At 39.0% G+C, this 71,488-nt stretch overlaps 6 protein-coding genes and 5 long non-coding RNA genes across 11 annotated transcripts in view; 2 read left to right on the top strand and 9 right to left on the bottom strand.

Moving 5' to 3' along the window:
- Positions 1-12,940: 12,940 nt before the first annotated feature.
- LOC136244799 (ATP-dependent DNA helicase pif1-like) lies at positions 12,941-13,929 on the bottom strand. Its single transcript, XM_066036351.1, has 2 exons — positions 13,692-13,929; positions 12,941-13,521 (listed from the first exon to the last, which is right to left on the bottom strand). The coding sequence occupies exons 1-2, from the start codon at positions 13,927-13,929 to the stop codon at positions 12,941-12,943; spliced, it is 819 nt and encodes a 272-aa protein (XP_065892423.1).
- A 747-nt stretch (positions 13,930-14,676) lies between these two features.
- LOC136244939 (uncharacterized) lies at positions 14,677-15,021 on the top strand. Its single transcript, XR_010695662.1, has 3 exons — positions 14,677-14,836; positions 14,890-14,943; positions 14,994-15,021. It is a non-coding gene; the product is annotated as an uncharacterized lncRNA (long non-coding RNA).
- Positions 15,022-16,942: 1,921 nt separating this feature from the next.
- Positions 16,943-17,617, bottom strand: LOC136244673 (uncharacterized). The gene is made up of 3 exons (XR_010695507.1): positions 17,313-17,617; positions 17,191-17,250; positions 16,943-17,140 (listed from the first exon to the last, which is right to left on the bottom strand). It is a non-coding gene; the product is annotated as an uncharacterized lncRNA (long non-coding RNA).
- A 23,571-nt stretch (positions 17,618-41,188) lies between these two features.
- On the bottom strand, positions 41,189-46,293 carry LOC136244634 (uncharacterized). The gene is made up of 5 exons (XR_010695482.1): positions 46,135-46,293; positions 42,235-42,314; positions 41,790-42,171; positions 41,349-41,417; positions 41,189-41,297 (listed from the first exon to the last, which is right to left on the bottom strand). It is a non-coding gene; the product is annotated as an uncharacterized lncRNA (long non-coding RNA).
- Positions 43,717-45,891, bottom strand: LOC136244311 (piggyBac transposable element-derived protein 4-like). The gene is made up of 4 exons (XM_066035866.1): positions 45,523-45,891; positions 45,143-45,315; positions 43,832-45,095; positions 43,717-43,779 (listed from the first exon to the last, which is right to left on the bottom strand). Exons 1-4 carry the CDS (start codon positions 45,889-45,891, stop codon positions 43,717-43,719), a joined length of 1,869 nt encoding a protein of 622 aa, XP_065891938.1.
- A 962-nt stretch (positions 46,294-47,255) lies between the features above and the next one.
- Positions 47,256-47,938, bottom strand: LOC136244983 (uncharacterized). Its single transcript, XR_010695684.1, has 4 exons — positions 47,883-47,938; positions 47,768-47,836; positions 47,613-47,687; positions 47,256-47,565 (listed from the first exon to the last, which is right to left on the bottom strand). It is a non-coding gene; the product is annotated as an uncharacterized lncRNA (long non-coding RNA).
- Positions 47,939-48,104: 166 nt separating this feature from the next.
- Positions 48,105-49,852, top strand: LOC136244798 (E3 SUMO-protein ligase ZBED1-like). Its single transcript, XM_066036350.1, has 2 exons — positions 48,105-48,916; positions 48,982-49,852. The coding sequence occupies exons 1-2, from the start codon at positions 48,105-48,107 to the stop codon at positions 49,850-49,852; spliced, it is 1,683 nt and encodes a 560-aa protein (XP_065892422.1).
- A 565-nt stretch (positions 49,853-50,417) lies between these two features.
- Positions 50,418-50,741, bottom strand: LOC136244312 (uncharacterized). Its single transcript, XR_010695146.1, has 3 exons — positions 50,673-50,741; positions 50,531-50,611; positions 50,418-50,481 (listed from the first exon to the last, which is right to left on the bottom strand). It is a non-coding gene; the product is annotated as an uncharacterized lncRNA (long non-coding RNA).
- A 5,567-nt stretch (positions 50,742-56,308) lies between these two features.
- LOC136244361 (uncharacterized) lies at positions 56,309-57,377 on the bottom strand. The gene is made up of 4 exons (XM_066035932.1): positions 57,336-57,377; positions 57,096-57,285; positions 56,834-56,963; positions 56,309-56,786 (listed from the first exon to the last, which is right to left on the bottom strand). Exons 2-4 carry the CDS (start codon positions 57,177-57,179, stop codon positions 56,470-56,472), a joined length of 531 nt encoding a protein of 176 aa, XP_065892004.1. The 5' UTR covers positions 57,180-57,285; positions 57,336-57,377; the 3' UTR covers positions 56,309-56,469.
- Positions 57,378-57,963: 586 nt separating this feature from the next.
- Positions 57,964-59,346, bottom strand: LOC136244797 (uncharacterized). The gene is made up of 3 exons (XM_066036349.1): positions 59,308-59,346; positions 58,396-58,776; positions 57,964-58,337 (listed from the first exon to the last, which is right to left on the bottom strand). Exons 2-3 carry the CDS (start codon positions 58,766-58,768, stop codon positions 57,964-57,966), a joined length of 747 nt encoding a protein of 248 aa, XP_065892421.1. The 5' UTR covers positions 58,769-58,776; positions 59,308-59,346.
- Positions 59,347-69,250: 9,904 nt separating this feature from the next.
- The window catches only part of LOC136244796 (uncharacterized), a 3,849-nt gene continuing 1,611 nt past the window's right edge, over positions 69,251-71,488 (bottom strand). The window contains exons 6-10 of the mRNA XM_066036348.1: positions 70,937-71,152; positions 70,550-70,885; positions 69,839-70,001; positions 69,322-69,458; positions 69,251-69,262 (exon numbers count right to left, since the gene is read on the bottom strand). Coding sequence (XP_065892420.1) covers positions 69,251-69,262; positions 69,322-69,458; positions 69,839-70,001; positions 70,550-70,885; positions 70,937-71,152 — 864 coding nt within the window. The remainder of the gene's footprint in view (positions 69,263-69,321; positions 69,459-69,838; positions 70,002-70,549; positions 70,886-70,936; positions 71,153-71,488) is intronic.

The following is a 71,488-nucleotide window of genomic DNA, read 5'->3' as shown; positions in this document are numbered from 1 at the left end:
AGTAAGTTTTGAAAGTTTGTAAGCTTGATGAGTATACAAATTGAAGCATACACTTGGAAAAGTGTTAATTTGTTTCACACTTGGAAAAGTGTTAATTTGTTTCCCTATGTAGATCTAAGCATGTCTAAGCAATATACTTACACAAGAACTTTTTGCAACAATTGCATAAAAGGTCTTTCATATGAGAGACATTCTGATTAGAAATGAGAGAAACAGCAATACACTGTATATAGCTAAGGTGTGACAGCCATAAAACTTGGAATAGCCTTAAGGTGGCGGTATAGCCTTAGTTATGGTATTTAGAAACCCTAGCAATTATTTACTTCACTAATTATTTTAACTTACTTATGGTCATGTCATATGCGGCTGGTTACATCATAACTGCACGATAAAATAGTTGGTTGAAACCTCAGACGTGCACTAAATGCTATAATGCGGTAATAATGGTTTTGTCAAGAAAAAAGCAAAAGCTACGAGCAGCTTCACGGGCCAGATGGCATAATGATGAAGGTATATATAGGAAATATTAGTACAGTATAATAACAGTATTAATTAGAAGCAGTTGTACAAACATGCTCAGTGAAAGATGGCAGTTCAAGTACAGTCAGGTAACAATACACATATACTAATACAAATTGTGTATTGTAAGTTTTTGATAGTAACACTAACACTAGAAGTACCATCACAAGGTGATAGTACAGGTAAGGTATTACAACAATATGCATAATCATTGAGTAATTTATTATTTCAGTACCATCATGCACTATGGTTGGGAACAGAGTGTTGTCACTGGCTCTCCTTGGACAGTACATCTATGATCTTACAGAGCATGCTGCAACTTGTGGATCACGTATCGCATTTTCAGGGGAGAGTCGCCAGTATGGTTTGGCATCTGTCTTGGTATCAGAGTGTACAAAATGCAACACAATTCTTCGGTGTTACACTGCTGACAAGGTGATGTGTGGTGGAACAAGTCACTACTCCACCAACATACAAGCTGTCTTAGGACAACTTAGTACAGGGGAAGGGTCTAGTCATCTTGAGGAACAAATGGCTGCCATCCAGGTTCCATCAATGAGAACTCCTGTTTTTATAAACATTGAGCTTTCCCTTGGGAATGTGTTCAATGACATGGTAGTGGAAGGTTTGTTGTCTGCCGGCAAAGAGGAGAGAGAATTTGTCATCGATAATGGCCTGTACCACCACACAATATACCCTGCTGTCACTGTGGTAGTGGATGGTGGCTGGAGCAAGAGGGCACACAAACACTCCTACAATGCCAAGTCAGGGGTTGGTGTGATCTTTGGTGCAGCCACCAAGAAACTGCTGTATATTGGTGTCAGGAACAAATACTGTGCAATCAGTGTCATTTATGAAAGGAAACAGTCTCCAATTCCCGAACACACCTGCTTTAAGAACTGGAGTGGCTCATCCTGTGCAATGGAGACTGACATCATTGTTGCAGGTTTCAAAGAGTCATGGAAAATGCACAGGGTGGGGTACATGTGGTTAATTGGGGATGGTGACAGCTCTGTGCACCATGCTGTACAGTTGGAAGTTACAACATATGGTCGTGATGTTGAGAAGGTTGAATGTGCCAATCACGCAGTGAAGTGTTTCCGCAATTGGATGGAGTCACTCTGCAACAGCCACCCTGAATATCGAGGGCGCTTTGGTCTATCAAAGACACGTATGAAGAGGATCACTCACGGAGCTCGGTGTGCCATCAAAATGCATAGTTCCACTGGTGATGTTGATGCTCTTCGTCGTGATCTGAGGAATGGCATTTGTCATTACTTTGGTGATCACCGACAACGCAGTTCCACCTTCTGTAAGCAATCAACTACAGGAGAGATAGGTAATGCATAAAAAGCACTGTTTCTCTATTATTACCTTGATGTACAGATCCATTGACTGTTGCAAAGCTGCCACCAAGATTCCTTCGTGACGTAGAAGCAACAGCAGACCGTCTTGTTTCCAAGGCTAACCAACTGATTCATAACAAGACAACAAACATTACAGAGAACTTTATGTCCATAAGGTAATATCAAGAGTACATAATAAGAGGCCTCTTTATTATGTACTCTTGGTAATATCCATTTTGTATGTAAACTCACTGATTGAAATACTCAATTTTAGATGCAAAATGGATGGAGGGAAAATTTTCAATTGAGTTTAATCAGGATCTTTTTTACATCGGTCAATGGCTGCTGCATTACGAGTGCAACATGGTACAGAATGGACTATCCCTGTTATGCACTCTTTGGGCATCACATCAGGACTGGAACAATTGGAGAAAGTCACCAGCAGGAGGAAGCGGAAACATGATCTTGACTCAGCACGCCTGAAATATAAGAAACAGAGGCTTGAAGTACGTTATGGTACTTCTGTAGCTAACTCCTCACCAGACTCTTCATACGGCAGTATGCCTGCAGAAAGAGACCTGACCCAGGATGAGCTGCTGCGACTCTGCAGGGAACACCTGCAAAGAATGAAGATGTCTGTTGAGGAGATTAATGACATAATTAAGGGAACTACTGACCAGGCTGAAGATGATTCAGGGGAATGGTTCGTGCTACGTCAGGAAAGTGTGACTGCTTCTTTCTTTGGTGAAATCATCAAGAAACGAAGTTCCTTTGTTCCACTTTTGAAGAAAATCCGATACAAAAACAAATTCCCCCAGACAGCTGCCATGAGGTACGGCCATGACAATGAGCCTATTGCACGGGAAGCATACGCTGCTAAGCTTCAGATGGAGCACCATAGTGGAGTTGTTGTCACCAGGACAGGTTTTCACATTGACCACCTGGTATATACTACAGATAATCAACATATTGATATACATACACCAACCCATGGGTAGTTTCACCTAAATTTTCTGTAAGGTAGAACTGCTGATTATGTGCAAGCCATAATACATGTTAGGGTGTTTTTCATTATAAAAATTAATGGCATGTCTTTTCTTTACAGGACAGCTGGTTAGGAGCATCACCAGATGGGCTGGTGTTTGATCCCAGTGAAGCCAATCCCCATGGGCTGGTTGAAATTAAGTGCCCAGCTCGTGCAGCAGGGACAACTCCATGTAACCAGAAAGTCGTGGTGTGATTTAGTTGTGTGGACTCCTTCAGAAATCTCCGTTGAAAGGATACAATACGATGACGAACTGTGGAGAAACAAGATGTATCCAAAACAAGATCGACAAGATTAGGGAGAATGTTCCTTTCGATGGATCCACTGGGGAAACTTTATAGACTGCTTCACACCTCTTAACGCATCGCATTTTTGCTCACAATAACAACATAATAGAATTCATTGTTGTCTGCCATATAATGCTGAGTCATAATGTATCACGCGCACAAATTGTGCCGCACGCTTTGGCGGTTTGGGTAAACAAGTAATTCTTCGATTCTATGTTTCTAGTGAGCTGATGGACGAAATACAGCAAAATTCTGTTTTAGTAGTTGGTTTTGAGGTAACTCCAAGTATGCAGGGTTGTGTTTTGTGTTAAATTTTTCATCCACAAAATCCAGATGACATAAGACAACCTTCCGATCCATTGCATGCCTAGTCTCTCCAACAATGGTGCAAGAAAGAGACAAAATGTTATGATATTTCCTTGTAAGCTAGATGAGTATACAAATTGAAGCATACATTTGGAAAATTGCTAATTTGCTTCCCTATATAAATCTAAGCAATTTACTTACATGAACTTTTTGCTGTCTTTACTCGTAATCATTTACTTTTAAATGTCATACTTAGATATGTGACCAGATCTGCGAAAAGGGACATAATCGCACAAGCCAAAATTTTACAGTATAAAGCATTGGGTGAAATGAGTTCACTGCTGTTGTGAATGTCAGCTCATGTTGTGAATCCACCTTTTGTAAATCAACCAGTGCCAATTCTTTTTGTGAATAAAGCTCCTGTTGTGAATCCACTGGCAGTGTCAGCTCATGTTGTGAATCAACCAGTACCATTTCCATTTGTAAATAGAGCTCCTGTTGTGAATACACTTGTGTCAGCTCCTGTTGTGAATCTACCAGCGCCAGTTTTAAAGATGTTGACAGCCTGTTCATTGGCGTTTTCTCTTGGTTGTGTGGTAGTGTAGACATTAATTTACATTGTCGGTGTGATATGTTGTGTACTGAACAAGAACACAGGTGTGTTTGGTGATATTGGAGGCAATACTATTGGCGACAGGTGGATAGTGGCAGGTGAGTATCAGCTATTAACCAACTAGTGATGGCTGTATTTGCATTGCCTATTGAATACTTGGTACGTTACAATAAAGCTTCAGCTGAAGTCGTACTCTGTTAAGGTAAAATAATTACAAAATGTAGCCCTGTTTTGGCTTTGTTAATTTTATCGAAGCGGAATAGCTATACAGTAATACAACTATATCTGAGTAGTCTATTTACATTGTACCTGTTATAAGTGGTGCAAGCAACAGAATAGAAACAGTGCTGAACACAGATAGACGAAATTATTTATGCGCGTTTCCAATCCATGTTACGTATAATATCTATGATTACACATGTTTTATGTTATGACATCAATTCTTCTTATGCTATTAATTTGCAATTAAAACCAAGGGCATAGAGTATGGTTTGCTATATAACTAGCCACCTTAGAGCTGTACTTGAACTATGTGCATTACAACACAACACTCCATGGTCAGTTAAGGAAGCCATGTGATGCTACTTGTTTTTGGCTTTCTCTGTGAGCTACAAGAATGCAATAAAGCTTCTGAAATATCTCTTTGTTGGTGATGATTAGATAGTAGTATTGATAAAAACTCTTGTGTCCATTATAGTTGCTCCTGTTGTGAATACACCAGCAGTGTCAGCTCCTGTTGTGAATACACCAGTGTCAGCTCCTGTTGTGAGTTTACTCCTGTTGTGAATGTCAGCTCATGTTGTGAATCCACCTTTTGTAAATCAACTAGAGATGGACCGATACCACTTTTTACCGATATTTCCGATACGAGTATTTGTACTGAAATTATTTGCCGATACCGATACCGATACTATACATTGAAGCCTAGACAAGTTTATTATAGAAATTTCATTGTTGTGATACATAGCTAGCTATTACAATATCACAGTAATTGATTGATCTCAGTTCAATCAAGTTTTAAAATATTCATTGTATAACAGCTAAACATGATAAACATCATGGTAGATTACTAATTTCTTGATTTGAGGTAGTTTTCTTGTAAGCTTATTGATAAGGCAATTAATTGCGTGGGCGGCCGATAAATGTACAATGTTTGTTACAGCTTTTCAACCAAACCTTTTCATGAAAAAGCAAGCCAAGTAGTTATAAACTTATTTCTTGAGGAACAACTGCATTACCATTTTAATTACAAAGGATTCACGTGCTCTAATATATTAGAATACACACGGAGCAGTTGCAGCAATACTTGGAAAAGAGTAGCAAAGGCTTTGTTTCGCTACTTTGTTAGCTCAACTAAGTTACTGATTAGCTCAACTAAGTTATTAGCTACTGGAAACTTAGCTTAGAGATGGTTCAATAAAAATGGTGAGTGTCTACTGTGGTATCTGTACCTTGTATTACCGATACCGATCCGATACTACTGGTATCAGTATCGGTCCACCTTTAAAATCAACCAGTGCCAATTCTTTTTGTGGATACAGCTCCTGTTGTGAATCTACTGGCAGTGTCAACTCATGTTGTGAATCAACCAGTACCATTTCCTTTTGTAAATAGAGCTCCTGTTGTGAATACACTTGTGTCAGCTCCTGTTGTGAATCTACCAGCAGTGTCAGATCATGTTACGGATCTATGAATCAACCAGTGCCACCTCCAGTTGCTGCAGGTCAATGGATACAGGCCTTACACCATCCATACTAAGGTAAAACTCTCATAATAAGTATAAGAAAAAATCAGGAATTTTAAATTAGATTAGGGACAGTGTATAATGCTGCAATAAAAAGTACTGAAACAAGCTGGATCGGAGTAGTACGTAATGTACAAATACTGTAAAACAATAAGAAGTAAATATCCCTACTGTGCTACACTCAATTTAAAATTCCAAATTTTTCTTATACTTGTTTGTGAAGTTTTTTGTTTGTGTGGCAATTTTGTGTGGCAGTTTCTGATACTAAAATTAGAACTAGTTTGTCATTTTACACCTGATAGGCACAAAAATTTTAGACGGGCAACCATAGTGTTTGTGCATTTAAAGAGCGTTTGTCATTCTTTGATAGCACCTTCTATGGAGGAATGGCGTGGAGGTGAAGAAGACTGATTAGTACTAGATTGAATCTGGAAGAGTATCTGATAACTGAGAATCCAGAGAACAAAAGTAGAAACACACATTTGTTTGTACAGTTAGAATAATGTATTTTGAGGAATCAAGTCTCTAGGGCGTAAACTGTGGGACTAGTTCTGAAAATTTGTAACTTGCATTCTACAATGAGTTAAGACATGTACTAAATTGTACAGTTGTGATAGCTTATTTTGAATAAAGTGTTTGGCAAAATGGTTCAATCTGTTCCTGAGTTATAACACAAAAAGTAATTTGTGGGAATCCATAGGCAGAAAGACAGAGACGGAGGAGAGCAATAATATACTGTATAATTCTTGTCTCTCTTCGGATGAAGGAGTCTTGGTAATGTTGTTTGTGAAATGTGTGCAATGTGTAGTGCACAATTTGTTTATGTGACATGGCGTGGATGACACAGCTGAAATAGAAAATGTCGCAGCCAGTACATTGGTTCTGTAGGTAGGGCATGAAACTTGCCTGTATCTTTTACAGTACACATAACCATTATATTCTTTCCAAAGTAAGCTTCCTTTGTCAGCTTAATAGCCAGCTGTGGAATCTTTGACAGCTTGTTTAAGTTTGGGTAGTTGTTGACCACCTCTTGAGGTAGTAAAAGAGATGTATAATTGATGTCTGGTAAAGGTGCAGCTGCTTTTTAATCCTGGTGTGTCCAGAATAGAAGCAGACTAAAACCAGCACTGATCACTCTCATAATATTGCCTAACTGTAACAGTTCTAGAGACATAAAGCAATTTGGAAATGATAGTCACACATGCAAGACACAATTCATGACGTTTACATGAAATATTCACAGCTTATGTCATTGGTCAAACAATGAACATGTACATAAGTAACGACCAAAGTGCTTCATGAAGTTTATCTGAACTACAGCTTGTAGCAGCAAAAACGTGTCAATTTTGTGCATTTGGAACAAATTAATCAGCTGCACAAAGAGAATCCACATGGCATACAGCTAAAATGTACTGGTAATTACAGTGTGTTGTGTTTTATTGAAATTATTACTAAGGACATGGCTCCGTCTGCATTAATCAATTTCATTGAAAGCCCATTATTCCAAGGTACAATGAGCAGGATGATTTGCACAGCAGAAAGCATGGTATTACCATGGAATAAGTTTGTCACTTAAATTTGATTGGCTGAAAACGTGGTCTCTACATCTCGTAGAACACTAGAGACCACTCTGAGACGATATTAAACAAGATAATAATGCACCTGTAACATTGGCAATGCACAGGCATTTAAATGGCTCGTAACAGCCTAATCCACTTATGCTGTGGCAGATCCAGAAAATTAATTACTCATGTTTTGTGCAATTACCATATATGTGACATTGCTCTAACCAATAGATCCCAGCTGGGGAGGCTCTAGAATTAAGAGTATTGTATGAGCAGGAGACAGCAATGAGAGCAGCCTGCTCAAACAGGGATCTTATAGTCTTCTTTGTCATTTTACAAGCATTGGCCACTTGGGTGATTGTGTATGGCATAAAATGGCTTAAACAGCCAATCTTGATGGAAATGTAATGAATATATAACCGAGAAAGGTGAAGGTCATATTGTAAACAGCTATATCAATCTTCCTTCTGAGCTCTAGTAGTCAAAAGATGCTGTTGGGTATTGGCGGGGATAGTTAGTTCAAACAAACAGATGGAATTATTGGAACCAACACCAAGTGAGGTCTGCTAAGGGTGTATCTTGAGTTCATAATATCAACACTGAATATATACCCTTGATATTATCACAGCAAAAATAGTGTTCCAATACTACATATTCTAACCTCGTCTTTATTCAGTATTGGAACAACTATTTTTAAAAAACTCCCTATAACAAGACAAAATGAACCTGAAATCTATAAATGACTCTAATGTTATTCATTATTGGGGACTGTGGTCTGTTTCTGTTTGAGCCAAGGTAGAATTTTTGGACTATTAATTCCAACACCAAAACATAGATGGAATAAATACAGTCAGTATTTGTGTATGAATTATGCTGTGTATGGTCCAGCTGAAGCAGCTTCATTCAGTGTACACCCAAGGTAACTCCCTGCAACAGGGTTATATTATAGTATTGGACACACACAATGTTTCTTTCAAATAGCCACAACAATATTCTACCTCCATGTATTCACACTGAGTGACTGCAACCATTTATATAGCGCAACTGTGAGCTCCAGTGTCAACGGTCTCATTCAAGAGCGTTTTGAAACATCTGTCTTCTCCCCATCTAACTTAATTAAACGTCTGTACTACAGTGAATTGTAGGATTCACATCAACAGATATTCGTTACCAAACTATTCAGATATGGGCACTTAATTTTTTATATGGCATGAAGAGGCGCTTAATACTATGATCCTCTTCTGTGATTGGGTACAAGTTCCCGCTTCTCTGGAACAAACTATCAGTCCTTATGATTGGTTATATTATTGTTTCCATGGTTTTATTTATCGTTCTTCTCATTCTACTTAGCAACAGAGAGAAGTGAGTTGCTGTTTTAGTGTCAGAGTAGAAGTTGTACGTTTAGTATTTTTTAGCATGTCTGCAACTGCAAGTACGATAGAGTAAGAGCTTGTGGGGGAGGAGATGGATGAAGCTAACTCTGAAGCTTCGTATGCTTCTCTCCATTCTTCTCCTCCTCCACAGGATGATGATTCTCAGCCTGAGAGCTCTCCTCCTCGTTCTCCCCCTCCAGAAAGGGGTGAAGGTGGGGGGGAAGAGGACAAAGGAGGAGGCGGCGTGGGAGGTGCCCTGCCCCTTATCCACCTAGGGAGAAAAGAGGTGGTGGAAAGTACGTATGCTCTAACTTTATTTGGTTTAAATTTAGCTTGTGTGCATGCACGTGTTTGTAAGTTAGTTAGTTAGGTAGTTTAATGTTATTGTAAAATTTGTTCGTGTCCTGTTCTGTTTGCAGATGGAGAAGAGGCCCAGGTGGGAGGGGAGCAGCAGGGGCACCAGGTGGAGGAGGTGGGGTAACCTAGAAGAGGGAGAGGTGGTCCTCCTAGAAGGGGTAGGGGGCAGAGACACCCCCGAAGAGGAAGTTATGGTTTGTGCAGAATTACCACAATAATTCTGATACTTTCTGTTCACAGATGGCCAAGAGGAACAGGGTATGTTTTGGCTTGGGTTTTGTATCCTTACTGATGTTTCCCATTCATAGAAGACGTGACAGAGGAGGGGGAAGGTGTTTTGCTTTATATTTAGTGACTTTGATATATTTTTTATTCATAGATGGCCAAGGGGACTATCACGGTATGCATTGTATTTACTTTGTTACTGGTTTCTACCATGCATTTGCAGATGGCATTATGGCAGAGGAGGGGGGAGGTATGTTTTGTTCCATATTTCTTGGTGTTAATATTTTTCTACTTTTCACAGAAGAGGTGGATGGACAAGGTGTGTATGGTTACACTGTTTGTGTACTGGTATTTCAGGGGTTAATTGTCTGTTGCAGTTGGCGAGGAATGGGGAGGCTAGATGTAAAGTATTTTAAATCAGCTTTTGATATATATATTTATTAATGCCACTGTATCTTTCGGAGGGGTGGGATGCGGGGAGGGATGCAAGTGTAAGAATGGCACTGTTACTTCACACAACTTATTGCCTTTTTGTTGCAGATTTAACTCACGTACAGTTATTTTATGTAACCATGTAACTATGTAGGCATTGTATGTAATATTATTTGACTGTTTATCCTTACTTGTATGTATCTTAGCATACTATAAATTCGTTTTATTACTACCTTAAAAGTTAATAATCATACACACCATTGGTTACATATTTTGTCCATTGACGGAAAACTATGGTGATAGCTGTGGATACACAGAACGATATATGGTACTATTTAGAATATATTTGGGAACTTCAACCAGCTGCAGCAATGCGACAAAGTTCCTCCACATGTCGCGTGAACGATTTATGGCACTGTTTCACATATCAGGTCATATTTAATTGACGCACACCATCTGCACATATAAAGTCATATATGTGGCTTGCAATGCCTTCCTTAATAAATCATATTCCCAGTCTCAGAAACACACAATGATATATCACTACAAGTGATGTGACAAAGTTCCTCGACATGAGTATCGTGTGTATTTGCCAGTAGTACATAGCTATAATATCAGTAAGATTACCTTGAGAAGAAAATGAATAATCCTTTATAATAGTTCTGCAGGATTTCCCTTGGAAATTCCCTGAAAATTCCCCTCTCTCCAGACCGCAAGGCCGTTTGGACGTATAACGCAAAGTCCATTATAACATTTGTGTGACGTCACATTACGAAAACAACACGAGAGAGCATGATTCTATCAGATTGGATGATGGACCACTGCTAAAGCTGGATAATGGTACTGTAGAAATGTTGAAGACTATTGATCAGCAGCTAAATAAGCCCTATGACGAAAGGAACAAAGTGAGTTCTAGTCTCACGAAACATAGAATACAGCATCTCGATAGTCTAATCTGATTGCTGACTGCAATTGTGTTCTGTAAAGGCCAAACTTGTATTGCATAACACCAGACCCTTGCGGTCTGGGGCCAAACTATGCCTTAATGTACAGGTAGTGTAGAACATTTTACATCATTATATGCTCCGTTATTATGTAATTTATAGTCTTTTATACTCAATATCTTGATGAGTATGCATAAAGAGTAATAAGAGGGTAACACATAGTGATGTGTAGGAACTTCAGCAGGCCATGTAGCCAGCTGTAGGCAAGGGTTCTGTTCCTCACATCTGGCACCTGTGCTTATCTCTATACGGGTACAAGACTGTTGGTATAAGAACAGTTGGCCATCCAAGGAAATTGACTTAGTGCATGTATAATGAATATGATAAATCTTCATACCATCATTAGATCCTAAGAGTTTCCTTTCAAGGGAAGCTTTCTGAATGTCTCCTTTATGGTACTAGATAATGAGTACACGTGATCAAAAGTGCCTGACCATTATAAATGCATGGTATGGCTAGTGCAACTGTTACAACATGTAGCACAACAGCAAGCCTTCATCATTTCATTCAAAGGATGACACCCCCATAATAACATTTTCAACAGATTTTAGCTGCTTACATAAATCCATTGTTTTTACCATAAACTGTATGAATAAATAAAATTTTTCTATTTAAGTGTCATTACAGAAATAGTCAAATCCAACCAGACCAAGCATGTGTTGTATGGAAAGTGCTTAATGAATACGCTTATTGAATAACTCTTACATTTTCACGTGTTGATCTTAATCCTGCATACGCATAAGTAAGTGGAGTTCCATATAGAGCACCACTTCACTTTACTAAGTATATAGGTTTACATTTGTCAGTGAATTAGTATGCCTGAATCCTTCCTTTTCTCCTGTATAGCATGTCCATCTCAATCCTGCATAATGCATAGAAGATAAACTGCTGCTGCCTGGCCACTTTAAGCAATCAACCAACATTGTTAACAAATTCCTTTATATCTTGCACCACTAACTGGTGATTTTATGTCTACAAAATGGAGTTTGTGTACAACCTAGCAACAGTTAGAATATGCTGCATTTAATGCACTTACATTGTTATTATATGCTTGGTCTTTCCTCCCTTCTGACCTCTAATCTCCTCCTCTTGTATACTCTCATATATATAGCTTGGTCTTGACACATCCGTAGTTTGCCTACAAAGTGGAGTCCATGCACAACCTAGCAACAGTATGAATTAATTAGAATACACTGCATTACAGCAATTACATTGTTATTTTGTGCTTGGTCTTTCCTCCCATCCAACCTCCATTCTCGTCTTTCCTCCCATCCAACCTCCATTCTCCTCTTGTACTCTGATATAGCTATAGGTCTCAACACGTCTGTAGTGTGTGTCTACAAAGTGGAGTCCTTGCACAACCTAGCAACAGTATGAAATAATTAGAATACACTGCATTTAAAGCACTTACATTGTTATTTTGTGCTTGGTCTTTCCTCCCATCCAACCTCCATTCTCCTCCCTTTGTACTCTGGCATATCTAGGTCTCAGCATGGTGCTTTATATATATCTGCACATGCTTTATGAATCAGTGTTGGTAACACTGCGCAGCCTGGGATGCTGCTTTAGATGTCTTAATTTTAGAACTAACTAAGTCAAGCAGGGCGATCCCTTCTAAAGTTTGCATCTTGCTGAGGGCTACATAGGCCATGCCATCTTCAAACATGGCTGGACCCAGATCAATTACAGCTGCATCTAAAGATAATCGTGGATAGTTGCAGCCCAACACAATAGCAATAGCAATTAAGTTCGTTGCAATGTTACACCTTGTGGAGCAAAGAGTTTGGCTGAAATTGGCCTAATCTCTACAGCCTCAACTCCATTGGTACCAGGTACCTGTATTGCATAAATTCTTCCTACTCGTGGGTCATGAAATTTTACAAGTACTGCAACTGGAAGTGACCCTGGTTGGTACTGACATTCTGTATCCAACAATCACCCCACGGACACCATTTACTAAGCCATCTTCACACATGATATTACGTCTTAGCATCACCTGAGCACCCACAGCTAATTTCAACATACGTGGAAGTCCTGCACAACTATTATCAATATGTAGTGTCTATTAGAATTATCCAGAACCAACCCAGTGTATAAGTTTAAAGCAGAACATCTAGAATCCTGTCACCTCCCACAAGGTGTAACCTGTTCTTTCCTTGGAAGCACGTAGAGAGCAGAATTAAATTTAGGGTCATTAAGTTGAACAGGATCAGGCATTCCAGATGTTAACCTTGTACGTAACTTTGCTATGTCTTCATTTGTTTGATTCCCCGTCCTTATTCTGTTCAGTATTTCTGAGTAACATGTATCATTTCTTTGGCGCATGTTCGCAGTCAACTCAATCACTGTGAACAGTTCTCCCCACAAGTGTGTTGAGCCTTGTGTGTAGCCCTTGCCATTTTGAAATATAAAGCGATCACGAACAGGTGGAAGCTGATAGAAATCACCAACAGCAATTATGTTTAATCCACCAAATTGAATCTCAGTGTCATCGGTCCCCTTAATTTCTGTTAGCCTTTTATGGATGAACACAAAGGTCTCATATGACACCATACTGATTTCGTCTATGATAACAGTATGAACACCTCCAACAGCAATTATGTTTAATCCACCAAATTGAATCTCAGTGTCATCGGTCCCCTTAATTTCTGTTAGCCTTTTATGGATGAACACAAAGGTCTCATATGACACCATACTGATTTCGTCTATGATAACAGTATGAACACCTTTCCATAATAGTCTCAACTCATGCAACCTTCAGCACTGAGTTTGGTATACCTTGCAGAATTGTGTTCTACAGGGAGGCATAGTGCACGGTGAGCAGTCGAGACCCCTATATAAAATGACGATACACCAGTTGGGCCCATCAACATACAAGCATTTTGAGACCCTATGTGTGCTCGTTCAATGTGTTCCTTGATTACACTGATTGTATGGCTCTTACCAGTGCCAGCTCCACCTGTAATGAACAGGTGAAGTGGCTCTGGGAGAGTGTCTCTCTCTCTCATGAAGTATTGGTGGCGAGCACGATTGCACTGTACCACATGGTCAAATGCTACTCTTTGAGTATCATTCAAGCTAGCAACTTTTTCTTGATACTCACGATCTGTCATTCTTAACCCAATACTACCTAAGTTTTAAATAACGCGTAAGTCCTTTATTATCGAATGGCTAATATATTGCCATAATAACGGTGTGCGTTTAAACAAACGTATCATCTACGGTGAATATCCAATTAATATGCGATTTGCACCACTGTCTTGGCAATGAAATTACCTTCAAACTGCTACCAAAACTGTTACATTGTGATGAAGTATGGCAGGGATAACATCGCTGGAACTGGCGAGATTGTTAGAAGTCTTCGACTGTTACAATTCGAGGGTGCGCGTTTAAACAAGCGTATCATCTACGGCGAATATCCAATTAATAAGCGATTTTTACCATTGTCTTGGCAATCGAGGAGGCTTCCAGGTGCTACCAAAACTTTTAAATTTGGACAAAGTATGGATAGGATAACGTCGCTGGAGCTGGCACGCATGTTAGAAGAAGACAGTGACTGGAATGATTTGGATGAAGAATGTCACCGTGGCGATAGAGACGATTCTGATGATGATTTAGTCAACAACAATGGTGCTGAAGATTGTCGATTGTCCACTTGATTTCATTGAGCGATACGAGGTATTTCATTGTGTTTCAAGTTGTAACAGAGCTGGAAACTCTTATTTCTTCACGCATGTTCTTTACCGTCTGGTCCCAAGGTGATTCAAAGTGAATGCAATTTTTTGACAGTGTCGTACTTATCTATCCAGTGAAAGAAACGTTTGTACTATGTTTTTATTAGTATTATGGCAGTCCTTCTTAATCTTACAATTATTTTTACAGATGTATGAGGCTGATTTCCAAGACTGGGGACCACCTCCAAGTGATTTTGTGGACAAAACTGTAAAGCCCTTACAGTTAGAGGCTGGAATCGTTGAAGGTGACAATGACAGGGAGGTGGAACAGATGGCTAATGTCGATGTATGTGAATAATATGTTTGTACACTGTATATAGCTACTACTTAATTTGTTAGGTTTGCCAAGAAACCCTAGAGGCTGGTGTTATGAGTAGTGAAATACAGCAACTGGTATGTTCCAATTGTTTTGTAAGCACTTGTAAATAAGTTTACTCTTATAGGATGCTGATGTTGACATTGAGAGCAATGGAGGTATGTTCCAGTTGTGCTTGTGAACAGTTTTTGATTCATTTTTTCAATAGCATGCTGACGTTGATGTCCAGGACGTGGCAGGGAAAGCTGATGTTGATGTCCAGGATTAGACAGGGACAGCCGATGGTAACAATAGTGCAAGTAATGATAATGGACCTAACGGGGAAACACCATCTCTGGGCGTTTCTATAGATCTTTCCAGTCTTTTTAGACCACCCACCAGGCCAGCTAATCCACCTTTGCCATCCACCTTTGCCATCAACCTTTACTTTGGCTGGGGATCCATTTACGCAACCTGTGGGACCAAAAAAACCTTTACCTCCTGAAGCTAGGCCTATAGATTTCTTTCAACAAATTTTTGACGATTCTCTTCTTCGTCGCATTGTGTATGAGACCAACCTGTATGCAGAGCAAAAAGGTAAGTATGCTAAAACTTGGTATGATCTGACGGTCCCAAAACTTAAGGCCTTTTTAGGGGCATGCATTTTAATGGGAATAACGAGAATGCCTCGAGCTACCCAATACTGGCTCAAAAGTGACATCTTTCGGTGTGTTTCCCGTCATAACTGGTGCTTTAGTTTGTGATCGTTTCATGGATATCTTGTGGACCTTACATTTCAATGATAACGAGAAGGCTGCACCTAGGGGGTCCAGTGAGTACGATAAGTTGTACAAAGTTAATCCTTTAGTAGACAAGCTTTCTAAAAACTTCTTGGCATTGTATAATCCGCACAGGGAAAACTCCATCGATGAGGCTATGGTGATATATAAGGGTCAATCCTCACTTAAACAATACATGCCCAAGAAGCCTATTAAAAGAGGTTTTAAGGTCTGGTGTAGGTGTGATAGCAAAAACGGGTACACTTGCAGCTTTCAGGTTTATACAGGTAAGATAGGGAACACCACAGAGAAAAACTTAGGTGCCAGGGTAGTGAAGGATTTTGTCTGCGCCTATCAAAGGTAAGGGTTACCACTTATAAATTTGGTAAAGCTCGCATAAATGCATTGGTTAGAGGGGACCATTTAGAGAAGCAGGTTATAGGTGATGCAGTCCATTGCTTTGTGTGGAGAGATAGGAAACCTGTGGCTTTCATTGATACGATTTGTGATCCCAGTGAGACAACTGTTGTATCTCGCAAGCTTAGTGATGGTAATCATGCTGATTTTACTTGCCCAGTAGCTGTCAAACTTTATAACCAGAACATGGGGGTGTAGATTTGGCTGACCAACTGCGGAAGGCATACACTTGCTAAATCTAGGTGGTACATGTGTTTGTTCTGGTTCTTTTATGATGTAGCTATTCAAAATTCTTACATTTTGTTTTGTGAGAGTCCAAACCATGATTTGCCTCGATATATCTCTGGACGATCAAAATATACCCACTTAGAGTATAGGAGAGACCTAGCAAAACAGCTCATTGCAACTTTCACAAATAGGAAGCTCGTAGGTAGGCCAAAAAAACGCCCATCTAAATCTTCTGTGCATTACCCCAAAAGGTTTGATTGTGCGAGAGACTGTGTGCACTGTAGTAGAACTGAGAAGCGTGTGCGTCCTTCAACTGGTTGTGAGACTTGTAACCTCCATATGTGTATAGATTGTTTCAAACCCTACCATATTAAGCATAAGCTAACATAGTATGTATATACGTAGCAATATTGTTTATCCACATAATTTAGCCTTTCAGATGAGATATGTTCTGCTGTTCGTCGACGTCGACTATATGGACACACATATATATATGTATGCGTGTATGTATGTGTTTGTGATAACAGCTAGTGATCGAGCTGAAACTCATGGGTTTTTCCTCATGAATGTATGAGGTTTTTTCCCTGGAGATGGGGGCCCTAGCCATCTCCTAAATGAGGCTAAACCATTATATTGCTGGCCCCGGCTCGTATTTTATTGTCTTGTAATTTTATTGAATTTTGCAAAATAAATTATTTTTTCAATAATACATTTTTTTTAAATTCATTACAACAACTGATAAGTTTCGTGGTCTAGTAGATGTCACACACAGGAAGTGTGTCTCTCAGCGAGTTCCGTTTCCAACTTTGATGTTGATAGCTCCTTATGTGTCGAAGACATGGCCGCCTAGAGCGAGGAGTGTACGCGTCTTCTGTAATAAAAGCATGCATGGTTATCACTGATTCGCTATACTTGGCTTACCTTGTAAGGCCGTCACTGATCAACAATTGATGTTCGGCGGTGGCACTTCGAAGATATTCACTGTGGAGATGAATGCATATATAATTTATCCCGCTCCTCAATATTTTTATAAGCTTGCGTACTTCCAGACTTCGAGGGCCCCACTCATCAGCACTGTTTTAAGTGCAAACAAATTTTTGTGGTTATACAAACGTCACACACCGGATGTTTATCTAGTTGTGTATCTTATGTCCAAATTTGGAAGTACTGGCCTTTTCTATGGCGACGATATGAATGTCTCGAGCGGATGGCGCAACTTTCCCCTGTAGTAAAAAGAAGAACGGATTACGCTACGAAGTACAATATACTCCAACTACTAGAACAATTCATTGTGAGTTCTTATGCTAAGTTTCAGACGCCCAGGGACTTGAAGTTAGAGTGTTGTGAACAAACTCGCTTATATCAAGAAAGTACCGAAATAAAACTTCGGTAACGCCCGTTTATGGCAATATTTTAGCCATTCGATAATAAAGGGTTAACCTAGAGAGTATGTTGTTACCTTTATCATCAAAGAGGGCAGCCTGAATATCACTATGTTTCTGAGCAGATACTTCTTGGGGACCATCTGATTCAACCAATGCAGCTTGCTCAACATTCTCATCTGCATCATACATTGGGTCAAACCCTGCAGTTTCAGCTTCTACTTCTAAAGTATGCTGCACTGCATTTGGAGTAACAGGCGCATATACATTGTCACCGTAAGTGTTCTGCATTTCAGACAACTGTTGTATGGCTTGTTGTACTTCTTCAGCAAATGCATTGTGCTCTGAGTTAAGGAAATGAAGTTGGTCCCTCTTTGCTAACAATGCTTCCTGAGCAGTTGCATGCTCTCCAAGCAGGTCTTGTGTCTCTTGACGCCATGGGAAATACAACAACAAGAGATGGTAATAATAATCATCTCCATGGGATTCATTATTGGAACTCTCAAGCAAGCTTGGTGCCTTCCTGTACAATGGTTCCCAGGTTTTTCTGAAGTTGAAAACGTGGTAGTCGACTAGCACTGTCATCAGAGTTTTCACCTTCGGTGTATGTACCACTGACTGTATTGTACCACACAGCGAAATGAGCTAGGCTTAAAAGTGTATTCCCAATTTTCCTAAGTCTATCGCGTGCTGTTGCATTTGCAGGCAAATTTGCCAGCTGTTCAGCAATAGCTTGCTTTAGTACTTGTGACTCATCCTTACAAATATAATGGGTCACATACATGGCAGCACCAACACAGAACCAACCACCTGTATATCCATGTTAGCCCTTCAGGCTAACAAGAGATGGGTTATAGGGATTTACCATTTCTGCACCTTCTTCACATTTGATTATGTAGAACCTAGCTTTGTTACCTCCATCTGCATGAGTTTTGAGACGGGTAACAGGACTGGGTTGTTTGGTGTAATCAAAATGACAACAAATTCCACTGTTTTTCTTACACGTGTGTGTGTTTGTGCTTTTACAACCTCAAGACCAGTTCACGCAGTTCATCATCCTCACCTTCTTGTGGTGGTATACTAGTAAATGAAGCTGGGGACTTCTTCAACTGTTTGAAGGTCAGGAGCATTCTTCACCCAAAACAGCGAATGAACATGGGGGCTGCCCCTTAGCTGAAACTCAATGCGCCAAAAATAGTCTACTATTTCCCCAATGGGTTTTGATGGACCTTTCATGAATCCGAGAAACTTTTGAAATCTCAGAGAAATGTCTAGCTGTAGTAACAGGATCATTGAGCTGGTGTTTCTGTTCTGCTGTTAAATCACACACTTTCTTCCGTCACTTCCATTCCTTCTCGTGTTGCCAAGACAAAGCAAATCAGGAGCAAATCAGGCCAGTTCATATCATCAGCAGTCAATGTTATAGAATATGTTGGAGCACCTAGAGTCTTAAACATAGAGAGTAAGTCCATTTTTGCTCTCTATGGTTGACCTCATGTTATGCAGAAAGCCATAACAACTGTCAGACAACTCTGGGTTGCTCGCAAGGCCCCTGAGTTGTCCAGCAGTGAGGTATTCTCTAGATTCTGGTGGTTGTCTATCTCCAGATGGTTCATCCAATGGCTCTCTTCTGTGTTGACAACTACCACAGGCATTGCCCCTTTCTGACTTTAGACGTACAGCTACTGATATGTTTTCACTTAAACGGTGCTGCTCATATACGTTTAATCCGCAAAAGAGATAGGGTATATGACTAGCCCATCTATTGTCCTCACTAAGAAGCCGTGACTGAAAATAATTAAATGTACTGACTGGTGGATCTCTAGAAGTCTTGTATCCATTTCTCCTATCTGGGAACAATGTTGGAAAGGCCATTTGCTCTGCAGTAGTGGATGTAAATAAGCCAATAGGGGCACCTTGAACACAATTGAGTTCATAAATCGGTGGGCCATCCGTGTTCAAAACATCGGAAACTTCAACATTAGGAACCTGGTGATCTCTTCAGATTACAGATGTTTCTTCCTCTTCCAACAAATCACCTGGTTCCTCTTGAGGGCTGATCTCATCGTTATCTGTATCATCTTCAATCTCTATATAAAATATTGTCTTTCAACCAATGGAGAGCCCTTATCAACAATGGTCGCCGAACACTAAAGTATGTTAGACGTGCTGGGATTTCAGATTGTTCTGACCTGCTTGCTCTTGGAGGTGCATAAATACTATCCCAGCGTTATCAAGGGTCTTCGGCTATGACTGACATATTTCACTAGTGTTGACAGGAAAATTGATAGTCTGATCCTTGAGTGCACGCTGGCCATAAGGAAGCACTACCAACTTCATGAAAGGTTGCACATGTGAAATCAACCTTTTTCCATTTTGTGACAAATATTCATAGCCTTATTCATGGGTGGTGTATCCATACTCCATAACATAAACATATGTACTTGCATTTGCTTATACATACCATATCTCACTGCTTAATAGCTATCGTTTGGTTCACATAATAACCACCTTTGGCTGACTAGTAGCTGCACCACAGCCTAGAATTATTTCCATTAGAACTTCCCTATGATCAGACCTATATATGCAAGATACGTCACATGCAAAGACCTGGCAAAGTTGTTATTTTAAGTGAGGAAGTACACATAGCAATCTGGAAGAGAGGTATTGGAAGATGACTCAGTCATTCATGAATTTGTATAAACACCTTGGGCTGCTACACATGCCAATAGAAGCTGCCTTCTGATAGTAGTCACATTTACCGAAAGCTGTAGCATCTGCAGCTATTTACCAGTCAAATTATGGTATATAAATGCACACATGTGCAGAAACATATACAGTAGACCATCTCTTATTTAACTTGTATGTTATATGCAGTACAATACCTGCATCCAGACATGTTTTTGCATGCATGCAAACATAGCTGATAATTTGTAGAATAGAGGCTGTACAAACTGATTATTTTTAACTGCAATAAGAAACAACTATTATATATCTAATCATAGATATTTGACAGAAAGCATTGTCAAACACAGGTCTATGAGTAAACCTTAGTAACAAGCTTATCTGTTTACATAGGACATGTTATTCCCCAACATCTTAATATTAAAAGCCAGTACTGTTCTAAGGCATAGAGGACTTGCACGTGTGAAACAACGGTTGCTAAGCAAATATGTTTAGGGACAACTTTTTATGGGTCAGAACAAAGGTAACGAGCACTGGGAAGTGGAGCTGGTTTAGAAACATCTGTGAATGCTATCCAACTAGGGACCTGTGAGAATGCTAAAGCCTGTGAATACAGGGAGTCATAAACATGTAACTAAATGTAATCGTTTCTTATAATTGCATGGCTTTAATTGTACACTACCCACCGATTCTAACTTCTTCACTGTTTAATTTAACGAGTTGGGTTGTATTTACAACATAATTCAACATTGATTGGCTTCATTACAGCCTGTACCAAATCCTGAGGAAGCGCTTTTCAACCACAACATTCCAAAACATGGCAGACAGCTACGTTTGCTTAGCATTTTACGTCACTCTACAAGTCCTCTATTGCAGTTTGTCTACACAGTTCATACACTTTGACTAACCTTGTATACTTTATTCCTACAATAAGTTTGTCTCGCATGGCCACAAGGTCCAGACCGCTCTTTTCTTCGCCACTAGTGATTGAATACAAATCTACATAAAAACAAAATTGACGATATGGCTTTTAGAAATACAAGTAAGCGCTTAATTGTTAAATTTACCTTGTCTACTAACTTAAATAACCACACTAAAACTCTTCCACAGATTTCTCCATGAACACAATTGCCTTGGTTACCTTAGAACAGGTACTGTTTAATCAATAATAATATATCAATCTCATCATGCGAAGACGGAAACGGAGAATATGGGTTGGCATAGCATCTAGATCCTTACTACTCATCAATGGAACCAGTGGTTCGTGATCAGTTTCAATGTCGATTGCCTTACCCATGATGTAGCGTGAAAACTTCTCACAAGCCCAGATAAGGGCTAACGCCTCCTTTTCTATTTGGGCATAGCGTTTCTGTGTATCGGAAAGTTTGCAAGACGCATAAGCTACTGGTTTCCATTGCTGGTTACTGTGTTGTAACAAAGCTGCTCCAACCCCATATGAAGACACGTCTGCTGATATTTTGGTAGCCGCAGAGGTATCATACAAGGTAAGTACTCTCGGTTCGGTCAGTAACTGCTTGATCTTGGAGAAGGCTTCATCTTGAGGAGTGCCCCACTGCCATGCTTGTTTAGTGCTGAGTAATTCTGTCAATGGACAGATAATGTCAGCACAATTGGGTATGAACTTTTCCAACTGATTAACCATACCAACAAAGCAGCGCATCTCTCTCACATTTGAGGGTGGGGGCAGCTCTAAAACTGCCTGGGTTTTAGCTGGGTCAGCTCTAACTCTATCTTTGTCGACAATGTGGCCAAGGAACTTAATCTGGTCCATAGAAAATTCGCACTTTGAAAGATTCAGTGTAACTCCTGCAGATTGAATTCTGCTTAGCACAGCTTCCAGTCTCTTGTCATGTTGGTGTTTATCATGACCCAACACTAGCATATCATCCATTAAAGAAAGGACTCCTTGTAATCCACTTAGCATTGTGCTCATGCGTTTCTGAAAAAGTTCTGGAGCACAGGATATTCCAAATGGTAACTTGTTAAACTGAAATCGTCCAAAAGGAGTGATGAATGTTGTGAGTGGCCTTGATTGTTTGGCAAGTGGAATCTGCCAAAAGCCGCTATTGGCATCGAGTTTACTAAACTTCTTTGCTCCCGCAAGTTGTGCAAGTGTTTCATCCACATTTGGAAGTGGGTGGTACTATCGGAGAACATTTTGATTCAATGGCTTTAAATTGACACAAATCCTTACATCTCCTGATGGTTTCAGCACCACAACCATACCAGCACACCAAGATGAGGGGTTATCAACTGGTGAAATTACTCCCATGGATTGTATACGAAGCAACTCTTGCTCCACTTTCTGTCTTAGTGGGATAGGTACTTGGCGAGTTGTATGAAGGGCATACGGTTTAGCATTACTTTGGAGTTTGATTTCATAGTTGGCTCCAAGTGTTCCTAAACCCGTAAACAAATCTGGAAAACTGTGTTTGATATTGTCAGGTGAGGTACAGATATTGTGTAATCGTTCAATTAGTCTCTGAAAAAAAAAGAGACCAGTAGCAAGGCTTCATCAGCAAACGATGCTTCACTGCCACTTCACTGGAGTTACTTCCTGCCACATGACATGTTATCAGCTGTAGTAAATAGCAGTATAGTAAAGAAATATTCAACAATCATATACTTGTTACCTTTATGGCTGAAGGTACGTCACACACAGTTGCCAACAAAGTTGTAAAAACAATTCTTCCAGACCAGCAGCATTGGTAGTGTAAACTAAAAAGGCAAACAGTTGCTATCATGCAAAACAGCACTTTTTTGCTACCTGGAGTTCATCATTTTGTTTGTCTATTTGTTCACTGATTTCTTGTGGCACCTGTAATATATGTTTACAAATTGATGTACAGTCACTGTATGTTAACACACTTACTGGATGTTGTAAAAATTCTATGTTCTCAGTGACATTGAGACATCCATGCTAAAAAAGTAAACATGTGCTTACGACACACAATGTATATACATTGTATCAAAGATTCTTGTTAACTGCAGACGATACATCTTACTAGTTAATTCCAGTGAATCTGCATGTAATTATGTAAAAAGACAATGATACAGGTTACTGACCTTACCAGGCAATATCATTGTGTCCAGCTGCTAACGTCAACTGAAGGCAGACGGACATGATATGTACGCCATGTTTAAGCTAGGTGGCTTTCCTCTCCTCCCTCAAGTCTTCAACTTCTTACACACTGACTACTAGTAGCTAGCGGTGAGCTTGAATGGGCTGAATACTGTACGTACCAGTCAGTGCGGATAAGACTGAGTCCGCCGAATTTTATTCTCTTTCCCTGAATCTTGAACTATTTCTGCCGTATCACAATAAGGTGCCTAATCCCTCACGAGCAGTGGTGACTTCTGTTGGAGCCAGTTTAATAAACCGGTGTGTCACACGAGACGACTCAGATATGAGCTCAAACGTACCTGAAGAAACAATGAACGAGATAGACTCTAGTGAACATCCAGTAATTATTCACGAACAAGCAAACAGTTTAGTATCACCTTTTAAGCACTACAACTCCTCAGAGAAGCAAACCGCTTTCAACTACTCAACACGGCTCTGTTGTTAAAGAAGCCGTTTCTATGGTAATACTCTTCACTCTAAATAATACGCTTGTAATAGAAATGGTATTTAATAATTATACATACGTATTTCAAAATATTCTTGAGTAACAATTCGTCCTGTTTTCGTACTCTCTGTTTCCTTCACTATGTCTTGGTTAGCCTGTAAAATAAAACATGAGTAAATGGCTGCCATTGAAAAGGAAGCCTAAATAATTACTTTCCTTTTTTACATTGAGTGGCTAGAATTGAACAGGTTAGTTAATGGAGAAAATAACATAGTGAGACAGCTATAACCTGCATGTGGCTCATTCATATTGCATCAACTCTTGCTTCTTCAACACTCAAACAGTCATTTCATCACTGAGTCATTTGCACAGAAGAATCATGAGTCATATGCACAGAAAAATTATGCAGATAGCCAGATATTGGTATAGTCTCTAACAGCTGTGCCTCAGTTTTTTTCTAAACTAGTGTACATGATATTGTATAGTCTTTATATCTGAGAATTACCCCACTGTATTATGTACATTACATCTTGACGGGTAGTGGTAAACGCCGGAATGGAATGGAACCAATTGGGGCACACGCCAAGTAGAAAAATCATTTGAGATGGATTTTGCATAGTTTCCAACTGCCACACAGTGACTAGAATTGTGCTGGAGTTCATTTCCTTCATGCTAGAAATCACGCTCTCGGAGTTTCTATTTAATGCCCGTCATGTGACGTGTTGTGACCAATTTGTCAAATTCTGTTTAATCCTGATGTAGAATTGCTTCCTTATTATTCTAAAAGGTAAACTACTGTAGTATTTTCATGTTATAGTCATGTCCAAGTCTTAGTAACAGCAATGATGGTTTTCTGAAGTCTGCCAACATAAGCAATAATTTACGAGAGTTAACCACATGTATGTTAGTGGCTGTGAATCATATGCTAGCAGTACTTACAAAATAGTTTAGCAGGTTAAATGATAGTTTTTCAGAGTAGGTGATTGCAAAACGCATTTGTGCAGTGGGCATTAAATAGAAAACTTCGAGCGATTTCTAGCATGTCTACAAGTAGAAGAAAACTAACTTCACAATTCTAGTCACTGTTCCGGCCTTTAGCACTGGTGTGCCCCATCTTGACCAGATGGGCATGATGTATTTCCAGCCAATAAGACTGAGTCAAGTCGTACTGTAGTTGACTGTATTAACCAAGATCAGTCAATTTTCTTACCGAATCTTCCCAATGGGACTGAGTCAGCCCCAGTGCAAAAAGACTAGAACATGTTCTAATGTGCACTCATGTCATGAAACAGTTGTGTAGTCAATGTATACTGGCAACTTGAAGTAATGATAACATGATTCTAAGATTTAGATGCAGTAATTTCTTTGGCTATGTTTAGTTGACTATGCTGTGATTTAAACAAATAAGCTAAGTACATCATTACCAAACATGTGATGTCATCATTAAAAAAACTTTTTTGTCTATAGGAAGTTCCCATATATTACGACAAGAAGCACTTCATTGAAAGTTACAACTAAACCCCAGCCTACTAAGACCCAATCTCACAGCTATATCTTCTTCGTGAACTAATCTTTTGGATCGGAAACTCTAAATCCACCATCGCATTCTTCAGCGGCACTGACCCTCACTCATTTAGTCATTCCATAGTCTCTTGCCAGATTCTTGCCTGCCAAGAAGATAACAAAATTGGAGCTACACTGTAGAAGAATAGCACTATCCAATACCTTCTATAATAACAAAACATGTTAGTGTGTCAGAAGCAACATTTATTATCTGATAGGCTAGTTATCTTCGAGGAAATGATAAAAATTTTAATAATGACAATTCAGGTGAATTTCGTGCCAAGACCAAGCGGCACAAAATTCACTTGAATTGTCGTTATTAAAATTTTTACTGTTAACCTACCATCACAGCCATTTCTTGGCTGCCACTCTGGATTTCACATCTTTTTTCACCATACCCTTTTTGAGGATCGCACTCTTTTTACAGCTTGGCTGTTTTGGATTAGATTTCACTTCTTTTTGTATTTGTGTACTCCAAAGCCAGCCTATGGCCAGCATTGGGGCATTTTTAACCTATCTTTTTTTTCTTTTCCACAGGAAGAAGAAAAGATGAAGCAGATGAATACTTTAAATATTTCTGATTTTATCAATAAATGTACAAATTATATATATAATACATATATTTATTACAGAACTCTGCATGGTGGTTTCTTTGTAACTGAACACTCTACAAGGTGAGTCCTTCTAGCTGATCTCTCTACAGGGTGAATTGTTTGTAGCTGAACTATCTACAAGGTAACTTCTTCTAGCTGATGTCTCTACAAGTTGACTTCACCTTTCTACAGGATGATTTGTTTGCAGCTAAACTCTCTACATGGTGGTTTCTTTGTAAATAATCATTAATAACTCTTTGCCTGTTTATTGTATTCCAGCCAAAATTGGTACCAATATGTGCAACAAAACAAGTTTAGTTGCTGGTGGCATGTACAACCACGCACAGAGGGCCAAGAACATTAAATGTGTAGCTACCAGCTGGCAACAAACTTGATAACAGCAGGGGTAGTGAAATTTGTAACTTTGTAGCTGTCATGTAGCAGTCAATTAACAAAACAATAGCTGTACAACATACAACACAGCACGAGCAATCGTAATTACCATTGTATTTACTAAGGCAACCAATGATAATTACTAATAGTAAGGATCAGCACATTAATAGTGCTCAAAGAATGATACGTACTTAATTTCCTAAACTAAATGGATTTGTTTTGTCCTTGTTACAAAACCAACCCCTGATAGGTGCAACTGATAATGCTGTACAAATATTTCATGTCCGTGGTGATCATTTGATAGTAGCTGTGACAGCCCCTGGTAGCAAGGTGGTTTATGTGTATGACTCAGCTTATTCCTCTCTTGATCAATCATCTTCCAAACTTATTACAGGCTTTTTTCGTTGCAGATAATAATATTCCATATACGTCGTGTGCTCCAACAGCTTGGACAAAGCTGCACAACATGGCCAGCACCAATTGTCCTTCGCCATTTACATGTTTACTTTCATCAACTGATTTGCCCTGTAAAAATTTGTCACAGTATGGTAGTAACATGTACGCACATGATTTCAAAAAATGGTCTGAACCCAGCTTATATTTTTATACACCTTTGCAACACTGGTGAGGTATGCCTATCAAGCCCAAAAGAACCTCCAGTGCAACCAAGAAAGCTTTGATATGAAGATGTGATCTTTTTGTCGAAGGAGTACTTTGCTGACTGACTTACTAATGCCTACTAATACCTTCAGACAAGTAGTGCTTAAGGTAGTGTTAAGACAAGTAGCGAAAACTAGTGTTTAACATATTACTACTAAAGCACAGCATTGGCCTCAAGTCACAAAAAAAACCCACATCACTGAGCTTGAGGCGTACCCATCTGTATATCAAACTACGTGGATTAAAAATAAGGGTGAGGTATAATTACCTGAAAACACCACCTCAGAGACAAAATATGCCGTTTTGTACAAGCAGTTAAAGGGTGCACAAGTATGATTAATTTAATACTTTTCCACACATGACCAGCTAAAACAATGGAGAAAAGCGCATGCGGTATCTGAATGACGTCTTGAAAAAAGGAGCAGGCGCTTATAATTTCTAATCGATAAGCGCCGTGTGGAGAACTGGCCACGTGAGACTAATAAAGGACTACACAAGAGTGTTGTCCAGGTATGGCGGTAGAATTTTACGGTGCATGCTTCCAGAGTGGGAGGAAGCTGGTTTTCCAGAGGTCGACCATCACGAGCTGGGTCCCAATGATTGAGATGAACCTATTGTGTTTGGTTGTACCAATACTTACTGACGATAGAGATGAACCTATTGTGTTGGGTTGTGCCAATACTTAACAACGATGACATCCCTGGTGGGGAGGAAGCCCAATGTGTGATTTTAATGTTGTTCAGCTGAAAATATGACTGGCCTGTCATGGTACACTTTTATCTAGAAACAAAGCACAACTTATAGCAAAGGTCAACTTAATTACATTCATATTATATGCACCTATTAGTGGTAATGCACACAATCTATACTTTACGTCAAGTTGGTCAAGTTTGTCCAATGGTATGTTTAAAACAGACCATATCATTTTCACTTCAGAATTCCAACGTGTTACATTAGATGCTTGAAGCTTTTTGAAAATTTCCAAAAGCTCTGATGCATGGATTGATTTTATGACACGCTGAAGTGATCCAATTTTACCTAATCCTGTCTTCGTTGTTATTTTTGTAAGTTATCAGTAGGTTGTTTTGACATATCTCTGTCTCTTTATTGTTCTAGTTTTGTACAGGTAATTAACTCTCTTTGTAAGCTTGTGTGGTTAACCTTTTGCTGACCTTAGCACTACAGCTTGTATAAATACTCTGTATCTGTGTGCAAAATTTAGTCTGCAATTGAGTGTGCTAAACTGAGTATTGAGAACTGAAGCGCCAGATCGAATAGCTAGAACTACTCGGCTTCATGACATTTGGTGGCAGCGGTGGGATCAGTTGAAGCTAATTGCGTGGCCATTGACAGCTCTACTGATTATTGTAACCCGAAGCTCATCCGCTGTGGTACTGTGGCTTGTAGTGATAATGGTACCCTGAAAGGTCTATAGTCTAGCTATTTGCATTGAGCAGTTGTTCTCTGTCTTCCTACATTTTGTATATAGGACTCAGTGATGCTGACTAACAAGGGGGCAGATAAAGGTGCAGACTCTGATGGATCATTGTTGGCTGGAGTGCTGGAAATGCTTCAAGAGCAGAACCGTGCTATGCAGGAACAGAACCGTGCTATGCAGGAACAGCACCAGTCCCAACAGATGTTGCTTGATATGATGGAGCAGCAACGATTGGCTCATGATCGAGAGATGAAGGCTCTCAAGGACACCCAGCCAAAGGAAGAGATGGGTGACCCAGCAAAGGCAAAGTTACCAAAGCCTATGCTCCAGAAATTAACTGCAACAGACAATGTAGAACATTTTTTAGCTACCTTTGAGAGGATTGCAACCCTACAGAAGTGGCCAAAAGAGGTATGGGCAACACAAATGGCAGGGCTACTTAGTGGCAAAGTGATGGCGGCGTATGCAGCTCTTACCCCTGAGGATGCAATCCAGCATAAGAAGGTGAAAGAGGCAATCCTGAGGAGATATGAAATAAATGAAGAGACATATCGACAACGGTTTAGACAGGACCGTAAGAAGGGTGAGGAATCTTATCGGGAGTATGCTGACCGGCTGGGAAATCACTTTACTCGATGGGTTGATAGTCAGGCTGTCCCACTAAAGGAGCTTGTAATGATAGAGCAGTTTCTTGTCAGTGTACCTGATGACCTCCGAATTTGGCTACGTGAGAGAAAGCCCACATCAATCCGACAAGCTGCAGTTCTTGCAGATGACTATGCTCTAGCTTGTAAGGGTAACCAGAAGACAAATCTCAAAACATCTTCTCAACCCCACCTGGAACTGGCACACATCTTCTGGAGAACTCAGCTGGCAGTCTGGGTTCAAAAGATCGACCCCAGAACAATCCGATGAGAAATGGCAGAAGCCAAACCAATCTACAAGGAGACAAGAAGTGTTTTCAGTGTGGAAAGTTTGGACATTTAATGTATAGTTGCCCAGATCATCAGGGACGTGAGCAGACCAATGCTGGATTGAGTGGGAAGGCTTGTGATGAGGTGGCCTGGAATAAGGAGAACCAAAAGTATTTGCGTCGTGGTATGCTGAATGGTAAGCCAGTCCAAATGTTGATAGACACAGGGTGTACCAAGATAATGGTGTCAGCTGATTATATCCACCCTAACTGCTTAGACAATGACAACCAGGAGAAGATCCTTTGTGTACATGGGGATATGGTGAGCTACCCAACTGCAAAAGTGAACCTTAAGCTGGGGCAATGGTCACAAGTTGCTAAGGTAGTAGTTGCTCCTGGTTTACCAGTGCCTGTGCTGCTAGGTACAGACATTTATGAACTCAAGCCAGTGATGGTCACTACCAGAGCCCAAGCAAGAAGGAATCACTCTACTGCTGGTGCACAAGGAAGTAGCAGACCAGAACCCGGTGATGACAATGAGGTCATACCAGTTGACAGTAATCCTCAGGGTGAGTGCAGTACTGTGAGTGATCCCATAGAGGAGAGCAATGAGCAAAGGAGGGAGGAACTACCAACCTCCACAGATGAGGAACACAGTCCACTGGAGGCTAATGCTGACGACATAAGGCAATGGCAAACTACTGATCCTACATTGACTAGGGTCAGGGATGAGGCTGGAAAAGAGGGGAGTGATGTTAGAGTTGGCTTTTACTACCATGATGGGCTGCTGTACAGGAAGTGGAGACCTGAGGGGTCATCAGAAGGGGACGTAAGAACTTGTAAACAATTAGTGTTACCCCAGCAGTGCCGACAAGCAGTGTTACAGTTAGCTCATGATGTACCAATGACTGGCCACATGGGGATCACCAGGACCAATAATCGTCTCCTACAACGTTATTATTGGCCAGGAGTCTTCACAGATATGGCTAACTATTGTCGGACATGTGAGGTATGTCAAGAGTAATCCTAAGTCTCCCCCCAGGGCCAAGATGGTGTCCTTGCCTGAGATAGAACAGCCTTTCCAGCAAGTAGCTATGGATGTCATTGGGCCACTACCCCGTACACAGAGAGGGAACAGATTTATCCTCACTATTTGTGATTATGCTACCCGCTACCCTGAGGCCATCCCTCTGCCAAGTGTGGAAGTTCCTAGAGTAGCTAGAGAGCTAGTAAACCTTTTTTCTCATGTTGGCAAATTTCATGTCGAGTCTACTTGAGGAAATTTATCAGCTGCTTCATATCAAGAAGATCAGGACCACCCCATATCATCCCCAGACTGATGGGCTGATGGAAAGGTTTAATGGGACCCTGAAGAGTATGCTGAGGGAGTTTGTAAGCAGAAGTCAGAATGACTGGATGAGTATTTGCCATATTTATTGTTTGCTTACCATGAGGTTCCACAGGAAACAACTGGCTTTTCCCCATTTGATCTACTCTATGGATGCCATGTTAGAGGTCCTTTAGATGTACTGAGAGAAGGGTGGACCGGAGATAAGGAAGCTGCAGTTCCTGTGAATACATATGTGGTAGAGATGAGGCAGCGATTGGCAGACATGGCACAGCTGGTAGCTGAACACTCATCCAGGAGCCAGGAGATGCAGAAGCTATATTATGACACAAGAGCAAAGGCTCGAAGTTTTAAGGTTGGAGACAAGGTGTTGGTACTACTTCTCACTACAGCAAATCGACTGAAGTTACGGTGGACTGGCCTGTTCAAGGTCACAAGGAAGTTGGGCACTGTTGACTACGAGGTCGAGACTCCAGGTAGGAGACAGGAAAGAAAAGTTTACCATGTAAATTTGATGAAGAAGTGGTATGTCATGCCGTCTCAACCCAGTGTACAGGCTGTTTCAATGGCCATGGGCCCAGCTGAGGCTGTTCCAGAGTCAGAAGATACTCAGTACTGGCAGAAGACCAGTGAGGAACAGTTCTTTCCTTTGGAAGTAGATGGGGTCCTTATATATATTACAATGCACATAGCTAGTGTGCAATCGAAATACTCTAAAAGAACAGTCACCCTAGAGCGTTTGGCTACAATACTCTAATAGAACAATCACCCTAATAGAGCATTCAGTTACAATATTCTAATACACAGTCACCCTTTGCAATTGGCTATCGTGGCTTGTTACAAAAAGTAGTGATATCTATAAGCCATACTGTGAAAAAGGTGCGGCCCTGTGCAAATAAAAGTTAGCATGAGAAAAGAATCCAAGGTGGCAGCCAAGAAGTGGCTGTGATGGTAGGTTAATGGCAAAAGACAACTCAGGTGAACTTTGTGTCGATTCACAAATTGTCGTTATTAAAAATTTTGCCATTAACCTACCATCACAACCATTTCTTGGTCGTCACTTTGGATTTCACAACTTTTTTCATGCTAACCATTTTGCACAGGACTGCACTTCTTTTCACAGGATGGCTGTTTATGTAACAGTTGTATCATGAGCCATACCCCAGTCTAGGGACTGTGATGGTGTCAAGGGTTGTACAAGGGGATAAGAAGATCAGCAAGTAGCTACCGGTACCATTAGTCTGAGACAAAACGTGGAGTTGGAGGGTATCAAAAGAAGTGGTTTCCTATTGTAGCAGCTGGGACTGATCCACACAGACTGTATGTAGTGACATTTGGTTACTAGGTATCGCTTATAGTGTAATTACTGTGTAAAGGATTAAAGGTTTTTTAAATTCAGCAGGCTTTATATCTGTACAAATTTGTTTTTGTTCTAGGTGGAGCCAAGTATATTATCCTGCTATCCGCTACTGAAGAAGAGTAAAGACGAGTGAATATACTTACACTACTACTGTCCTCTCAGATATTAAGTTAGTGGACAAAAGAGAAGTCTCTACATACAGAGCATTCATGGTCACCCTGGTTTCCATGCAGGATTGTTATCACCTAGTAACCAGGCAGTACATAGTTATTAGTAATACTAGGCAGATGCTAGCAGCATCGTGGGGCGAGCCTGAAGGGAATAAGTGTTTTATATTAGTATAGGTCATAATTGAATGTTGGTCTTATTATCTAGCCATTCATGCTAATGGAAGATATGCACATTATATAAAAGTATGGGGTTGAAATGTGGTTTGAGCACCAGTAGGAAAAAGGACAGGAAAAGCACAGGTAATGTACCGTTCACATTAGAATTCATTTAAGGGATTTTCTCCTCTGGCTGGTCATGTTACTGTAGTTGATTGCAATGAATGTCTGATATTTTGCACCTCGGTCATGGTCTGAGGAATCGTTGGAACAAAAGTTCTACATACGTATATCTGGGTTGTTGTGATCTTCTGTTATGTTTGTAGGTGAATCAGGTTGCTTTACATGTGTAGGTCAGATGGCACGGATACTGTAGGTACATTTGTAAGATAATCATTGATTAACATTTGTTCTACTTTTGACAATCCCTACAAAAGGAAGCGTTAAATGGTTATTAGACATCATGTGTGTGAGGAACATAACTTACAATAAGTTCTGGACCAGGATCCATATTATTAGCAGCAGAAAATAGCTTTGGGACATGGCTATCATTGTGACAACACCTACAGGGGTACTTATGTCAATTATTGAAATGCTTGGGAATTTTTCAAGACATATTGAACAGTGTCAATTCAGCATGAAATTCTGTAATCTTGGCAATGACTGCAGGGTCACTAATATCAACTGGCACATGACGTTGGACATGTTGTGATTGGTCCACATTCACATCAGTATTTGCTACTACACCAACATTTGAAGCACTATCAATATAACACATCATGAAAATGAGTGACAATAGTTGCTAGTATGATATGCACATATAAACCATCTGCAAGAATGTGGTAGTGAATTTAGACCATAATCAGTTCTATTTTTTTTATCAGTTGTATAGGATTCAGTTTAATATTTTATGAACAGCAATTACTAATCTATTATACTCAAATATTTTGTGAGTCTTACAAATTTATGTATAACAAATGTACTAATTCTGCCTTCTCTGCTGTATGATTGTGTCCCTTTACTCTTGTGTAAATTGAGCTCGTCTTCTCTGATATTCTCTGTCTCTCCTTCATCTTTCTTCTGCTACCTGTGAAGTTTCTCGATCTCTTCTCAATCTATAGCTACTGCTCTCTTCTCTAAGGCGTTCTTCCCTGTCCATCATGGACAACCATGATGGTCAACAACACGTGCCGCGACGTGGTAGACGAGATGAGCAGTGCTGTAATCTACGCCGCTTATTTTTCCGTGACATGGTCGATGACACGAGCATATATGGAAGTGCCGTAGTCTACGATGTTTATTTTTCCGTGACATGGTCGATGACACGAGCATATATGGAAATGCTGTAATCTACGCCGTTTATTTTTTGTTACATGGTCGATGACACGAGCATATATGGAAGTGCTGTAATCTTCGCCGTTTACTGTACCGTGGCATGGAGTATAGTGGGCATTAATTCGGTAAGTTTTCCGATTTCTTTTGTAATTGTTTGCGCATGGTTGATGACACGGATTTATGTGGGCGACTCGCTAGTGTGGGGCTCGCCCCAATAAACAAGCCACCTAACAAAAAAACAGCAACCTTTAGGCTTGTGCTTTCATCTTTATTGTCAATACACTACGATTGCAAGCCACATACATGACAACGGAGGAGCCCAGATAACAAAGATTCGGTTCCCTGTAAGGTACTCATGAAATTCACCCTAATAGAATGCACAACAGATCTATATAATACAACACACAACAAAGTTGGGATTAATTCTAATATACAACCGAGTTGGAACTGTATCACCCTAGTTCACATGCATATGGCAGCAGGAATTTGACTAATATGTTCATCCACGTACTACTTAAGGACACACAGCACAGCTAGCTATTTAGGAAAAGAAGGGGGTCTATGTAGTTTATATAGGTAGGTTCTGTTGCTGTGATATTGATGTAAAAAAACGGTATAAAATACACTAAAAAACAGAATTGATGATTCTAGTGTTCCTAGTATCAGCATGTGGTGAGTGATTTAAACACACACAAATTATACAGTAATTAACGTTAGAAAATATTTCATATTTCATTAATTATTAATTACATTGCCATGTATTACTAAGGAAACGTATTTAAAACAAACCACTTTAAGCCACACATTACGCATAGAACTGTCTTCTCAACTGTTTTATAGTTTATCTATGGTTCTCTTTTGACAATTCTCTAGACAAAGCCCCCAGGCCGCTCTTAATTTTCGTTCGCATATTGAAAGGTCACACCCCCTTTTAACTCGAAAGAATTTGCTATAAATAGGGGCACAAAAGGCCTGTTTAAGTCAATATTTAGCCATTAAACACCTGTTACAGCACACAATCAAGCCCCCATTACTCAGTTTCAATGTCGCACAACACACCCTTCAGTAACCACCACCCTTTAGTCTATACAGATAATAACAATCATCAAAGTTCTTGGTCTGACACCGTTTAGAGTTAGACCAAGCATTCCTCACACACTTGTTTAAATGTGGGGGATCACAAAAGAAGAACAGATCACGCCCATCATCTGCATAAGGGTTTACTCTATGCAAGATGTCAGAAGGCTGGGCACTTGGATTATGCAGTCGAAAAAGCTTACGGTTAGCTGCGAGCCCATCACACACTAGAGCAAGTACTTTAAACCCACACAGCTCTAGTCTAGCAACAGCTGCCCAAACTGGATCATACATCTGAGCTCCAGTAAGATCACAACAAGGAAACTGAGCATAAGCAAATTCCAGGGAACTAAAAAGACCCTTCACAAATAATACTAGCATGGATGTTGAGGGTTTGATTGCATCTGATTCGTCAGTCTTTTTCTGTTCAAGGGCGTGCATGCTGACCTCACCGAGGCTGGCAAATCCAATGATGGACCCTATGAAAGACAAAGTAAATAATAAATTCACCCTAGTAAGACGTGCTCATGAGTAGGCCCTGCTAGACTATGAAAGTATGTTCTACAACTTGGTAAAAGCATCCCAAATATATTTGCAAGTTATGTACCTGAGTACTTGTCATATACAATGTCTTCCTTAATATGCATCTCACCCATCACAAGAATAATATATTTTTCTCTCAGGGAAAGTGCGAATAAGTGCCACCTCCATCAGCTGTTGGTCAACATCATCACCGAAGCCACATTTAGTTTTCGTGTAGTAAGTATAATCATGGAGTGTCCTCTGTGAAGGGAGCTTGATTGCTCCACTTTCTCTTAACATTTCATATGCACTGCCTACCCATATATAACGCTAGGGCTAGCCAAGTCTTTATAAGAGTGCTACAAAAAGTGAATTTGCTATACTCGTAAAATAGCGGATTTTAATACTTTATATTATGCGCTGCTTATTACGACTATCCTTGTATAGTTCATGCAAAAATATATGTCCTTTTCCTTCGTATAATCCTATTTGCAGTGTCACATGATCATCACTCAAGGAACAAGAGTGCGACAAAAAATGTTATCAACCAGGCACTCTTGAATAAAGTTAGAAACAACCCACCTTTTAGCCACTGTATACCGGTAAATACTCACACAATTCACTACACATAGTTTTCCCAACGTTACCTAGTTTAGTAGAGAAACATCGTTCACAAACACACGTTCCTTGCTCGCTCACTTCACCAGGCGCGCTTTTTTTCGTGTGACTCTCACGTGGAATACCTTGTGGTTAACGGACACGGACGTTTTGCATTGGTCATATGGGGCGCGCCGCTAGTCTGCTATCCCGTACCTGGGGTTTACTAAATCTACTAACATCCGGTTGCAAGCCTAGTACTGTTTTGTCGCGATGGCCATGTCAAGTATGAGACGTTGTAATGTCGAGTTTAGTGGATTACGTGGACGTCCTAATTCTACTTCCAACGCATCCCAGAACAACTCTGGTTACTTTGAGAAAAAGTATACTACTGGTTTTAGAACAGGCGACATACTAAGCAGCATAGATGAGAACATGCCAGAGTATACGCTCACAGAGGTTAGTGGTAGTGAAGAACCAAGTGATGGCGATAGAGTAATTCTGTCTGATTGCGACATAACCGCAGATTGACTAAATAAAATAATTGCCAAAAAAATTTACTCAATTTAAAAGCACAGCCAATAGATGCCAAAGAAGTGTCACCCTATAACTTTTATATCGCCGAAAATTAAACCAGATGTTTCAGTAATTTATGTCGGTAAAGATACGGGATGCAAACATTTCACATTTTTTATAGAGGTGGTGTCGAACTCTGACTTCATAGCAACCGTAAAAAAGCTTTACTGGGCTTTGATCTTGCAATTATTGCACATCAGGAGTTACAACAAAACGGTCACTAGGGTTACAGGGCTTGTTTTACCAAGTAAGACCAAGAAGAGTAAGATTGGACTGGGGACTGTCGAGTGGAATCCAAAACAGTTTAAATTTGATGCACACCTAAGATATGTTACCAAGGAGGATCTCGAGGACCAGCTAAGTATAATTGAAGAACAGGTGGAATCTGTTCGTGGTGGTGGTGAGCCAGTTGTTGAAGATGTTATATTCTTTGCAAGTACGTTGACTTCGGATGATGCCAGAACCTATTTGTCTACAAGTAACATTCAATTAACACAGAGCGATACTATAAGGTACTTTAAGGTTACGGGATACTGTAAACCCCACATGTACACTATCGATCATTTTTCATGATTAGGGGTTTGATTTTTCTTAATGCATTGTTATCAAATATTTATGCATTCTTAACTTCTCATAAATCGACATGGAATTCAAATGTTGTTATGGAAACATGAGTTGTCCCCATGCCAAACAGTGAAAACTGTGAACCAAAAATCAGACCAATGAAGAACCATGAGAACTTACTAACAATTCTAAGGTTTGAAGAACATCACTTGTGAGGGACTGACAAGAGGATTTGTGAATAATGTGTATAGTTGCTGAAATATGACTACAATATGGCGTAAAGCAAGACACTGTGGTCACAAAATTAATTTTTAAATTGATATCACAAGCACTAGAAACATTATTCCTAACAAATGGCTCCGTCAGGACCTAGACAAGAAGCCAGACTAGTAGTCTGTTTATACAAAATGTTAACAACTAGTTTGACAGTCCTGATTTTTGGTTCAGGAAAATATCGCCATTAGTCAGCAAAACTACGCATGCGCTTACAGGTGCGCCAGTTGCTATCTATGTTATCTTGTACTGTTACGTGTGTTTTCTTGTACCTTGTACAACTATTAAGCTTATTGCCATGGTTTACCTATGAGACGTACCCACCACACTGGCTATGAGACCTTGCATAGTCCATCTGGTTATTTTGATCTTTTGTCAATGGATCATCTAACATCAAGCCATTATTCATGATGGCCATTAAAATGTTACAAAGGTATTCATTGTTAAATTACAAGCCATAAAGCATCGGAATCATGATGATACAGGCAAGATTTGTTTTGGCTGATGCAAAGGCACAAACTATTATGAATGCTTATAATTAAGAATAACAGTAAAATTTTGATGCATATAATATCTTGATTATGCAAATGCAAATCACGTCTAGAACACATGCAAATCATATAGTTTACTTGGATATTCTAACTCCCAATACTTATCTGTCATATTGTATTTGCAGTACCGTATAGTGGAACCTCTTTTTAAAGACAAATAAAATACCTATAGGGTAGGCTGGCTTTGCCGATACAACTTTACTTCTCAAAAGGACAACCTCCATGTAACAATGCAGTTTTATTAAAATCAGTTGCTCATATAAAGTGTCCCGGCATTATATGAAGGTTCCACTCTATTGTTGAACACAATTGCCTACTTGTTGCACTTTTTCCCAGAATTCATTCTGATTCAATTGGTTGCAAAGGGCCTTCTACCAGTAAGAGCATGTAAGATTAGAAGACTGAAGACCTGTAGCTATGCTAGAATACTCCATTACCGAGTAAGTCACAAGTAAGTGCTGTATAGCTTCTGTGTTACACATTTATAAATTCTATAAAAATAATAAGTTTCAAAATGAGTCTTATGCCATTATAAAAGAACTACTTTTCATTCATTAGATAATTCATTTTAATGTGGTATGATGACCAAAAGTTCAAAAGTTAATAGTAAGAGAGATGGTACCAATTAATACACTCTGTGTGTGTGTTGCGTGTGTGTGTATTGCATGTGTGTGTGTTGCGTGTGTGTGTTGCATGTGTGTGTGTTGCGTGTGTGTGTGTTGCGTGTGTGTGTGTGTCCCTCATGGGTGAAGGTCCAGGTGGGACTTTGGGTGCTCACACCTTCATCTGTGCCATGGTACAGCCTCCTGTGGGTTACTAGTCCTACCCCCAGGAAGATTTGCTGGCACTGACTCAAAGCACCTAGGCAACGCACAGATGTCCCAGTGCTGCTTCACTGGATAGGCACGACTGTCTGTGGTAGCTGAAGGCTTTGCTTTTACTTTGTGTGCGTGTTTGTGAGTGAGCGAGCGAGTGAGTGAGTGAATGAATGATTGAGTGAGTATGTGTGTAAGCTGTTTAAATGAGGATCTGGTGACCTGGGGATGTTGACCAGAGAAGCATTACCAATTCTTATAGACTGTATGCAGGTCCAGGATACACTTAAGTTGTGCACACCTTTACTTGTGAACTGTCGTACAGCATCAAAGAGAATTTGCCTGCGTTGACTCACATCACCCAAATATACTGTCCAAGTGTCCCTTTTCTTGTTCACTGATTAGTGGTAGAATGCGAACTGAAGGTATAATTACTGTGTATGTGTGTGTTTGCGTTGGGCAAGTTACAAGATCAATGTAATGATTTACTATATTAATTACTTTATTTTTGAGTAAAGTGTCAAGTTATATAGTTATGTGTAACTCCTAATGGAAGGTAACTTAATTGGTAGCCGCAAGCCTCACAACATGACAAGACCTTTGGTGGATGGTGTTGCTTTCTTGCTTAATGACAGTATGCCTTTTCAAGGTGTGTCCAGGTCATTTGTATGTTTCTGCTTCACATAATGTATTGTTATAAATTGTTTGTCAAATATCAGCAGAACATTCGTTTAAAAACAGTATGGATTATTCTAAGGTACATAACACTTTAATCTATCATTATTCATGGTATTAAATTCATGTGAAGAATATTTATAGCAGGTTTTACTACCTGTATTTATATCTTAAGGTAGAAGTTACACACTAAAGTGCAAATCGTACACTATAACTTACTTGCTGTACTGAGAACTGATCCTAAAACTATTGAAATGTTTGTCACCATATTTGATTTTGAGAAACGAAACTCAGAGATTGTCATTGAACAGTAACAACCACCACCTAAACACTAACCAAGCAATGTTACATGGCTTCACTATGCCTTCAACCACACTCATATAAGTAACCACAAACTACTACATGTTTCACTTTCATTTTAATGTGTTAACTACATTAATTAATAGGTATAATGAAGTGTGTCATTTCTATATATAATATTTCACATGATAGAGCTGGTGAATAAATCGACGTTAAGATTCTGAGGTATGCAACTGTGACAATGGTACAACACATGTAAACATTATACCATATATGTGTGTAAACTGTTATTCGTAATCAAGTCTCTGTCGCTTAAGGTTACGGTATAGTCACGGGCAATCATTCAAAATTTTGAATGCCTATCGATACTTTTTGAGAAGCCCATGAAACCAATCTAGCAGCGTGAAAAGTTTTAAATGAAGGTGAAGCCCTTCATATTTAATGTTTTTATGTAGCTACAGTGTAGTTTGAGACAGGTGGAACACTACAATTTGTTGTAGTAACACAAGTAAGCCAGCCAGTACATTGCTCAGCTCCGGCTGTCACTACCATGTTTTTCCGCCGCCAAATACAGCAAAAGCTGTAGGCTCTATTGGCATTTCTGGGGCATAGTGATACTGTATATTAAATTTATTAGGTCCTGTGGAAGCGTTTTTGGCGTGTTTCTTCCCAGTGACTCAGATACAAGCCTTCAAAGAGCTTGTTTCACTCGAAAAAACTACTAAAAGTTCAATAAAACGTCTATACTACCAGTAACTTAAAAAATCGCTTCCACAGGACCTAGATATTTTAGTTGTTTAGTCACTTGTGTTGAAATTATAAGGATTCAGCAATCTGTTAGTCTGGTTTTTGGCGGCGCGTTTTTATAAAACATCGCTCTATTGTGGACCACACACCCAAGAACAGTTGTTGTTCTGTAGTAAAAATAAACAAGCACAATTAGTTGTATTGCTAACACAACACAGTTGTTGAAATTATTTATCCCTGCTTGGTTTAAAGCAGGTTTTGTAATTTGTTCCGCCCACGCATTTTAAACTATTCTGTAACCTTAAGCCTATCTTCTTGAATTCCACCTTCCTCCCAGTATTCATCATCATTTTTGCTGTGGATGTTGCATACATTTTTATTAAGAATTCATAGATGTATGTTTACCTGTACGAATGTTTTTCTCTTTCATAAAATCTTAAACTATCTAGTTTATATGAATGTTTTATTATATCACTGGCAGCGTTCCATCTGTTACTGTGTCGGAAGTATATGTGTTTGCATGTGTCATTGTTCTTTTCCACAGCTAAAGTAGTCCTTTGTAAAGTAGTTTGCATTTATAAGGTACCATACCTTGACAGGAGAACTGCTTAATATTACCGTACTTGTGAATAAAGTGGCCAACATGGTACGATAATGCATGCATGTAGAGCGTACCTCGGTCCTTTGCATACCCATCACAGTGTTTTCCCAAGGTCAAAAAGTGGTTATTTATCCAATCCTTTGCCTATTAATAACTTATGTGACATTTTAAATTAGTGATGAACCATTTCCTCACCATCGTACTGATCATGGCTGCAGCTGGTGGATGGGTAGAAGAAACAGCAGTGTACAGCTTTGAAAATTTCTATTTAAATAGATATGTGTTAATGAGTTGGGATGGTGTGCTACTTCTAAAACCCAGGCACCCATGAATGGCAACCTATCAATTGTACAGAGTAACATTTTTTGGATAGTTATTTTAACAGGGGGTTGGTCTCAGCCAAGCTGCTTTTCTACTGTGTCCTGAACAAACAATCATACGTTATTCAACATACATAAGTAAATAACACATTAAAACTCAATGATTCATCATTGGGTGCTTTAATTTGTCTAAGTTTTGTATGGAAACTTTGTGAGAACATGGTCCCATTGGGTCACTAATTCAGTTATGTGTGCCGACACCATGCCTGGCTATGAATTATGTACAGTCCTTACGTACTTATCTGTGTATACTCACCTCCCACAAAACCTTCACTCTTTATAATATAGTGCTGGTTGGCATTGGTGTATCTTGGATGGCAAGAGTTGGAACAATTTTTTCCAGTCAGTGCCCGTCAAAGAAGTGAATTCAATGCTGTCTTTTGTCACAGACTTAACATAAAAGGTGACCCCACAGCTTCTTATTGTATCTATTAGTCGTTTCATCATGGGGCCACTAAGAGCTTCTGTACATCTGTCGCTTGCCTTTGCTCCACTTATCAAATTCTCTATGAGCCGGTCAGTAATTCGCAGCAATAGATGCAATTCATCCAGAATTACATGGTCAGGATCGATATTAATTAATCTAGGTTCTTTTCATATCTATCAAATATTTTTCATCCGGCACTTTCATATTGTATCTACATAAACAAATTAAAGTATTTATATATAGATTTTATCAAGATAAACAAATTAATATATACCTCTGTAGTCTATGAATCGTGCACCATGCACACGCATGGTTAGAATGTGCAGCCTGAAGTCCAAGGATCAGTAGAGTAAACTGCAAAAATATGTGACCCGGTCTGCGAAAAGGGGTCTTGTAGCCTTTTCAAATTCTCAAGTTTTACTAATCACAACTCCTCATGTTTTCAACCTATCACCTTCATATTACACCAAGCCATAGTGGTATGTTAGGGGTATAAAGGGACCAAATTTCAGGGTGATGCCACATTCACAAGTCAAGTTACAGGTTGCCAAGTAAATACAATTGAAAAGGCTATAAGAGCCCTTTTCACAGACCAGGTCACATATAATCATGCTCTTATAGTGTCTTATATACCCAGAACAAAATGTTGTCAAGAAAATTGCATTGTATAGTCTAGCTGAATTATGTACATAGGTGCTAGAAATAACTGAATGCTTAGAAAGCTTTGGGATGCTTAATCCATTAACAGCTGAATTCCTGGAGGGAATTTAAAAAAATGCATGACTCAAGACGAGCCTCTTTTCTAAGCAAACAAACGGTTAAACCCCTTGGAAACCATATATCACTATGTTCCCCATGGACCAAGGAATACAACTATATGCAATTTGTTGCCATAGCAGCAACCACATATACATTACAATATTTTATAACTTCGTATTTTTATATGCAAACGGTAAAACCATACTTGACACAGTTATTCTAACTTTAGACAGCTAACAACAAACCTTACTTCATCACAACTGTGTTGTATACGCCGACGGATGAAGCGCTTCATTTTCCTGAGAGCGGAAGGCGATGTTTCAGGTGAGCGTATTCAGCCATAGATTTTTGATACGATTGCCGTACGCGCATGCGTAAATACTCATGCAATAACAATGGCGTTGTCACGTTTCACAAATTCAGTGATGATAGAGGTCTAGCAGCAAAGGAACAATCAATGACGGAGCGATTTCTTAGGGGAAAGTATGAAACAAACGAGTCTATCGAAGCAGATCAATGGTATCATGATGTTTACGTGAGTGAATGGACGTATTTGTATTGGTTATTGTTTACTGGCTAATATAGATTAGTATACAAGCAATTAGCATTTGTTACAAAACATTATATGCAAAACAATAAAGTGCTGCGTACTAGTTACTACAGTTGGGCTAGCTAGTGTTCCAGTATTCTACCTTTGTGTGATAAAGTTTGAAACATCCCTATCGTCACTTACACATAAATGTACATTACAGTTAGAACATTTAAATCGAGTTTCATGCCTCAGTTCACTTCTAGAAAGACGTTGCTTGTTCCTTGTCATGTTGCACACTACACATTCAAGTTTCTTTGTCTGTTGTATAGGCCAGTGACCAAGATTCAAGTTCAGTCGTGTTTCACTATGCTCCCCACTCCGCTGACTACCAGCTCATTGCCGGAAACGATAAGGTCCGATTAGCTGATTGGCTACTGCAATGCGGAAACTAAGATAACTTCGATTTCATCGACTTGGATAACCAGCATACAGTGATGGATTGGAGTACCTCTCTAAGATGTAAGCATTCTATCAGGTGAGCAAAAACTCTTTTCCACCACTTGTGGGATCTTCTTCCCACATTATAGTATCCTATATGCTGATCACTGCGATCCACCCCTCGCATGTACTGCTGATAATCAGGCAGCAGTGGCGGACAAGAAACATCACTTGATGTCCCATCAGGATTAGTACGTTGGACTGTCTCTCCATGTGATGCCCCTTCATGAAAGGTTGATAGAAAATAGACAAATCTTCGATCATACCATGCTGCTGTAAGGAGTGGACCATTTGATAGGTAATTATAGTATCCCCTATCTTCCCTTGTCCTTCTAATTATTGACTTAGGAAACCCTGTTCTGTTTGTTCGAGCTGTCCCACAAGCATTGTTCTGATCTTCATACAGGGCCATGTACAGACGAGGGCTGGTATAATAATTGTCGGTGTAAACTTCATGCCCTTCAAGTCCATCCATAAGTTCCAGTACAACTCTTGAACAAAGCCCAGTATCAAGGTTTGACTCCATGTTTTTGCCTGTGTATATTTGCATTCTGTATATGTACCCATTTGTTGCATCACACAACACAAACACTTTTATCCCCCACTTTGTAGGCTTGTTCTTCTTATGTTGCTTGAAGTTGAGACAACCCTTGAAAGGAATCATAGCCTCATCTACAGTCACAGCCTGGTGAGGTGTGTAATTGGAAGCACATTGGGCAGTGACCAAGTTCAGCAAGTTTCTCACTTTGAAAAGTTTGTCATGTCGTGGATGCCCTGCTGGATGTTGCTGTCTATTATCAGCAAGATGAAGGAAACGGTAGATCTGGAGAAACTTGTCTCTACTCATTATTTCTGAGATACCAGGAGTACTCAGGATCTCCTCATCAACCTGCCAGTACATGTCAAGGTGTGGCAAGTGTAAGATCCCCATCATTATGAGCATTCCAATAAATGCCTTCATTTCTTCACAGGTTACATCTTTCCACGGTCTTGCATATTGCCGACAGGGAAACCGCAAAGCAGCATAACTATTGGTTTCAGTGACCAGCAAGTCCCAAACATCATCAGTAAAGTACAAATAAAATAAATCAACTGGCCTTGTGTTTGGTGGAAATCGTACATTTGGATCAGGAGTTGGTGAGTAGCTAAATTTAGTGTGTGTGGGCTCTATATTCTCCCACTCTCCAGGTAGAAAAGTTACTCCAGCTGCTCTTCCATCACCAGGTATGGTCCCATGTCCCCTACCAGCACCACGACCACGTCCTCTGCCACGACCACGTCCTCCACCAAGACTAGTTGTTCTACTCCGACTACGCTCCCTGCCATGACCACGTCCTCTGCTGTCACTGCGACGTACACCACGTCGACGCCTGGCACTGTCAGTAGGTCCTACACCACCACCACCTCTTGTTGTACCCCGTCCTCGTCGATGTGCATGTGCTGCTCCTCGAGCTGCTGTAGTGGCACGAGTCGGTCAATCAGGTGATGTTGGTATGGAGTCATCATCAGAAGTGTAGGATCAAGTCGTCGTTGCTTGGGAGAACTTGGGTGTTCTGAACTGGATTGCTGCAAAGGAATACAAACATTTATTTGCATTATGTAGTCACTCATAAATAATTTTACTTAGCCACAACTTGTATTTTTTAATCTATTGTCTGTATGTTTTCTATTTGTATGCTTGTATGTATTCTATCTCTTTTCACCAGTGCATATTTATCATCAACCATTTATACCTTAGTTGTCACCTATTCATATCTATGTGAAATCACTTACACTTTCATCTCTATCATTGTGATCACTAATACTTCCTGTCCTACTGATGGCTTCACTTTGTTCGCTGGAAGCATCATCAAACTGTTCTTCATCAACCCTCTCTTCAGTAGTAGGATCGTTCATGTCTTCAGTAGAAGGATTGTCCCTGTCTTCAATATCATCTCTGTCCTCATTCAGGTCGTCAGCAGCATCCCAAGCGTCTGCCACTGATTCGAGTACAGCTTCAGCCTCCAATTCGCTTTGACGGAGAACAGGCTCGCCCAAGTAGGCATATATCTCTTCTCCTTCATTATCATCGCTCTCATCACTGCTGAATCCATCATCAAGAAGAGTATCGAGAAAGTCTGTTATGGAAAGTCGGGATGCCATTATGTCATTTACACGCACAATGCGAATCGCTTTGCGGGAAGGACCATTTATCCTAGTAACCAAAGGGGTGTGGTCGTACAAATCTTAGCACATGTGCGTCGGCCCTTATGGAGCTGCTTTATGGTTAAACTAGCATGCTTTGCCAAATCATGTGGATTTCTAAATCCATGCTGCCATATGGCGGCTACCGCCGTTAATGGGTTAAAGTTTCCACATATGCATGATACATATTAAATTGCTCACCTTGTAATCACAACACAGAAAGAACTCCAAATTGTAATTAATCCCATTGATGGTTACATGGGGATTAGCAATGGCTTCTTGATTGCTTCAAAATAATCTGCATAGCCTTCTGCAAGGCCATTGTAATCTTCTTTAAGTTTTACAGCTGCTATGGTGTGTACAGCTACAAATACAGAAAATTAATATGCATGTGCATGCAAACATGTACACATATATAAGTCATTGTGTCCTGTAAGTATGTTTAATACCATTCCTGTTTCACTGCCCATACAAAAGTCTCAATAGTAGCAGTGAAATTTATCCCGTATTTCACTGACAGCAGTGAAAAAGTTGTAATTGTAATTTCATTGGCTAGAATTTATGTTAACAATGTAGCGCCAATTAGTGTCGACGCATGTTTAGTACATAGTGACAAATTGCGTACATAGCAACGCTAATGCACAGCATGCGTATATGCAGCAAGTATGGTATTAACTGGGAATAGCATGGGTAGCAGTGAAATTTGGGATAAATACCACTCTTGTTGTATTGGAAATAGTAAATTTCCAATACAACACTCGTGATATTTATCCCAAATTTCACTGCTACCCATGCTATTACTAGTACGAATGACATAATGTTAAAGTTAGAAGATCTACTATATTTAGCTCCATCGCCTGATATTCTGACTCTGATGGTCCTGGCTATCTTCGTGCTTGGATATTCAGTTATCCACATACATGTAGAGGCATGCACGGTATGTATATATGCAGCTGAACTACCCTCACAGTAGCAGCTCAAGAATTGAAACACCACAATCTAGCAGGTAATGTAATTGAATCGAACACTTTCTACTACCTGACTAAATAGTACCACTACTATACTGGTTTGTTGTTAGGTCATTGACAACTATTGTTAACACATCTTCACACATTTAAAGAAATTTTAAAAGTGCACAATTTATACTAGCTTACCACTTCCTCAAGTCTCTTAAGAAGTATATCTTTGAACTTGAAGTATGCACCAGGGAAGCTTCCACTCACTTTAAATACCTCTGGTGTTTCTAGTGCACTGATTGGATCCTTAACCTATTAAATCAAATAAAAGCCATATGACCAACTTATGTGTATTTAATGACCTTGCACGTTCGGGGTAAGCAAGGAAATTCTTGTGTCAGTTCATGATAGCACTCTTGCGATATTCCAAATTTTAGTAGTATGTATAAAAGACTCTTTGTCACTTCTTGTGGTCTGTCAGGGTTGCTAGGTCTTTTTCGTGAGGAAGACTGAAAATTCCAATCAAGTATGTTGCCTCTTGATGTTTCTAGCTTCATTGAATGAGGCTTTAGGCCTATTTGATCTACTAGATTATGCAGGAATTGATCAATTGCTCTCTTTATCTGTGATCTTCTCTCTCTCTTCTGTCTATCACTGACCGCTTCAAAATTACCTCCTAAAGTGATCAGACTTCACTACATACACTAGTTTGCTCCTGCTTACCTTTTAAAGCTGTAATACTGCTTATAGGCCTACGATTTCCTTCCATGGAGCTTGTAGCTCTTGTACTTTGAATGGCTGCAGAGGAATTTGTTACATTTGGTTAAATGCACCTGATGTATGATTTATGCATGATTCACCTGATTTATATTTCATACCTGAATGTCTAGTTTCCTGTAGGCTATTGCCACTTGTTGATGCAATGCTCTGGTTAGTCCGCATGTTATCTAGAAAGAAAAAAGTTGTGGTGGTGAGAGTACAAGTTGATGTTACCTGGTGACACTACACTATTGCCTGGCACTAGACCACTACTACCATGTGTAGTTGTTGGCACAGCTAGAGAGAACAATAAATGCATCTGCCATATAGAGCTGGGCGATATTCCGATATTTATCGATATCGACGATATTAAGAACTGGCGGTATTAAATTTACTACTGATGGTATTATCGAATCATCACGTGCATCATACGTTTCCATCACGTGCGTAAGCATAATGGCGTCTGGCGATGAGGAAGTTGAGGTTGACACCACTGAAAGAGACGACGAGGAGACCAATAGTGATGCTGTACTTGTTTCAAAAAGGAAAGCCAAGGCATTTGTGTGGAAGTATTTCGGCTTCGAAACAGATGGAAATGGCCGTCTTCTCTGTGTCGATTTACCAAAGTGTCGCTTGTGCCCAAACCATACAACGGTCGCTGCGAAGGATTCGAATACTTCGAATTTATACAGCCATTTGAAAACCAAGCATCCCGAGGAGTATGCTCTAGCGTGTCAAGCTAGCAAGAAGAAAAGCAAAAGTTTCAGCACAGAGGAAGCAGCCGCTCCGAAGTTAACACTCTTAGATTCATGGGATAAGCGCCGACCTTTGTCATCATTGTCAAGAGAGGACAAAACTTTGACTAACGCTGTCACATACTGCCTTGCAAGAGACATGCTACCGTTGTCCACTGTAGACAAGCCAGGCTTCCGGAAGATGTTACAACAATTTAATCCGAGGTATCAACTACCCACTCGTAAACACTTTACTAAAGTGGCAGTACCAGCACTAGTCAATGAGGTCAAAAGTGAAATTGAAGAAAAGATTAAAATCAAACAGTTGGACTACTATTCTGCTACTACAGATCTATGGACCTCAGCTGCTGGAGACCCGTATATGACTTTTACTGTCCATTTTATAGATGCCAACTGGGATTTAAAATCATATTGCCTCCAAACTCACTACCTTCCCATGGACCACACTGGGACAAACTTTGCTGAGGCTCTTGAGGAAACCATACAGCAGTGGGACCTTGAGTGGAGAAGCTGGTAGGAATCACTACTGATAGTGGTTCCAACATCAAGCTGGCATGTGACCTGCTTAATTGGAATAGGTTGAGTTGTTTTGGTCACAACTTAAATCTAGCTGTGGGAAAGGGATTAAATGATGCAAGGGTACAACGTACCCTCAGGGTTGTTAGAAGTGCTGTAGCTGCATTTTCAAGAAGTTGGAAGAAGCAGAGAGACTTGGTTGCACAAGAACAAATGGGGCTAGAAATTCACAAGCTAAAGGTTGACGTAGTGACACGATGGGGCTCTGCATATGACATGGTTGAAAGAATGTTGGAGCAAATGGATGCTGTGAGAAATGTTCTTAGTGAAGACAGAGACTCTTCACCCTCATGGCAAGATCGAGATGTTTTGCAGTCTATTGCTGCTGCTCTAAAAGGATTGAAAACCATGACGGATGCACTTGCTGCTGAAAAGTGTGTTACAGTTTCTGCAGTGAAGCCATTGCTGAGTCATTTAGCAGAGGAAGTGCTCGTGGCAGAAAATGATGACACTGACCTGACAAAGGAAATGAAGAAAAGGATAAAGGATGATTTAGAAGCAAGATATGATGATCCAGAACTCAGCTTTCTTCTAGAACTTTCTTCATTTCTAGATCCTAGATTCAAGCTCAACTATGTCAGCAATAGAGCAGAAATTTTAGAAGAGGTAGAGAAGGAAATGAGAGATTTGACTGACCGTTCAGTGGATGATTCATCACACTTACCTTCAAGTTCACAGTCTGGTAGTTCAGGAATGGCAGCTCCACAGCCTCCACCATCTAAGAAAGCAAAAGGACTAAGCAAGGTTCTTGGTCGCTGTTTGGGCAATAGTCAGTCGGTTCAGCTGACCCCTCGCCAGCAAGTAAAGCAAGAGTTGGATCAGTATTTAAGTCATCCGCAGCTAGATGTTGAAGCGTCTCCTCTTGACTGGTGAAAGACTGAAGCTGTTAGATACCCAAATGTGGCAAAGCTAGCACGTAAATATCTGTGTTTGTGTGCAACAAGTGTAGCCGCTGAGCGTGTGTTCAGCTGTGGAGGCCACATTGTTTTTGACAGAAGGACATGTCTGAAACCAGAAAGAGTTGACAACTTGGTATTTTTGGCTCTAAACATGAAAAACTAGTGTTATCTCAGTTGTACCACTTATGTAGTTATCTGATTGTCATGACGGTTTGTAAATTTTGAAACTTGTACAATGTTAGATGTTGTATGTAACCTATAGTAGTTATCTTGATGGTTTGTAAACTTGTATTACTACAACTTGTAATGTCAGACATGTAACCTATAGAAGAGAAAATAACAAGTAATATTGATTAAATAACATAAAATTATACAATGGTAATATTGCAACACAATATATAGGGATATTTAGTAATATCGTCAAAAACTATGATATGATATATCGCCTTGAAATTTTGGGATATCGCCCAGCTCTACTGCCATATGAATATACATATTTTATTTTAGTTTTGCTTTGCTTACCATGAAAAACTGGAGTAGTGGTTACAAGCCTACAATTTCCTTGTGGGCTATCGGCAGAGCTTGTACCAGTGCTTTGGCCAGCTAGAAAGGTGTTTTGATTTTTAATGAATTATCGCATAGGCAAACACACCTGATGATGTTACTGTCATATCTCTAATAGATGGCAGTAGTCCAAAACTGGTAGGTGTATGTAGTGTTATGTTGTTGCTCTCTACAGTTATGTTAATTATTAAAACAATCTTATCAGTAAATATAAGTTGTCGACTTCATACCTGGACGTCTAGTTTCCTGGATTGTGTGGCCACAAGTTGGTGTGTCAGTAATAATTCTGTCAGTCCTCATGTTATCTAAAGTGAATTACTAGTAAGTTATTAGTATGGTATAAGTTAAACGTACCTGTTGACGCTACTGGTACTAGAGTGGCTACTGGCACTAGAGTGCTACTACCACCAACTGTGGTTGTTGTCACAGCTAGGTAAAGGATGTGCAACAATATATATATAAATAAATATGTTTGACCATACACATTAGCCACTATTACCAAGTGTAGGACTGAGTAGCGGTCTAGCAAGGTGTATTGCAGTACCAATCAGTTGGGTAATCTGAGCTATAGTCCTCTCATCATTGCCTACTATTGTGGGTACACCTTGTCTTGCTATGACATTGCCGATGACTGGAAGACTAGTACTTGCAGTTGGCTGTAGCAGATAAATGCACCAATAATCCAATACTATCGTAGTCTGCCACTGTTTTATATATATATCAGTTACCCACCCACTATAGGCCCTCATTCAGACTTACGAATTCAGTGTAGCTATACTATATCTGAGTAAGTGTAAGTGACAGCGTAACGTTTTAGCTATCATTTGTGTTTCAAATTCATACAATTAGCTATAGGTTTGCATGTGGCCCGCCACAACATGCATGTTAGCTGAGGAATTCATGCTGCACTAGCTGTGGTGCATTCATCATGACTCACTGATGTTGCCATGCACTTACTTGCATTCCTCCTATCACTTGTGTTCTTGATGCTGCTACTGGGGCAATAGCATCCATTTCATTCAGCACAACCAACATTTTGGTGACTTTGGAGGCTAAGCTTTGGCACTGAGCTCCACCCAATTTGGAGTACTGGGAGTGAAAGCGATCATTTTCAGTACTGAGCCGATTTTCTATGCTCGAAACTCCCTTCTTTAATCGTAACCCATCTAAACACCAGTTGGCCATTTCAACAAAATCAGTGTGTGGTCTACCCAAACTCTCTTCTAGGTTTCTGTACTTCCTCCACACTATTTGCAAGCCATTAGGAATCATCATAGTGTAAGCTGGGGTTTCCCTTGCATCTTGATGTAATTCCCATTGCGTGATGGATCACAGAGAGTTATCCTCGTCTTAGCTATCTCTTTTTTTAGTTTGCTAAGGTCCTTGTCATTTCCAGGCCGCATTTTGTTACGCGCGTTAGTAGTTCAACGGAATCAATTTTTGTCTATACTTTCAGTGTTATAGCTAATACCTAGCTAGCGTAAGTGACCGATTATCGAACAAAGTTTATACTTTACTTCATAAATATTTCCAGGAAAGTAGTATCAACCTCGACTTTTAACCAGGAGGTAGCGCCTTTCTTGTAGAATACCTCACGTAAGTTTGAGTAATAGTATCCGATTAGTGCCCGTGTTATGAGTGGATTTCTGATTCCGTAAAATATGAATTATCGAACATCGATACCTATTATCGAACGCCCATTAATTTGCGTTAATCAATTATCGAACATTTTGCACCTTTTCTACTGTGGTGACTTCAGTGCACCCTACACACTCTTAACTATTATATCAACGTGTTATCTGAAGTACCATGATACTGAAGTATAGTTTTGATACAAGCATGCACTTGTGAGTTACAACAGCGAATCGTTTAGTGTAAAATGCGTACAGTGAAAAATCAGCACATTACGGATGGAAAGCTCATTAAGAATAGGCTACACTATTGGAATTCTCCATATAAACACCTTACGAGTATGCGGAATAAAATTGTAAACTTCCGAATACGTTACGTGATTTTTAAGTTTGATTATAGGTACCGTTCGATAATACGTCACTTACGCTATACGCAGAGTCACTTACGCTATACGCAGAGTCGACTGAGCTACACTGAGGTACAGTGCAGTAAACAAGTAATTAAAAGAAGCACAATATTTTAGCATTTTACGAAGGTACATAGTGAAATGGCGGTGCTCTACCTTTATTTTTTTAATTCGGCTTTTCGATTCTTATTTTACGACAGTCATCAGCTACCCAGAAAGACAGGATTTCTGCATAAACTAAGATAAACGGAATTGAAATATCACTATATAAGACAGTGGTTCATATATAGGAAGCCTGAATTGCAAATAGCAATTGTAAGTGGGTTGAGTCATTCAGATTATCTGGGACATTCGGGTCATATTTTGCTTGGGTCAAGTGGGTCTCTCATGCTTCATAGAATACATGAATGAAATTACATGCAATGACAAATTAGGAGCCACCCGCCACCTTACGATTCAAGAATGCATTTTGTTATTCTTGGAGATATGTACAGCCACACCCACTTAATGAAAATGTGCTGCTCTACAGGTATATGCATGGAACTACCCCCACTTATTGTGTTGTTGTTTGTACATAACTATAGTGTGCCATCAAGTTTGTTGTAAGTTATGCTAACATGGAGCCACACCCAATTATTCGAGTACTAATCTAGTTATGTTTTGGTTGTTATGAATGATATTCTGAATAATGTATGGAATAAATGCATCATAATCCTGGGGAGATGGGAAATTTAACTTCAGATTTTGCTTAGGATCTACTACTCTTCCAAATTAATCTGGTCATACCCGGATCACTATATACCCTTTTGCAAATACGATAACAAGCCAAAGTAAAATGACTGACCTTGCTAAGTTTATGATTATGGTTGGAGTTGATTGAAGTCACTACCAGGTGCCTTCCATCCTGTGATGCCCGTACCTTGATCTCAGCTGGGAAATCCTTTTTAATAGTGCTAAAACAAAAATGCATTTAAATAATAAATAAGGCACCATAAAGTTATTTAGTTCGTCATCCTCTTTGCAACATTACAAGTGGACAGATTGAGCTATATTTTTGTAGTCTAGTTGGATATCTCACATGACTCGGAATGCAAAATTCTTGTCTGTTCTATATAGCTAGTTACAAACTTTAAAGATGCCAAGAGGCTGCACTGAGACACCATTTCGGTAAACTTTCTGTGATGAGGTGGGAAATAGCAATGTGAATGGGAATGAGAGACTAACAATTAACTTTGTCTAACTAATTTTGCAATTAAGTTTCTTGCCTTACGATAAAACATATTTATTTACTGTATAGTCCAAATTAGGGCTGAGATAAATGGTTCAAAACTTCGAACCTTTGTTCGGTTTCACAACATTCGACTACCGCTTTAACCTTCCAAAGCTTTGTTACCATGGATACTAGCATGTTAAACTACGTAGTTCCTTGAGTATAAAACTTTAGTGGGCAACTTGTATTACATGTTAGTATAATTATAGAGTTTAAAAGTGGTTCTGCTAGAGCTGTAACAAAGTGAGAGCTTGTACTACAGTATACAAACTAATAACCATCAATTGTGTTCATTAATTGCTGACACTACATCTTCGAAGCTTCGGTAGCATTTCCAAAAGAAGCTTCGGAGAGTGAATTTGGACATTTATTTCAGCCCTAGTCCAAATCAAGATAGATATCTATGGAAGAAGGATAACAGCACTTGACTATTAAAAGATTTTCAATCACTCTTCAAATTTTATGTGCTTACACAAATTCCACAAACGATCTGCATTATTGTACCTTGCAAGTACAAATCAAATAAACCTGAATTCGCTTTAAGAACTCTAAAGTAGAGTTCACTACTCAAGACTAGCTACTTTTTCTTCCTTCTGCAAATAAATTCTAAAGGAGGCAACCACTTGACATTTTTGAAGTCACTAGTGGGGTAAATTTTAAGTTCAAATTAGATCAAACCCCCACTATTCTCCCATGTATGCCTGGGAGGGGGGATAGGTTTATAAACACTGATGTGGACAGAAAGAAATAAAGGTGGCCTGTAATTTACAGCATTTTTCACTCAGATGCAAACTAATTTGCCCCGCAGAAACTAGTTATTCTATCATGATTATGTCATACACAATACAGCTGTGTGTCTCTTTCTCTCACTAACACGCAAACTATGATAGCTACTTGCAGTAGCAAAAATGATGTGCACAGTGAATAGCCACCGAGAGCCATGATGGCAACTTACAGTTGGTTAGGGCGCTCTCCTTTGCTTTCACTTTTGTACTTCTTTCCTCCTTCAACACAACAAAAGTTGATTTCAGAATAGACCAAGCTGGGGTTAAAGGTTCTATTGGGTGCTCTCTGCTTGGCTGCTTTAATCGTTCTACTGTCTCTAGTAGAAAACTGAACAAAATGCCGCTTCTGATAATTTTTTATCTCCTGTTCTAAGGCTGAAAATGACCCAAATTGACTTCCTACTTGTATATCGGAGCTTGTGTTGGTCATCACCTGCCTGGGAAATCCTTGACAGCCACCACGCGGTAAATCTCTCGGTAAATAATAGATCACGTCAGTAAATTATAGATAACGTGAGTAAATTATAGATCACATGATGAGTGCCGGAAGAATAACTGTTGCTCCGGGACCGGACAAATAGCAACTACGTAAATAATAAAAATATAGCCCGACTATAATAGCTGTAATATATAGCTACTGACTAACTCAAGACAGAACTATATATATATTATATCATAGATACTATAGCCTTACCCGGGATTAGAAACCGCCACATTAACACTATCACTTCGCACCCGCTAGGCGCTCACCGGCCTTCAGATTATTGTTTTAACCAGGCGGTGCGGCCACGTTCTGTATGGCTGAAGGAAATGTTGGGGCAGCTCAGTGACCTGTTAGTGAAGAAACTAGGTTGATAAGAGGTGTTCTTGGTGGTATTTTAGTAGACGATAGTCTGACACTACCCACTCAGGGAAACAAGACGTGTTTAGAAATGGCCAAAAACATGGCCAAGTGCTGTAGTTCTCTACCTACTGAGGCAGCTTTGGAATTTGCCGACTGGCTTGTGGCAGCACTGAACTCCATTATCATTGCTGCTCAAAAAAGAGGCAAGCCTAACGAATTGAACCAGGAAAAGCTATGGAGGAAGTTTAACCTACTGACAATTTCTGGTGACTTCACTAAGAGGTGGCAAGATTTTTTAACAGTCAGTCACTTGGATGACCAACCTGTTTTCTATCAGCATTTTATTGATGAACTTTTTGATAATTTGGTGCAGAAAAGGTTGAGAACAGTCCTTGACTCTGACGCTACTAGTGTAGAAACTGAATATATTGACAGCCCTGATCTAAGCTTTGAGGAGGAGAACGCCATCCGATACATCGGTGGATATGTAGTAAAGAAGTTGAAGGCCCACCCTGGCTGCTCTGATTTTAAGCCACTCTTAAATGAAATAATCTGTACTGATGTGTCAGATGAGAACAGTCCACCATCAGCTGCTAGGACAAATGCCATAGACAGGGGTGGCTTAGTGAAGATAACACCTGAGGCATATCAGATATTTCTGGCTATTGAATGTTGTGTGCGGCGCTACTTGACCATTAAGGAAGCCTCAAAAATGGATGACAGTTAAAAAAGCTATCTCACAAACATGTTAGTAAATGATGATGATGTCTTGTTCCATTGGTGCATTGCAGGAGTTGAAAAAGATGAAAATGCAAGGTGCCTTCAGCATATAGTTAATAAGTGGATCACAATTCGTGGATTTCCTTTGCATCATCCCTAATGGAGATGTACAAGCAAGAGAACAAAAAAGGAACCGGAAAGTCCAAGTCTTTGAGAACAAAGTTGTATTGTGATAAATAAGTAAACATTTGTTGAAATAAATACATTAATGAATAAGTAAGAAAAAAAATGGGTTGGAATACTTTAATGTAAATATTTGCTGAAATACAACCAAAATTATGGGGAAAAGAGATCTACATTACTATTGTGTTTACAATGAACGACCCCTGTGCCTCTTTGGCAAAGGCTTGTTCAAATCATGAAGATTCACAGATTCCAAGTCATATGACTTCCTCTTGCATCCACGACAGTTTCCAGTAATCTCATCCACCCAAATTGAGTTTATCACTCGTATATTCTGTGCATTTTTTAGAACTTGGGCGATGGTTGGGTTCTCATTGGCTCTACCATGTTGTCGTATCATAGAAAAGTACTTTTCTACAGAGTCCTGGCTGACTTTTTCGCTTAAAAATACACTCACTCCATTGATGCTTAGTAGAAATGGTACCAGTTCCAAAAAAGATTTCACTACAATTAATTTTAATCACAGTATAAGCATTATAACAGACACACACCTGTGATTCTAATACCATTTTCAGTTGTAGCACTTAACAACATTCGTTGCTTCTGGTCATCATCAAAGCCTGGCCGGCCCTCAACTGAAGCTTTCCACTGGTCCAAATAGCACACAAGTTCCTTCAAAAACTTAAATAGAAAATTGTAAGCACACACCCAATAATTATTGTACGTAAAACAGAAACAATGTATGTGACCATTAGACATACTTTTTATGGTTGCCAGAATACTGTATACAGAAACACATTCACCACCACCTACCTCCATCCGGAAATCATTCTCCTTGCGATACGGAGATAAAAAAACACTTCCGTTTCTCCTTTCCCTTTGTGAAGGATGATACATTGAAGCAGTCAAAAAAGTGATCCATGTGACGTATAAATCTGACTGTCTCACGGGCTACTTCACCAAACTTGAGATCTAGTGCAACTGCCACTGACTCTGACAAAGTCTACAGTAGCACAACAATTACATACTTGCACTTGCAAACACAACATTTACCTGAACAGCTAAATCCACCCGCATCTTTGAAAAATTAGGAAGGTGTTCATACTTGAGTTTATGAACAATGGAGACCCCTGGTGTCTCACTGACTCGTCCAGCATTAGCCTTGTACAGCTCAATGAGTAGCTGCCAGTCAATATTCTGTCCATTACACTGCATAAAAAATAATTGCTATAAATCAGGCAAATATGTACCAGTAGAAATAAAATGAAGTGCATACATACTATTAAAGCAAAACATTTGCAATACGTACATACCCACAATTTTCCTCTTGAAAAACAATTTCGAATAGTTTTTATTAAATGGCTTGGGTCCGATATGAAAAAGATTGAGTGGCCTTCACTGGAATAGACATTTTTGATTTTATATGCCGTCTTGTCATTGTTCTCGTCATGTAAGCTAAACAGTAGTCGGTTTTCACTTGCACCATCACAGGTGACAGTCAGTATCTGCAATCCAAGTCTAGTAAGCCTTGAAATGACTTTCCGGAGAATTGGGAATAGCCCTGCTCCTGTTGTGCTTGTAGTGGGAAAATGCACATAGGGAAACTTCAAGCTGGTAAAGAGCCCTCTGACCATAAATGCTAGAACAGATTTGGCAAGAGGTCGTCTGGAAAGTGAGCCTTTCATTCCTTCATCATGGACACTAAATCGTTATTCGTGTCTTGGTCAACCATAATTCCTTGGTTAGCAACCAGCTTGTTAATCCTTCCACTGAGGCGGGCAATCTGTTGGTCCTTAGTGTGAATCACAGTAGCCATGTTCTTCATCCTCTCACACTTCTCAGATGGGGTAAGGCACCGGAAGTTGGTATGACTATTAGCCTCCACAGACTGACAACTGTCCTCTTGGAGATGCCGTGCTAGCCTACCACGCAATACATTTTCACGGAATGTGCTGCACCTTGAACATAATCTTGAGTGTGACTCCAGTGGAATGTACTTCAAACAATCTACATGGCGTATCCCACCATTCCTCTCAACATAGCCGATCACTTTCCCTAAGGTCATAAAATATTATTTTAATTGGCACAACACACAGCATGGTTCATTGCTTACCTGTAGCATCTTTGAACAAACCATTATGTTTTGCAATCAGTGAAGCATATTTCTCATCAACTATTCCCTCACAGCACTTCATGCTTTCGTCATTTACAGCTCTTACTCCTTGGTTTGTCAAGTTGTCCTGGGGTGCTTGCAAGACAACATCTGGCTCAGTCTGTGTACCAATTGTAACAGTGGCATTGGTGCAATCTTCCTCAGACTCTGTTTGCACTTCTTTGCTATCAACAAACCACTGGCTATCAGTCTGGGTTTCAGCATTCACCATGGTAGAGGTGGGTTGGGTCAAAGCCTTAACATCACTTGCAGTCAATTTGGTCTTCCCTTGAGACGAACGTTTCCTAACATCAAATTTCAATTTTCTCACCATAGTAACCTCTGTAAAAGACAGTGTTTACATGTTAGCAAACTAATTGCAGTCAGCTATTGTACTTACAGCATGCATTAACATTATCACACAAAACATCCATAAATTAGCATGAACGAATGCTATATGCAACTTTCAAGCCTTAATACTAGGCTAACACAACATCCTTGGCTGATAACAATGAATTATTCCATTACCCCAACTAGTACCCTTAAATACAATAGCAAGAATTACTTCCTATCTGTTAACCTGAGTGTAAGATAGGTACACAAAGAAAGGACATTTTCAACACAAGAATTGAGTTGCATTGCAAACATCACATGACCTGGGAAAGCTAAACAGTGTTATTCCAGTGGTGAAAGTCTATAAGGCCTCGTATCTCCGGCATGAACTTCTCAGATGGTCGTGGTAGGGAGATACAAGGAAATATTTTAATTGTTAGCTTGTCCCTGTACGTGAATCGCTCATGTACAAGCATAGATTTCATTCAAAAAGCGTTTAGTTACACTATATATACTATATATTACGTGGTACAAACTCACAAGTAACACTATCGGTCATCTGACACCAACAATCTCTCTTCTAAGAAAGAGCATGCGGTTACACAGCCTTTTGGCGGGCATTCGCATATGTACGGATATGTCACGGATACTGTCATCATCACTTGTGGATGTGTTAATAGTCAGCGGGTGCGGATCGTCTAGGATTAAAGTACAGTGTTAACCTGGCGTTTCTAATCCCGGGTAAGGCTATAGTATCTATGATTATATAAGCAGCTGCAGTATTTTAATCTGTAGATTTTACGGCAAAGGCTTGTTGCAAACACTGTCAAGATGGTGTGGGTAAAGTAAATTTCAATGGCACAGTAAACCTACAAGAGGCAAAAGTGGATGTTAACGCACACCTCAGACTATAGATTAACAATTGTCAGGGAACTATGGCAGCAGAATATGGAAGAGTGAACCTACAAGAAGCAAAAGTAGATGTTAACATCATACTATATGCACATATGTATGGCTTTATGTATACAAGAAGATACTGTAGTGGAGATACTGGAGTATCTCCATCACATTAACTTATAAGTGTGCAGTGGAAAGCCATGAACTTATACTGCATGTGGTTTAAATATAGGTAATGCTATAGGGTTTCCAACTGAACATGTTAATATGCTATTGAATGACACATAATTAACACGTTATAGAGTTTCCTTAATGTGAATAGATTGGAGGGAGTTTGTAAAAGGCGGAATAAGGAATAACGGAATAGCGGAATAACTTGAGTTACAACGAATGGGCGTTTTATATTAATATGGCTTCTTATGCAATGTTAGGGTGATTGTACTGTTACAGCTGTGAACTCATCTGTCGTAGATATCCTTGCAATGTTACGGCGATTGTGTGTACTGTTACAGTTGTGAACTACACTGCTTCGTTGCTCATAGCCGTCCTAGCGAAGTGATTACTATATGTTCTTACTACTACTGTATGTAGCTAAGTATCATTGCGCTAGCACAGCTAGAATATACAGTAGTTAGCTATTAGTTTTGTTTTAAGTCTTCATCCTTCCAGTGGAGGGATGAACGAAACGGCTGTCACACCCCCTTTTGCTCGCGACATTGGTACCATACTTTACAAACAGTAGTAGCTAGTAAGAGCTATAATCAAATGTAATTTTGCACTTCGTAAGCGGGTACTGTATGTTAAGTATGGTACCAACGTCATGAGCAAAGGGGGCATGGCAGTCATTTTGTTTCATCCCTCCACTGGAAGGATGAAGACTCGAAAACGAAACTAATAGCTAACTACTGTATATTCTAGCTTAGCTACATACAGTAGTAGTAAGAGCGTATAGTAATCATTTCGCTAGGACATCTATGAGTGACGAAGCAGTGTAGTTCACAGCTGTAACAGTACACGCAATCACCCTACATTGTAAGGATATCTACGAGGGATGAGTTCACAGCTGTAACAGTACAATCACCCTAACATTGCATAAGCCATACAAATGCCCGTTCGTTGTGATGCGAGTTATTCCGTTATTCCTTATTCCGTCTTTTACAAACTCCCTAGATTGGATACTTATTAACTCATATTAACACATTGGTCTCCCTTGCAGAGATTAAGTCAGAAGATCAATGGCAGAGTGAACCTACAAGAAGCAAATTTGCTTCAAAGTAGATGTTAACATTGCAATATGCATTTAAAAATAGGTCATGGACATGAAGAAAGACTTAACATGAAAGGCTATATAGTTTTTATCCCCAAAAAGTACTCAGAGTTTGCTCTAGGCCAGTGGAAAAAAAAATAATAATAATAATAAGAAGAAGATGAACAAAATGGCTTAAAATGGCAGATTTTAGTTCTTTAAATAAGGACTTTTGTAGGGTCCTTTTGACTTCATGCTTACTAGTGGACCTAAACTTCTTCCAAAGTGACTTTTAAGGCTTCTTTTGTGGTTGGGCAGCTTTCTAAGGTAGTGTTTAGGCGAGTGTTCTATTAGGATTTTGGCAAAAACATAGGCGATCTCTATTATGAACCATGGTAACATGGTGAAAGAAGAAAGAACCTAACCATATAGTATATACTCTATAAGCTATAAACCTATTGGAAAGCTCGCGAGTAGCTAATTTATTCAGACTTCCAGCACTTTCACTATCAGGGTTGGGGTAACTAGTTACTTTTGTAACTAGCCTGAGTTACGTAATATACATAGTAACTAGATCACTTTGCCTCGACTACAGTATGAGCAAAGTCTTACAAAGAATTTGAAGAGTAACCCCAAGTGTTTTTGGAAATATGTTAATTCCAAGACTAAAGCGAAGACTGGTATTCCAACTTTGATAGCATCAAATTGTAAAGAGGCTATATCTCTTCTCCAGCTATTAAACTAGTGTATTTACATCTGAAAATTTGCTGACAGCCAGAAATAGATGACTATCCCTATGATGAACCATTGAGTAGCATTGATGTTACACACATGGTGTACAATAAACTGAGTAATCTGGAGCCTGCCAAATCACCTGGGCCAGATGGTGTGGTGTAAACTATTACTGAACAACAGGCACACACAGACTTTGTATGTAACCTTTCAAGTATATATATGTGTTATCTAGCTATAATTGACTTATACTGTAATGATGTATGACATCCTTTGTATTTGTATGGTTGCCTCTATATATATTGTGTGTTGTACTTCTATATATCATTCTCCTATCTAACTATCTATTGGCGATAACTGCGAGTTACACTAAATGATGAGTACTACTTTTCAAATCCCAACCACAAAAGATGGTTTAGACAAATATCGAAGAGCTCAAAGAGAAGATCCTATTTGTTCCAAGCGCATCAAAGTACATGGCCAGAGAATCATACCATTACTGGAGAACTTAGCAAATACTGGACTGCTAGAAATGACCTAACTGTTTGTGATTCTTTACTTCTTTTCAGAGCTCGTATTGTTGTCCCTGCAAATCTGCAACATGACACCTTATACAAAATCCATCAAGGCCAACAAGGGATAGAGAGATGCCGTCAACTAGTAGCAACCTCAGTGTGGTGGCCAGTAGTATCTTCACAATTGGAACAATTTATAAAGCAATGTCCTACTTGCGTGAAACTTACACCACCAGCCAGAGAACCAATGCTCAGCTCAGTGCTACCTAAGTACCCCTGGCAAAAAGTGGCTACTGACTTATTTGAACTGAACAAACAATCCTATCTCTTAGTAGTAGATTACTACTCACGCTTTCCGGATGTGATCAAGCTAAGCTCTACCACTTCATCAAGTATTGAAAGTGCAATAAAGAGTATTTTTGCTCGACATGGTATCCCCCAAACCGTCATAAACGATAATGGTCCTCAATATGACTCGACTGAAATGAAAGAGTTTTCGTCAGCTTATGGCTTTAAGCATGTAACATCAAGCCCCTACTATCTGCAAAGTAACGGTTTAGCAGAACGTATGGTGAAGACAGTTAAGGGACTCCTACACGACACTTCAGATATGGCACTCAGTCTCCTAAGCTACAGAGCTACTCCACTACCATGGTGCCATTTGAGTCCTGCTGAACTCCTGATGGGCAGGCGGCTTAGGACAGAACTACCGCAAGTTGCCAACTAGCTAGTTCCTAACTGGCCACATTTTCAAGGCTTTGTGGAGAAAGATAGACTGCACAAAGAACAACAAAAAGAGAATTATGACTACAGTCACAGGGTGATAAAAACAGCAGCTATCCTTCCTGACAACACTGATGTGTGGGTAAACACACAAGGCAGAAATGTTCCAGGAACTGTTGTTACCACTGCCACCACCCCTAGATCTTATATTGTTACTACACCATCTGGGGCGATTTGACGAAACCGCACAGAGCAACGTTCAGAAGAAACAATGACCCAATCACACCAACCAGACAATGACAACAGAAGAGTTACCAGATCTCAAACTGGAACACAGATAAGACCACCTAACAGACTCACATATTCTTGAGACTTTTGAAAGGGAGATGTGGTGTGAACTACGTATTACTGAACGACATGCACACAGACTTTGTATGTAACCTTTCAAGTGTATGTATTAGCTAGCTATAATTGACTTATACTGTAATGATGTATGACATCATTTGTAGCTGTATGGTTGCCTCTATATATATTGTGTGTTGTACTTCTATATATCATTCTCATTAGTAACTATCTATTGGCGACAACTGCGAGTTACACTACGTTAGCATCACACTACATATGGTATGCATCCAAGGGTTCTTAAAGAAACTGCAGCTCAACTATGTTTCTCATTTACAGTTTTATTTTAACGATCATTAGATGAGGGTTTCTTACCTGAAGACTGGAATGCAGCAAAAGTAATTCCTATTTTCAAAAAAGGAGAAAAGTCTAATCCCGGAAACTATCATCGAATAAATTTAACATCTGTATATAGTATGTAAGGTTTTGAGTCTATTGTTAGAGAAGAAATTATTAATGTCATGTCAGCCAACAATCTTCTCTCAAACACACAGTATGGCTTTTTACCAAAGAGATCATGTATGTCTCAACTTCTAATAGCAATGAAATTCTGGACAGATGAAATTCAAAAGGATAACCCAGTTGATGTTATTTATATCAACTTATAAAAAACTTCGATAAAGTACCCCATGAGAGACTCCTCATTAAGTTAAAGGCATATGGGATTACAGAAAACTATTAACATGGATACGATCATTTCTCAAGCAGCGGAAACAACAAGTATCAGTAAATTTTTAATGGTATTGAATCTGACTGCATTAATGTAAAGTGTGGAGTCCCACAGGGATCTGTTTTAGGCCCTATTTTCATTATCATGTATATTAATGACTTACCCAGTGTTCTAACAAATCCTTGTTTACTTTTTACTGATGACACCAAGTGTATAGCTGTATTATAAATGATAATGCCATTGAAAGACTACAACATTACATTGTTACGCTAGAAAAATGGTCAGAGGTGTGGAAGATGCCTATTAACATCTTAAAATGTAAAATTTGGGATATTCTAACCCAAATCATAATCTATTCTATGGGTGGTAGACATATCAAACAAACCAGCAAAGAAAAAGGCTTTGGTTGTTGTAACCGACAGCCATCTCAAGTTTCATGATCATGTCATTGCTGTAACTAGGATAGTAAGGAGGCTTCTTGGACTTCTAAAAGTCATTTGTTAATCCAAACAATCCCCTATTTGTATAAGGCTGTTGTAATACCAGCTATGGAGTATGGAAATATTATTTGGGGACCGTTTTATAAAGGCGATGAAAATTTGGTCAAATAAGTTCAAAGAAGAGCAACCAGAATGGTTACATCTATTAGTCATCTTTCATATGAAGAAAGGCTCAGACATCTTAACCTATAGCTATCATCATATTATTATTATTATATTATTATCTGCTTTACCAGTTAGGCACTGGAGGGTGAACAAGAAGGCTGAGCCTGTAAGATGTTTACCACTAGCCTAGGTCATCGTTAAAGTACAGATGATACCGTGGTGAGATGATTACAACATACAACATCATACATGGCAATCTAAAAGTTGATCAACCCTTGTTCTTCATAAGGAGTTGGACAGTTACAAGTGGGCATCACACAAACTATTTAAACCATCTTCCACCAAAGCATAGTTAGTTACATAATGTACGTACGTAGTAAATATGTAGTTACAATAGTTACATAGTAACTAGTAGCTAATTATGCTTTAAAGCCAGAACACTCTTCAATTTTTGCACCACACTTATGCATGCTACAGCCACATTAAGTAAACACATTTTGTGTACTGTTCTTCATGATTTAGCTTGAGTAACAGACAGAACAATAGTTGAAACTGTGCTGAAATGGCCACATAATTGCATATGTGTACAGTTCTCTTCTCCCCTTGCTAAGGCATATCTGAGTATAATAATTATGAAAATGTGTTACAAAAGTTGACAGACAAGCATATGAAAGTATACATAACTAGTTACCTTTAAAAATGTAACTGTAATTAAGTTAAAGTAACAAGTAACTAGTAACTACGTAGTTAAGTTACTACCCCAACTCTGTTTACTGTGCAGTATATATATGTGACCTGGTCTGCAAAAAGGGGTCTTATAGCCTTTTTAATTGCAAGTACCTGACAACTCATAACATGACTTGTGAATAAAGTACCAGCTTGACGTTTGGTCTCATTATACCCCTAACCCACTGCTATTGCTTGATGTATTTTGAAGGTGTTAGGTTAAGAACATTCGGAGTTATGATTAGTCAAACCTGGAAATTTCAAAAGGCTATAAGACCCCCTTCTGCAGATAGGGTCACATATACGTATATTATCAAAATGCACTTAATTTAAACTGTGTCACGCAAAATCCGGTTTTGATTGAAGGTTTTAAAATACATGTTGTACTATGTGTACAGTCATAACTGTACATTATATATATATATGACTAGATTAGAGAAACTTCCTACAATGTCCACTTCTTCTCATCACAAAGCAGCTATAATAAAGCTGATTGCCTAATGCAGTGACTGTTACAATATTATAGCAGATGCTGCATGCTGATTGTTTATGTAGTTGGATATGTATTTAATTTAAAAACCACAGTAAAACAGTGACTGCAAATGTTTTGGATCGAGGCACAAGTAAGTTGCACAATCACTGACTGGGGTAGAGAATTCCAAATGTTGATTAATCTGCTTGTTTAATATGCAATTAGTGTGAAGCTGAAATAATTTCATAATGTCTCCTTTTGTTGATGAATAACATCTTTAACTGGATCTAAACATGGTTAACTGATCGGACACAACTTGTACTTCTCAATGGTGAATCCTTAACCCCAGCAACTGTTTCATCAGGGGTACCTCAGGGAGTAGTACTCGGTTCTCTTATGTTTTTACTATATTTGTTAGCGACATTACAAGAAATAATTATTAGCTCATCACTACAGCTGTTTGCTGATAACTCTTTGTTATACAGAGTAATTGATTCCCAGAATGATGCTACCATCCTTAAACAAGATCTTGACAGCCTGAGACTAGCAGAATGGGCACAAATATGGCAATTTACATACGTAGATTCAATATATCAAAATGTGTTGCAATAAGATGCAACAGATCTTTAATTTGTCACCTACCATTCACAATTATGAGCTGAACGATTGTACCTTAACAGTAACTGATAAACACACAGTACCTATCTTGGAGTGCTCTTTGACAAACATTTTTCTTGGTCACCACATGTATCGAAAATAACACATAAGGCATCCTGAACACTAAACTTTCCCAAGAGAAACTTAAGCTGAATTGTTCTACTGACGTGAAAGCAGCAGCATATATTTAGCAATGGTCAGACCTCAAGTGGAATGTATGGGATACTATTTACAACAGTGATGTATCTACACAAACTTGAAAATATTCAGCATTAAAAGATTATGGTAGATAGTTATAACTCAGTCATTTTTATGGTTCAACATCTCTCCTGGTCTGAACTCTAACTCTCTAGACTACAAACATTTTTACAAAGCACTTCATAACCAAATTCCTTATAATAATTTTTACCAACTAGCTATCCTCCAATGACCAGAGAAACCAAGCAATATCATCAGCACCATTTCATACTCCCAACAACATCCACAATATCTTATCAAAAAAGCCCTTTCCCCATAACAGTACAAGAATGGAACTCATTGCCACAATTCCTAAATGTCTTTGACTCTTTTTCATTCAACATTTCAAATTACTGTAGCAATGTGTTACTTGTGTGATTCCTTTTTTCCTGAGCATACTAGCAGTGCTGACTATGTATATACTCAGTATCAACAATAAATAATGAGATTGTAGAAATGAAAAAAAGGCTTTCTGTTATCATATAGCAAATTAATATTAGTCAATTGATGTAGAAGTATAGGTCCTCTCCAAGCCTTTTATACTTACTGTATAAATAATCTGCATGCATTTGTGTGCTATAGATTGAGTCATAGCTATGCTGTACTTGCTATAACTTTGCTTCTGTGTTGTACACTAATTAAGCTAGTTTGTAATTATAATTTTGTGTTTTTTGGTATGTAATCTTCTACTGCATGGACATTATACTAGTAATAACTTTGGTGGCAACTTCAAATACATACTATTACAATACAGTAGGTGGCAGCAGGTGAGAATCATTCTAGTAGCTCATCATTGTATGGCCTCTACTTTCTGTCTGCTTGTCCATGATAATGTAGTTTGTGTACTTAATGATAAGGCATTAATTTTATTACGGTCAGACCTTCCTTACTTTCATGATCACCTATGAGGAGATTGGTATATGTAATATCCGAATACCTGTACACTTGTGCACCAATATATATATGCATTTCCCACACAATTAAATACATATAGTACGTATATTGTTGAAGTTGTGTATTCACTAATGTACTTCCATACAGTAGCTAGTAAAATCACAGTATCTAGCAAACAGGTAGTGGAAAATGTTTGATAAAATCAAGATACTCTAATGGAGCATGTCAACTGTTAGCATGTTCTAATAAAAACAGTCAGATTTTTTACATTAAAAACTGCAGGTATATAGCTAGCTATACTTGAATTTACCAGTGAAAACTCAGTCTGAAATCAAAATAAAAGCTTCATTTCTAGGGGGAAATACTCAGGGGGCACACAGATAAAAGTGATTTGTTATAGTTACAAAAAAAAATGTTATATTGCTGCATCACTAGTGACACATCAAACTTTGTCATAATAACACATAAAAGTAGTTGTTATTACAACATAGTTGTTTTCATCACTATGACAAAGTAAATATGTCACAGTGACAGCATATCTATGCTATTACGACATCTATCTCACGAATGAAATTGTTGTAATAACAAACAAGTATGTTACAATTACACACACTGGATAAGGATAACATGATCTCAAAAGTTATAATAACAAACAAGTATGTTACAATTACACACACTGGACAAGTATAACGTGACCTCAAAAGTTATAATAACAAACAAGTATGTTACAATTACACACACTGGATAAGCATAACATGACCTCAAAAGTTATAATAACAAACAAGTATGTTACAATTACACACACTGGATAAGCATAACATGATCTCAAAAGTTATAATAACAAACAAGTATGTTACAATTACACACACTGGATAAGCATAACATGCTCTCAAAAGTTATAATAACAAACAAGTATGTTACAATTACACACACTAGATAAGCATAACATGCTCTCAAAAGTTATAATAACAAACAAGTATGTTACAATTACACACACTGGATAAGCATAACATGATCTCAAAAGTTATAATAACAAACAAGTATGTTACAATTACACACACTGGATAAGCATAACATGATCTCAAAAGTTATAATAACAAACAAGTATGTTACAATTACACACATTGGATAAGCATAACATGCTCTCAAAAGTTATATTAACAAACAAGTATGTTACAATTACACACACTGGATAAGCATAACATGCTCTCAAAAGTTATATTAACAAACAAATATGCTACAATGAACCATGTCATAACTTATGTACACCCCTTAATAGCCCACATGCACAGGACTTCACCAAGATGAAAATTTCAAAAATGTCATAATATAACTGCATGAATCACACCAATGATACACATCGTACATGATTACCAAAGACTTTTAAAAAGTTACTCAGTTTTGGTCAAGATAAGTTTCCATAGATGTCACAACATTCACATAATTTACAGTACGGGGGGTCACACCACCTCCCTTTATACCAAACATTTTCTCTTCCACAAGTAAATAAAAATCTTTTGCCTTCGGGTGATACTCAATATCAAACACATAATGCACAGCAAATAAGGCAAAGATTGCTGACTGTAAGTGGCAACACGTCAGGATGGTCTGTTTTTCAATTGCTATGGCATATTGTGGGTCAACATCTTCATCGGCATCAATCACTCGTATAATCATGGGGTTAACATCTGTACAAACATCTTCCACTTATTCTCCTCTCTGTTATATATGTGCACCACAATTAGCTATAGGACATTTAAGCAACAATTAATGCATACCATAATTTCTTTCATTAGAAATGGTATATCATCTGCTGCTTCGTTCTCTTGGCTAGGTTTTCCTTTCTCCTCTTTTTTGCGAGTTTTTGTGGTCAAAAGATATCCAGTACATCTAAGGGCTGTCAATGAAACTGCCTCTATAAATAAAGAGTAATGTGGTATCATTATGCCAGCAAAATATGCAAATTTCTTAAGGTAAACATTTTGTTAAACAGATATTAGAGATGGAAGGGAGTACCATAATGTAACTGGTCCTGAAAGCTAACGGCCGTATAACTTTGGTCCTACTTAAACATTAAATACACAGTTGACAGATATATGACTAATCTGTCAACATGGCATTATTTGATTTTTATAGTCACACATGAACAACTGCCCAAATTTATTAGAGTTACCCTGGAATCACTGCTTGCCCAAGCTCACTTGTCTAGCTGGGAGGTGATATATTTTCAAAATGTTTATTGGAAGAAATTTTTGGGAATGTTTGTTATTCACTAAAGCCTATATATCGAAATACCTGCATCACCATCAATGTCACGTAGAGCATCCTTTAATGCGGCTGGTTTGTTCTTGTGTGCATTTGAATAGGCTATAATGGCAGGTTGATACAATAGCCAATTGTCAATAAATTTTTCCCTGCAATTCTCCTCTGCAATTACGTAATCCAATTCTGACGATACCTATACATAAAAGATTAATAACATAGTGACCAACAATGTATTTATACTATAAACAATACACAAAGACAAAGGGGGTTGGCTATTGTAATTTGCACAATAATATTCGTATTATATTATACAAAACATTCTTACACAAAGCATGCAATGCAGTATTCTAAACGGCACCAGTTGGACTGAAGCAATGTTAAACAGTGAAAAATCAGCTTAACCATGATCGAGTTATGTCTTCTAGGCATCAGTCGTTTAGATATTCAAAAAAGGGGTGTCAAGTTTTACTGCAGGTATGGGCCTCTAACCAAGATGCTATGAAGTTACAGTGAGGTGGTATATATATACTGTATTAAGGCTGAAACGAATAGTAGGAATATTCAATTGTTAAGAAATATTCGTACTTGTTAAGCAACATTTGTTATTTGTTAAATATTTAGTAATCAAAAAATTACAAATTTAGCTTGGAAAAGCTGCTGAAAACTGAAATATATAATGATTCGTAATCTTTTTTAAAGACAAATAGACCTCTAAAACAAACAATACCACAAAGAACGCACTATGGTCAGCCTTTTGAGGAGAGGATATTTGGCTAAAACTTCTTGTATAGGTGGTTGTTCCTCAAGTAGCCATGTTCTCCTTCTTGAAAATGTCCTGCACATTAACTCTTTGGCTCGATCCATGTCAGGAGTAGATTTTGCCAACTCTGCCTTAATAAGGTTCAAGTGTCTTGTATGTGATTCTTCATCATCATCCATTGCAAAACGTATTGCTGGATATGGGTGTTTATACAGATCAAGCTTTGGTTTCTTTCGTGGCCTATCAGCACTTTTGTCTTTTGGTGAAGACCAATTGATATTTTGACATTTTGTATACAAAAACTGCTTCCAGGAATGCTAAAAGCAAACCTAAATAATTATATGCATGTAGAACAATGTTAACCTTACATGTTGCTTTAAAAAGGGGTATGTGGCCACCAAAGATTTAGCCACCACTTCACAATCTTTCATCGAAGGATTCTGCACATATGTGCACAGCACTGTGGCTAATGTTCTCACAACATATTTCCGGTCATCATCTGCAACTCTTTTTTGGTTGAAACTTTCCTCGGTTGCTTTTCGAAATCTTGGTATGGGAAAAGGATCAGGAACTTTATTGGGTGTCTAATGAAAAGAAAACATTTATCAACATTAGTGATCAATAGCTGTCCCTTCGGTTGCTACAGGATTTAATACTCAAGCCACCCAAGGGAGTGACGATAATGACAAGCCCCGTTATCTCTCAGCAAAAAGAAAGTCTGTCCAATGACCAACTGATTTGTAGGTCACATGTGTCTATATGTGTATGTCCAGAGAATTGTTTTTGTCAAGAATTTAGTCCTAGCACTTAATAATTCTTACTGTTAAGTCTAAAGCATAAGACAAAACTATTCTGTCAGCATATAATTGCACAAACACGTCTTTATATAGTGCACACAAAGGCAGCTATATAACTATACA

This window comes from Dysidea avara, chromosome 14 (assembly GCF_963678975.1).
Source record: "Dysidea avara chromosome 14, odDysAvar1.4, whole genome shotgun sequence".
NCBI lineage: Eukaryota > Metazoa > Porifera > Demospongiae > Dictyoceratida > Dysideidae > Dysidea > Dysidea avara.
The sequence above is the reverse complement of the archived record's forward strand: the minus strand, read 5'-3'. Positions and strand labels throughout refer to the sequence as shown.

What these genes read in the sequence shown, in the direction of transcription:
- LOC136244799 (XM_066036351.1), bottom strand. Translation starts at nt 13,929, where the DNA reads ATGACAGATCGTGAGTATCAAGAAAAAGTTGCTAGCTTGAATGATACT. An exon ending in CATAGGGTCTCAAAATGCTT is followed by an intron (nt 13,522 to 13,691) that starts GTATGTTGATGG and finishes CTGTTATCATAG; the next exon opens with ACGAAATCAGTATGGTGTCA.
- LOC136244311 (XM_066035866.1), bottom strand. Translation starts at nt 45,891, where the DNA reads ATGGCATCCCGACTTTCCATAACAGACTTTCTCGATACTCTTCTTGAT. An exon ending in ACAATGATAGAGATGAAAGT is followed by an intron (nt 45,316 to 45,522) that starts GTAAGTGATTTC and finishes ATTCCTTTGCAG; the next exon opens with CAATCCAGTTCAGAACACCC. An exon ending in AGCATATAGGATACTATAAT is followed by an intron (nt 43,780 to 43,831) that starts GTGGGAAGAAGA and finishes CTCACCTGATAG; the next exon opens with AATGCTTACATCTTAGAGAG.
- LOC136244798 (XM_066036350.1), top strand. Translation starts at nt 48,105, where the DNA reads ATGGCGTCTGGCGATGAGGAAGTTGAGGTTGACACCACTGAAAGAGAC. An exon ending in GACCTTGAGTGGAGAAGCTG is followed by an intron (nt 48,917 to 48,981) that starts GTAGGAATCACT and finishes TAATTGGAATAG; the next exon opens with GTTGAGTTGTTTTGGTCACA.
- LOC136244361 (XM_066035932.1), bottom strand. Translation starts at nt 57,179, where the DNA reads ATGTATCATCCTTCACAAAGGGAAAGGAGAAACGGAAGTGTTTTTTTA. An exon ending in AGAATGATTTCCGGATGGAG is followed by an intron (nt 56,964 to 57,095) that starts GTAGGTGGTGGT and finishes TTTCTATTTAAG; the next exon opens with TTTTTGAAGGAACTTGTGTG. An exon ending in AAATGGTATTAGAATCACAG is followed by an intron (nt 56,787 to 56,833) that starts GTGTGTGTCTGT and finishes AATTAATTGTAG; the next exon opens with TGAAATCTTTTTTGGAACTG.
- LOC136244797 (XM_066036349.1), bottom strand. Translation starts at nt 58,768, where the DNA reads ATGGTGAGAAAATTGAAATTTGATGTTAGGAAACGTTCGTCTCAAGGG. An exon ending in TTTGTTCAAAGATGCTACAG is followed by an intron (nt 58,338 to 58,395) that starts GTAAGCAATGAA and finishes TTATGACCTTAG; the next exon opens with GGAAAGTGATCGGCTATGTT.